The sequence below is a fragment of the Hirundo rustica genome, chromosome 1 (assembly GCF_015227805.2).
Source record: "Hirundo rustica isolate bHirRus1 chromosome 1, bHirRus1.pri.v3, whole genome shotgun sequence".
Classification (NCBI taxonomy): domain Eukaryota; kingdom Metazoa; phylum Chordata; class Aves; order Passeriformes; family Hirundinidae; genus Hirundo; species Hirundo rustica.
The window spans coordinates 122,342,542-122,410,778 of NC_053450.1; the positions used below are offsets into that span (position 1 = coordinate 122,342,542).

At 47.1% G+C, this 68,237-nt stretch overlaps 7 protein-coding genes across 12 annotated transcripts in view; all 7 read left to right on the plus strand.

Annotated features, from left to right (window-relative positions):
* Nucleotides 1–3,765: 3,765 nt before the first annotated feature.
* On the plus strand, nucleotides 3,766–5,443 carry HOXA13 (homeobox A13). The gene is made up of 2 exons (XM_040074778.2): nucleotides 3,766–4,438; nucleotides 5,052–5,443. The coding sequence occupies exons 1-2, from the start codon at nucleotides 3,766–3,768 to the stop codon at nucleotides 5,294–5,296; spliced, it is 918 nt and encodes a 305-aa protein (XP_039930712.1). The 3' UTR covers nucleotides 5,297–5,443.
* A 14,772-nt stretch (nucleotides 5,444–20,215) lies between these two features.
* HOXA11 (homeobox A11) lies at nucleotides 20,216–22,644 on the plus strand. Its single transcript, XM_040071509.1, has 2 exons — nucleotides 20,216–20,876; nucleotides 22,412–22,644. Exons 1-2 carry the CDS (start codon nucleotides 20,216–20,218, stop codon nucleotides 22,642–22,644), a joined length of 894 nt encoding a protein of 297 aa, XP_039927443.1.
* Nucleotides 22,645–32,290: 9,646 nt separating this feature from the next.
* HOXA10 (homeobox A10) lies at nucleotides 32,291–36,103 on the plus strand. Of its 3 annotated transcripts, XM_040063983.2 has the most exons (3): nucleotides 32,301–33,110; nucleotides 34,130–34,171; nucleotides 34,660–36,103. In XM_040063983.2, exons 1-3 carry the CDS (start codon nucleotides 32,342–32,344, stop codon nucleotides 34,932–34,934), a joined length of 1,086 nt encoding a protein of 361 aa, XP_039919917.2. In that variant the 5' UTR covers nucleotides 32,301–32,341; the 3' UTR covers nucleotides 34,935–36,103. The 3 variants fall into 3 exon arrangements, with proteins under 3 accessions (XP_039919927.1, XP_039919917.2, XP_039919936.2); XM_040063993.2 differs by lacking the exon at nucleotides 34,130–34,171 and having other exon boundaries at nucleotides 32,291–33,110; XM_040064002.2 differs by lacking the exon at nucleotides 34,130–34,171 and having other exon boundaries at nucleotides 32,301–33,106; nucleotides 34,660–34,916.
* Nucleotides 36,104–41,576: 5,473 nt separating this feature from the next.
* Nucleotides 41,577–44,667, plus strand: HOXA9 (homeobox A9). The gene is made up of 2 exons (XM_040063013.2): nucleotides 41,577–42,165; nucleotides 43,294–44,667. Exons 1-2 carry the CDS (start codon nucleotides 41,619–41,621, stop codon nucleotides 43,530–43,532), a joined length of 786 nt encoding a protein of 261 aa, XP_039918947.1. The 5' UTR covers nucleotides 41,577–41,618; the 3' UTR covers nucleotides 43,533–44,667.
* Nucleotides 44,668–50,517: 5,850 nt separating this feature from the next.
* Nucleotides 50,518–53,924, plus strand: HOXA7 (homeobox A7). Its single transcript, XM_040082100.2, has 2 exons — nucleotides 50,518–51,026; nucleotides 52,119–53,924. Exons 1-2 carry the CDS (start codon nucleotides 50,651–50,653, stop codon nucleotides 52,400–52,402), a joined length of 660 nt encoding a protein of 219 aa, XP_039938034.1. The 5' UTR covers nucleotides 50,518–50,650; the 3' UTR covers nucleotides 52,403–53,924.
* Nucleotides 53,925–55,117: 1,193 nt separating this feature from the next.
* On the plus strand, nucleotides 55,118–61,723 carry HOXA6 (homeobox A6). Of its 3 annotated transcripts, XM_058419815.1 has the most exons (3): nucleotides 55,118–55,255; nucleotides 59,810–60,065; nucleotides 61,421–61,723. In XM_058419815.1, the coding sequence occupies exons 2-3, from the start codon at nucleotides 60,041–60,043 to the stop codon at nucleotides 61,678–61,680; spliced, it is 285 nt and encodes a 94-aa protein (XP_058275798.1). In that variant the 5' UTR covers nucleotides 55,118–55,255; nucleotides 59,810–60,040; the 3' UTR covers nucleotides 61,681–61,723. The 3 variants fall into 3 exon arrangements, with proteins under 3 accessions (XP_058275798.1, XP_039919314.1, XP_039919326.1); XM_040063380.2 differs by lacking the exon at nucleotides 55,118–55,255 and having other exon boundaries at nucleotides 59,538–60,065; XM_040063392.2 differs by lacking the exons at nucleotides 55,118–55,255; nucleotides 61,421–61,723 and adding an exon at nucleotides 60,386–60,586 and having other exon boundaries at nucleotides 59,565–60,065.
* Nucleotides 61,724–63,633: 1,910 nt separating this feature from the next.
* HOXA5 (homeobox A5) overlaps nucleotides 63,634–68,237 on the plus strand; it is a 5,732-nt gene continuing 1,128 nt past the window's right edge. The window contains exons 1-3 of one of the 2 annotated variants that reach the window (XM_040063357.2): nucleotides 63,634–64,401; nucleotides 65,459–65,668; nucleotides 67,541–67,645. In XM_040063357.2, the coding sequence (XP_039919291.1) occupies nucleotides 63,840–64,401; nucleotides 65,459–65,668; nucleotides 67,541–67,645 (877 nt within the window). In that variant the 5' untranslated portion in view covers nucleotides 63,634–63,839. Of the gene's footprint in view, nucleotides 64,402–65,458; nucleotides 66,007–67,540; nucleotides 67,646–68,237 lie in introns of those variants that run through there. The other variant, XM_040063366.1, reaches the window with a different exon arrangement.

The window sequence follows — 68,237 nt, forward strand, 5'->3', positions numbered from 1 at the left end:
AAAGGACTTCTGGTTCGTCTAAGAGAAATCTTAGGGCCTCTCTAGAAGTGAATGAATGGAGATATTCCTATCATACAAAGAGGTTTAAGGATAGATTATATTTTCACGTTTGAGGCCATATTGCTGCAGTCCTCATTGGCAAGACTATTCTTAGTTTCATGGCGTCAGGAACACACACAGTGACCTGTTTTAAAGCACTTGTAAGGGCCAAATTCCACTCTCGCTTACACTTGGGAAGTGGGTGAAATGCTTCTGACCTCTCTCGATGCAATGAGGTTTAAAAATGCCACTTCAGCTTTTTATAATACCTGAGAGGTGCATGGCCGTGTACCGCGATGGGTGACTACCATCAGTTAGAAATCGTCCGCCTATGGAAAGATGCCGGACCTTTTCAAATCTTCCTGGTGATCATAGTTGTTCATCATCCGGCTCCTCAAGGAATTAACACTCGTTTTAGAGGAAATGATTCAACACATGTATTTCTCTCCAAGTTGTTTCACACTCTATGTAAATACAAAGTAGTTCGGAGTTTTGCACCAGTTCTCCTGGAAATCGCTATGGTTCTACCCTACGCTTGTATGTGCTGTATTCTAACATTATTTCATGAGAAAAAAAAGATTTAAAAATAGTTGGAAGAAGCTTTGATTGGTCTGTCGGTTGCATGTATGGAAGCATTTAATTATCAAGTAAGTTTTCCAAAGATGCTCAAATCAAACAGTGGCTTCAAACAACTCCCTAGTTTTGGTTAATTTATCCAGCTCATCCCAAGACTTACACTCTGAAAAGTAAAAGCTCTTCCACAAGTGGTGGCGAATGGTATATATTCAAGGCAAGGGGGGTAGGCTCGGGGGTATTTTTATCCTTGGTGTTCATTACAAGGTCCACGATTTCGAAGAACATCTGTTCTGCCCGATGCCTTCAGTCCTCACGGTTCCCTTCTAATACTTAATGGCAGATACCCATTAAGGCAGGAAGAAATTAGAACTGAGGAATGAAAATTGGGTTTCGGGGGCCTCAAAAATAGCTGACGAGGCTTTTCTCCTCCCTCGGTGTCAATAATTTATTAAAAGTCATCCAAATTAGGGTGGCAAAACCAAGCGTGGAGTCCCGCGTCCGACAACACTATTTTTCTGATGGTGAATATGTACCCTGCACATGTAATTTTTTACCCATTTTGAGGAAACAGTTCCGTTCCCGAAATCCTCCTCACATCATGGCAAACAAGGAAAGAGGACTGTTGTGTTACTGCTCTTATCATCAGTGAAAAGCATGGCCTTCTTCCATAATTGCTGAATAGACCTCTAGAGTGAGTAAGAGATGCGGAGAAGGGAGAAAAGTAAGCTCTCTAATCTAATCCTCCTTCTTTTAGTACACAGGGTTGGAACAGCCCCAGGAGGGTAAACAAAACGAAATAACAACCACCAGAAGTCAGCAAACCGGATGCTCCCCCTTGCCCCCCGCCCTGACACCCCACACACACGACTCGTACAGTTTGCACCGGAGCTAAAAGCTACGGTTTCGCATGACTTCTCCCTCCTTGTGGAAAGGAGCTTGAAAAGTGGAGGCAGATAAGCGAGAAACTCTCTGCGGCTGAGGGTGAGGGGAGTTTGGAGAGTGAGGGCGGGCTGCGGAGGGGGGTAGAAGGGAGCTGGAGAGATTGGTGTTCTCATGGCCACCCGCTTTTTAACAAATCAGACAGATCTTGGGGCTGTGAATGACAGTTCCCGCATTGGCTAGACTGCAGCTTTCAACTTGACCTTGGCCTCTAGCCGTGTCTAACCCGTATGTAAAACAGCGCTGCCCCATAGAGCTGCCTCCTCTTCCCACTTCTCCTCCCTCGTCCTCCAAAGCGGTATTCTGAAGCAGCCTCGAGAAAACAGAGGGAAACAATCCGAACCAACTCATGCCAGTCAAGCAAGCAATGTTTGGCCGGGGGTATCCACAGGTTTCAAAGCTGGAGCCTGAAAGAAAAGGGAAAATATGCGTGGAATAAATATTTGCTTTTGGCCATGAGGAAAAATGCGGAAAAGAGCATGCGAGGTTAAAATGGGAACATTTTACTGGCTACAACGAAGGAAAAAAGCGGCTAAATGCTGCCAAATTAGCAGGGGGATGGCAGAGACTTCAGGTATCCCAACTCATGGCACGGAAAAAGCACCTTGAAAAAATATCCTTGGGCGCCAAAGAGCTATTTCTCATGGCTGGCAGCTCTGCGCTAGGCAAGGAAAAGCCTGCTCGGTAACAATGTACGTCCCGGGATTGCTCTGCGCTTGTAGCCATGAGGGCAAAACAATGCTACAACGTCAATGGAAAGCACAATAGGATAATAAATACGCCGAGCTGTCAGACTCAAAACAAAGCAACACGCAATTGGGGGAAAAAATTAGTTTTCAGGATGGGAGTATTTGTGGCTGTTTTGTGCACACGCGTGAGGGCTGAGAGCTGTTAACGATGAAACGAACGCTGCTTTAGGTCAAGTTTATTGATAGTTCGGTGGTGGAGGGTTCTGGGTTCAAGGCTGTGCGCGAAAAACTTGGGGGAGAACAGCATCCGCGCCGGTGGGAGATGGGAGGATAATAAAAGTGAAATTATTTCACCCTAGGAAAAATTCATCCCGAAAAGAAAACGGAGTTGGTGGGGTTTTTTTCCTAGCATTCACTTGCAAAGTGGTGCGGCCTTCAAAAAAACCCCTTATTTTTTCAGCCGATAATCCATTTTGCTTTCCCAGCACACGCATACACACAGAAAACGCCGTGGGTCCGTGCGCACACCATGTGAGCCGCCGCTTTCATTTACAGCCGAAAAAGACTCGAGTTGAATCGTAGGCCCGGGGTTTTATTAATACGGCAACAAATAAAACAGTGGTATCGCGATGAATATCCAGTTAACTCTCCCGCTTCCCAAGACCTTCCTAAAAGATAATAATAAATAAAATGGGGGATTCCCGGTCTGTTCCTCTTATCTAACTTCTGAGACTTTGTGGCGAGAGGAGCGAGATGGGTCTCGGGTTTTCGACGGGCGGCAAGGAAGGAGGAAAACGCCCAGAAAAGACCCCGGGAGGCTCCGTTTTCACAGCCTTATGTGTCCGAGCGTTGAGCGCGGGGAACGATTCTCCTCCCTCAGCTTGCGGTGGGCTCTCCGCGTCACCCGGACGGGGCCCAGCCAGCGCTCCCCGGGGAGAGGCGGCGGCTCAGACCGGCGGAGGAAGGGGGTAGAAGGGGTGCGGTTCATCTTCCCCCCGAGACGAGGGGAGGCCTCCGGGGTTTCCGCGACGCTCGTGGCGGGGAGGGCTCAAGGAAAGCGGAGCAAGGAGAAATCAGGCGGGGTGCCAAGGGGAGCCCCGCACCTCGGGGGGTGCGCCGCGCCAACAACGGGGCCAAAAAGCTCACGCCTCGGTGGCGAGGGAGGGCCAGAGGGAGGAAGGGAGGGAAGGAGGAGGGACGGGCGGCCCCCTTCCATCCCCGCCGCCCTCGTCCCGCGCGGCGGCGGGACCGCGCCGTGCCCGTGCCCGTGCCCGTGCCCGTGCCCGCGCCCCGGGCCGGGACTCGGCCCCGCGCTGATTGCGTTATTTAATTATCTCCACTTTATTCCCTCAGATGTTTATCAGCTGCTTTGCATATCACGTGGGGGCCGGCGGGCCAATGAGGACCGGCCTGGCGCGACGCTGGCGCGTCAGCCCTGGTCAAGTCCCGGAGATTGAGTATCTCTTTTTTCAGTCTTTGGGGCTTTTAAAAAAGAGCCACTAGTCTCAATGCGGAGCGGGCTATGACAGCCTCCGTGCTCCTCCACCCCCGCTGGATCGAGCCCGTCATGTTCCTCTACGACAACAGCCTGGATGAGATCAATAAGAACATGGACGGGTTTCACGCCGGCAGCAACTTCGCGGCGGCGGCGGCGGCCAACCCCTGCCGCAACCTGATGGCTCACCCCGCGCCCCTGGCCGCCCCCAGCGCCGCCGCCTACACCTCCAGCGAGGCCCCCGCCGCCGGCATGGCCGAGCCCGCTGTCAAGCAGTGCAGCCCCTGCTCGGCCGCCGTGCAGAGCTCCTCCGGCGCCGCGCTGCCCTACGGCTACTTCGGCAGCGGCTACTACCCCTGTCGTATGACCCACCACAACGCCATCAAGTCCTGCGCCCAGCCCGCCTCCACCTTCGCCGACAAGTACATGGACACCTCGGTCTCCGGCGAGGAGTTCACGTCGCGGGCCAAGGAGTTCGCCTTCTACCAGGGCTACGCCGCCGGGCCCTACCAGCCCGTGCCCGGTTATCTGGATATGCCCGTGGTGCCCGCCATCGGCGGCCCCGGCGAGCCGCGCCACGACCCCCTTCTCCCCATGGACAGCTACCAGCCTTGGGCCATCACGAACGGGTGGAACGGGCAAGTGTACTGCCCCAAGGAGCAGAGCCAGCCGCCTCACCTCTGGAAATCCACCCTCCCGGGTAATACACCTGCATGGCTCCCCCTGTCTCTTCTTTTCATCCTGCCCCGCTCGCCTCTCCCGGGTATCCCGCCGGCAGGGCTCCGTGATCACCCCCCGAGCCGACCCTTCGCCGTCCCGCCCGCCGTCCCCGGCCCCATCCCACCCCGGTCCACACTTGCCCCGGCGCTGCTGGAACGGCACCGGTGCCGCCCCCTGCCCCCCGCCGGCGCACGGCACATCCCGCCTCGCCTGGCCGGCCCCGGCGCCGGCCCCGGGAGAGGAAACAGCTGAAAAGGGCCGCGGGAAGGTCTGTAGTATTATTTTCCATAGACCGTGAAGTGCGCGAGCTGTGTAAATCCCTGCAGCCCCTCTCGGTCCTTCCCAGAGTCCCTGGCCAGGCTACATGGGGTTTGTTATTATTTGTCTGACAGAAGTGAGCCTTTCCCTGCCTAAAAGCTGTCTGCGGCGGCCAGGAAAGAGAAATCCCCAGTGCTGAGGCGGGCTTTAGCAGCTAAAGCGGAGCTGGGCAGGCGGCGGAACGTGCTCTACCCCTAACCCTTGTACCACTTGAAGATGTCCTAACCGGTTCGAGAGATTTTCTAACGCTTCCCTGCATGGTTTTTCTGTTCCAGACGTCGTTTCTCATCCCTCGGATGCGAACTCGTACAGACGTGGAAGAAAGAAACGAGTGCCTTACACAAAGGTCCAGTTAAAAGAACTCGAAAGGGAATATGCTACAAATAAATTCATAACCAAAGACAAGAGGAGAAGGATATCGGCGACTACAAATCTATCAGAGAGACAGGTCACAATCTGGTTCCAAAACAGAAGGGTCAAAGAGAAAAAAGTGATCAACAAATTGAAGACCACCAGTTAATGGATTAAAAATGGAGAAGCAGCAATTCAAGAGTTTCAGAACTTTTTTGTGTGTGTGTTCAGATTAAAGTAATTATTAATAATAATTAAAAAGAGAAAAGACAATGAACCTCTTCTTTCAGAACAAGAGATCTGTATCTTTGGAATTATAGCCTTTCTTTCTTTTTCTTTTTCCTTTTTTTTTTTTTTTTTTTTTTTTTTTTTTTTTTTTTAATTTTGGTTTAGCAAAATGGTGAAAACTGACAGTTCTCCTGAAATCCCAAGCAACCAGCCAGTTTCACTGACAGACTGTACAGCCCACACGTCCAGCTCCAAGAGATACACTTTCGATTAAGACACGATTTTCTGAGAAACTTGTAAATACTTCTAAGACCTTACTATTTGAAAGAAGATCCTTCATGGCCACGATGCGAGAGCTGGTTAACGTGAGGAGGTCGATGTGGACACATGACCTGGTTTTCTTCCATTGCAATCCAAACTGTATGTTGAATGACTGCTCAGGTAAACCATAGTGAAAAAATTACAATTACTGTATGTTTTTAAGCAATGCATTTTTTGTCAAAAAGTAATAATAAACCTCGAAGGTACTGAATAAGGATTTCAGAGACATCAGTAATGAAGGAAGTTCTGTGGAGGATCTATCTTGATAGCAAATTTAAACATCGCAAATTAGTGAGGATAGAAAGGAAAATATTTGCTTGGAGATGTCTTTCGGTTTTATTTTTTATTTTTCACAGATGAATTCTTGTCATCTAAACTGGGGTTTTTTGTTTGGAGGTTTTAATTTTTTTTTTTTTTTTTCTCCTGCAGACCATACAATAGATATATTTCAAAGGACTCTGCCTATTTTAAACCTGAAATAATCTTCACGAATTAATCTTCAAAGTCCCCGGAAATTTTTAATATTTGAATATTGGCATTTCTTTACAGTAGGGAAAAATGCCCTGGGGAAAAAATGGCCTGGGAAAAAAAAATACCCAAGAACTTTGAACTGAAATACATTTTTTTCCCAGAAGTATTTTGATTTATGTAATCTATATTTGAACTATAAGTAATTAGTCGTTTCTCCTTGTTTATTGTCTGTTATGAGGCCGCGGTAGAATGTTTAGGGATTCTTTTTACAGCACCTTTTAATCCAATCAGTTATTTCAACCAGCACATTATTTTGTTTTTATTCACTATAAGAAGCTATCTTGTAAATAATAATAAAAAAAAATCAGCGCACTGTGAAAATGTACTTATGCACCCCTTTTTTTTATATATTTCTACTGAAAAAAATGAAAACCCGAGACGTGTAGAAGTATAGTAGTATTAATACTGTTAATAAAATAGTCACTGTAATAAAACCTGAAAGAAATACTCTATTTTTTCCATTCCTACTCGCATTTAATAGAAAAATATAATGTATCTGTCTTATAATTGTAATACCGATGTCTTTCAGTATGTAGCTTGTGCATGTATGGTGGATTTTGTTTTATTTTTCTTGGCGGTGTTTATCTGCGGGCAGGCACGCCTGATAACCAGCGTTCCTGAACTATAAATGTTTCGGTAATGTTAAACAGTGGTTTTGCAGCCGCGCTGGGGGACGTGGGGTGGAAGAGCAGGATGATACGAGCGAAGCGCTGCAGCCCTCGCCGGGAAATGGAGGCCGGCGGCCTACCCCTGCGATGGGGGCACGCTGCCCAGCCTGCCGCTGTCTCGGCGGGGAGCTGGGGGTGCTGCGTGGCGATGACAGGACGGGCAAGGCCCGAAACCTTGACCTTGAGGGGGAAAAAGCCGATTTGTGACCTTGACTTTTGACAGCTCCCGGCGCCGGCAGCATCCGCGGGCCGACAGCGCCACCTCGTGGCCAGCGCCGGGTGGCGTCCGCACCTGGCCGCGCCCGCGCAGCCTCGCTGCCCGCGCCCCGCAGCGCCCGGGACGCGCACGGCTGTGCGAAATGCCGCCGGAGCTGCAAGGCAGGGCGCGGGGCAGGCCGTGCGTCGCCTGCTCTCTCCGTCTCTGGCGGTGACAGGGAAGCGGCGAGGCTGAGCGGCGCTGACACGATGCTCGGCGGAGGGATGCCCGGGGCCGCGCGAGGAGCCCCGGCCGGCCGGGATACCGAGCGGCGGGCGGCATTGGTCGGGCACAAAGAGAAGTTTGCTTTAGCCGCCCGTCTCCTGCGGTGGTCTGTAGCTCTAATTAGAGCTATTGGGGAACCTTTACGGTACATTTAGAGGGTATCATATACCGCGCTCGCTGTGCTCTTCTAGCCTTACATTTCTGAAATTCAAAAGGACCCACCTCTGCAGGGATCAGCGCAGAGCGATTTCCGTCCCTCAGATCTGACTGTAACGCATTCGTGCAATAACTGACACGAAAACTACCTGCAGGAGCGGGATTTGTTTTCCAGGAGGCTTTCGTGTCGGGGGCTTTGCCCTACATTCGGGATTTTAGCCTTCCCGCCGTGTGCGGCCGCGCAAGGGTTGTGAACCGCTGTGGTTTCTCGGGCTGCGAAGCCCTGTGGTTTCTCAGGCCGCGGGAAACCCGCGGCCGCGGAGCGTGGGAATTTCGAATGCATCCCTTCGGAGGCCGGTCAGGGGATTTCTGAGAGAGAAATCCCATCCTGCTGCGAAAATAGCCTCGGAGTGTCACATTATTGGCGAGCGGTTTCTAGACCATGCAGTTCGGTTGTGCTTTGGGGTGACAGGGTGTCTGCCCGCTGTGACAAGCACCCGGCCTTCCAGCGGGCTGGGGCACCGTGCGAGGGAGCACGGGTTAAGACCCACGGGCACAACCCCACCCATCCGTGGCAGGCAGGGCCTTGGGTTGCCCACAGGCGAGGGGAACCACTGGGGAGCCAGTAGTCTCCAGGGCCTCCGCGATAGCCCCGCGGCCTGGGATTTTCAGAAGAGTTGGAGCAGGCAGCAAACTCCCGGCGCTGGAGCTGTTCTATCTGCGGGAAACCCTGTTACCTTGCTCGAAGGTCTGGCGCTGTGGGCTGGAGCCGGGGACCTGTCCCCACCGGCCGTACCTACTGCCCACGGGCTGTCTGCCTCGGCTACAGGCACGGGACAGCCGCCTTTCCACCGTCTACTTGCGACGTTTTCTTCTGAAGGAGAGAATTTGCCAGAAGAAGGCCACTAGTGAATTACACTTGTTCTTGCTCCGAGTGAATAATTCTGTTTATTTCACTATGTTTCGCAGGCTGTGTAATTATCGCATGAGACACCGCGAATTATATGTTCTTCAGGTCAGAGTTGGAGGTGATGCAGAGGACTGGATCCTGCCTACCTTAGTCAGGATCTTCTATTTTCAGACCATGCCCCGGAGCGATATAATTCAAGGACGCCTTGAAAAAAACCCACAATGAGAACATGGCCGACATTAGTATAACTGCAGCTTTTGATTGTTTGTTTGGACGGGTTTTTTTGTTGGTTTTGGTTTGGTTTGGTTTTTAAGGTAACTTTTAATCGGGTCTAGAGTTTGAAGATTATGTTTTCGCGCTGAGCTGCCTACCGTTCAAATTTGCTAAGCATTTCAAGACTGACTGTGGATTAGCGATTTTAAATTCCCACTACTGTTCAAATAGCTCAGCCGCATATATATTTCACAGGGTAAAAAGGGGAGCGTTTGACTCGTGATCGCTGGCAGGAGTAAGGTAACATTTTGGATCCGACCCCTGTTACCATGTAAGTCAGCGTCGAGGCTCCGAGGCTCTCATAGACTTTAGCGGGACGAGCAGGTCATGTTCCCCAGTCCCGCAACGCAGAGTCCCCGTGAGGGAAGCAGGACCCCAGGCCAGGGACGGAGCACCCCTCAACCCCGGACACCCCCTCCGGGGTGTCTCCCCCAAAGCCTCGGGCGTGCGGCGGCCGTGGCGGAGGCTTCGCGCGCGGTGCCGCGGGGAGGCCGAGCAGAGCCGAGCCGCTGCCTCCTCGTCGGGCCCGGGTCGAGGCGCCTCTGGAGAAATATCCCACGGTGCGAGCGGCTGGGTCAGGTGAGCAAAGCCAGGAGCTCCGTGCCCTGCTCTCCAGGGCACCGAGAAGAAGGTACTGAGGGAAACGGAGGTGGCCGGCGGAGCGCTCCGCGGCCGTGCGGCGACTCAGGGAACCGAGAGAAGGTGTCTGCGGTTTTCCGAGTCACGAAAGATTCACTCTCCGCGGGCCTTGCGCGCACTCCCGCCCTCCCTTCGATGGTGCCGCGTGTCTGCCTACCCACGGCTGCACCCACGCATCCCCCCGCACCTCCATCCCTCCATCCCTTTGCCGGGTAGATATGGCCTCGGAGCGTGGGGGAGAGCGGGCATGTAGGTGTGTGTGTGTGTTCATGTTATTTATTACCTTCATTTACCGTCCAAAAGCTGTTGGCACATACATTTTCAAGTACAAATTGCTGTTGTACAACATATTCCCCTCTCACCAATCTGCCGCCAGAGTCCTAAAATACATCCCTAATGCGTTTTACAAGTGAATATTATCACCAGCGAAAATAATTAAGCGACGTTAAACATTAAGTCACGAGGTCCGTCCTTGCGCACGATTCGGAGAGAATTATTATTTCTATTCCCCGCTTTACTGAAAATGTTTTAAAATGGTGGTAGGGGACTTAACTGTGCCTGGATTGCTGTCTGGAGTTATGTGTGCAAGGAGTTTTACTTGCAAACGTTAAGAAAATGTGCCGGAAGAAGGATTTGGAAGGAAAACAAACACAAAATTAAAAAACAAAACGTATGTAAACATAGTACAGCCTTTATTTTCTCAGCTTCCCTTGAATCAAGAATGTTAGGTATAATATTTTAGCAGCTGTGGAGAGAGATGCAAGGAACAGAGGGAGCAAGTTATTACTGTATATTTAGTGTATTTATTGGAGGATTTAATTCCTAGGGCAAAACATGCAATATTATTAAAGACAAAAAAAAAAAAAAAAAAGTTCAGTTTCACTTCAATCTCCACGTAGTTCACTTTCAGTCTTGGATTCAGAGACATACATTTTGATTCCCAGCGTCCGAAAATGCTAGTTTATAATCGCCTGATTCTTGGCGTCGTGGGTCCCTCAGTTTTCCCATGGGCAGAAAATGTCCTTATGTCTTTGACGCGGACAGACAGGTATAACAAATGTTACACTTTTTGCCACCCAGCGAATAATCTGGTATTTAATCTATCCCCGCCTAGAGCACTTGGCAGTAGCAAAGGTGGATTGCTGTGGGAAATAAACCTTGACAGGAGCATATTTCCGAAAAAGAGTAACTCTAAATTTCTTTTTTTTTCGGCTACTTTTGCTCAGAAAGATTTCCGTTTAAATACCCCGGAATGTCGACCTCAGTATTGAAATGTTCAGAAAATCGCCCAGTACTTCCAGAAAAACGAGTTTTTATATATATATGTGTGTGTGTATGTATGTATGTCTGAGAGAACTGCTAAGAATCTCGGCCTCTAGCCTATACATTAAAAATATCTACTGCGTAAATAAAATCCCATTCCTGGTGCATTTCAGCATTCTCCGTGGGCAGCATTAGCAATAAAATCAAGACAGCCCTTAATACAAAAAAAAAAAAAAAAAAAAAATTGGCAGGCGTTAAAAGGCCGTTTGTCGCCATCCATAACATTTAGATGCGTTTCCATGCACTTTCATGAGGATTTGAAGAGATGTCCTTGCGCGCTCTCGGCCGGTAAAGGAGTCCAAAAAGAAGAGGGGGAGGGAACCAGGGGGTGGCTTTTCCGCGCGATGCGGAGAGGATGCGGAGCAGTGGGTGCCGGGAGCCCATGCGCCCCGGCCGGGTCTGCAGGGATCCGGCCGCGGGTGTTCTGGCCACGCCGTGAGCCTTTCCCTGCCCCCTGGGCCCCCTCCCCCTTGAATGCAGTGGATTCACGAAGTAGGGTACGAAATGCTAATGTTCATTAAGTCTATCCTCCTCCCTCCTCCCTTCGGCCTCCTTCCCGCCCCCGCACCCCCCAAAAGGTTTTTTTTTTCTCCAGCGAATGGCTTCAACATGGCGTACTGCAAGGCAGAAGCTTTGCCCGTTCCTAGATCTGAACTGTGATTAAACATCCCCAAAGAGAGCATCTCTCTTCCTCCCGCCGCTTCCCCCTCCCTTCCCTCCCCTTAGCGTAAAGCGCCCTCTTCTACGTAGGAAAGGTCAAGTCCTACAACGCACAACCCACGGTCATTACTGTACTGTGACCCGGGGTGTACTGGGGAGGAACGGCCGGTGTCTCGTGATCAAAAACACCGGGACCTTTTTTTTTTTTTTTTTTTTTTTTTTCATTTCTCCTACGCGTGCGATGGGAATCCGTGGAATTAGACAGCATTTTAGCCTCCTGCAATCACCTTGTGTGCAAATCGCCATCGGAAATCCTAAGGGACCAGGAGAGGAACAGAGAGAGGGGGAGACAGAGAAAGGGCGGGGGGAAGGGAGAGAGGAAAAAAATAAATAGCTATATTAGTAGTAGTAATAATAACAGCAATAATCGTCATTAGCCTGTGACATCGCTGCATTTTGCCTGAAGCTGGCAGGAAGGACAATGTGACCCAGTGGCTAGATTTCTCTCCATCTAAAGGCAAACCAACAACAACTAGAACAACAACAAAAATTATATATATATCTATATATATATATATCTTCCCCCAAATCAACAGCAACCCAAGACACTGAAAAAGCGAGAAGGAATGTTTGGTGGACCGTGTATATTTAATCTGTAAGAGAGGAAACAAAAAAATATGCAACCCATCCTCCCTGAACTGGAGATCTACAGCCCAGCGCGGGATCCTGTCAGTCTCCATGGGGATATATTTTTGCACAGGCGAGAGACTTCTGGATGCTGGGGTAAGATTTTCGTGCTCTCCCTGGAAGCGGCTCAATGTTTCTTCTCTCTCCCTGCTCGGTGGTGAACTAAGCGAACAAGCCAACAGCAAACACCCACCCGGTCCCCTCGCAAAGAGCCCCCTGCATGACTAGAGCAAAGTCATTCGGGAGGCCTTTGTGAAGAGTTTCCCAGGCCCCTGCTCTCCCCCCTCCCCAGTTCCCAGCCCACCCACCCCACTCCGTTTCTCCCACGATGTATGAGGCCGAATTGCCGCTTCTCCTTCGGGGACCTGGGACAAGGCAGCTGCTTGAGCTGATGCTAATAGAGCCGAAGAGCCGCTTGAGAAAAGTAAAACTGTTCCTTCTAGCTTGGGTGCCGGCTCCACCTTCCTCAGGGATGCTGCTTTCCTCCCTAGCATAGGTGGGAAGCAGAGGGCTCTTGGCAGGGAAGTGCACCAGGAGAGGCTGGGGTCAGAGCCCGGGACGAGAGCAGACTTGCAGACAGAGCTGCCGGTTGTTTGGCTTTGCGCAGCGCCGTGTTGTATTGCAGAGCTGGGTCAGGCTGCATGGAAAAGCGTCTCCTGGTTTTTATCCCCGGTTGCTTTATTCTTGTGAAATTGTTTTAATCATTCAAGTGCAGGGGAGGAGGGTGGACGGCTGTGTATGGAAGAAATACGGGGAAGGATGTTTAACCTGTCTGCTTTTCGCCGTTGTTTGTGCGTATCTAGAGAGAAAAATGCCAGCCGGGCATTGTAACCTGTCAGTTTTAATTAATCTGAATTTCGTCGTAATCGCCTTGATTTGAATGCACTAAGCAAATTGCTTTCATTTATTCCTGATCGTATAAAACGACTTATATGGTCGGCTTGGGTGAGGAGTAATGGAAAAGCGGGTTATTTCAAGTCTGGCTTCGAAATGCCTTCGGGTAGGCAAAAAAAAAAAAAAAAAAAAAAAAAAAGTTTTTAAATACAAAGCAATCTTGGATGGACTTCGTCTCTAGATAGTGGGTGGTTTACATTTAAATATGTGAGGATTTCTAAATAATGTGTTGTATGAACTTGATGGGTAAATAAAACCGAAAGAGAAAGAATGAGTAACACACACTTCGCCTGCTCCCATTTTGGAAGTTTTGCCCAAATTCCCCCGAACTCTGCAATGTGGATCTGTCATGATTATGCGCCCCGATTTCTGGAAGGAATGATGTTAGTATCAGCATTTGTCGAAAAGTCGGGAAAGGGAAACAAGCGCTACAGTGATCAGGCTTCCACCCGGGCATAGGCAAGAGCAGCCATATTAGGCTTAGAGAAAGAGCTGTTTTTATGGGTATCTTTGCTTTACATGTTAAGAGAAGAGACAAGAAACGATCCTTATGAGCTAGCTAATCTGTAAATGGGCATATGATTGCATCCTAAATTGCAGCGCGTACTTTAAGCTGGTGTTATACGAATAGCTTCCTATAAAAGTTACACAAGTACAGATACCTTAATTATAATACCATTATGAGAGTCCATCAAAATATGAAGTTGGAGCTTTGAAGTCGTTGATTTGACAGTGCCGGTATAGCGATACTTCCTGTACCCGCCCCTTAAAGCAAGCATTGATGAAGAAATGTCTTTAGTTCGGTGGGTTTCACGATATGTGACTAAGGCTCTCCTATAAAGTTAGCAGTGGTACAGTAAAATCTGACGTGTTTCTTGGCGAGTTGGGCAAAACAATTAAATAAAAAATTGAAATACCTTTATAAATCATTGTTAAAATTTAATGTGCATTAGAGAGAACCTTATATCCTATAAAATTCAATTTAGCTTAGAATCCCGGTCAATTACCTTGACGTGAATTTCTGTGGCATAGTGTGGATCTCGGCATCTCAGAAACAGTCCAGCTACAACAGGCTGGTCCCGGTGTTGAGTAGTTTCACTTTCTGCAGCTTTCTGGGCTTAATCTAGAGGGCACATTATATATCTCATAACTCTTGTACGTTGTTTATATCCTGAATTGGTAGGCAGAAAACCCTCTTTTGCCAGAGGCAGCGTGATAGGATTATTTTCTCCTCTCACTGAATATATTTCCTGGATTAACAAATCTAAGGTCAAGTTCAAGGCATCGATTCTAGCAATACTTTTAAATGTAAGTCGACTTGGGAATGTTTTGGCGGCGGACCTTTTTTTTTTTTTTTTTTTTTTTTTTTTTTTTTTTTTTTTTTTTTTTTTTGTAAAGCGGCTGTCTCTGTTGCGGATGAACTTTGCATGGGAACTTCGCCTGGCATATGGCCGTCCGCTGGGATAACTGTCGATTACCAGCACCTCACTTTCAAGGGATCACTGAGGATGTTTCCCTAAACCGCTCTGCTTAATTCTTCACGAAATACATTGACACGAAAGGGGACTGGTACCTGCTTACTACAAACTGTGCTAACGACACCGTGCTTTGTGGGTCTGGGTGAGAGTCGGTGGAAAGTGCCTGATCATCTGTACCGGCAGATTATAACCAAGGAAATTTGCTTTCGCACCAATTTAGGGCTCACCGCTGGCCCTAGGCACCCCTCTCCCTTAGACTAAGTTTGCTAGAAGTCTCTTGCACCTGTATCTGGATAGACGGGGAGAAAGATGAGTGACTGTCTGTATGTTTTTCCGTGCCGTGAAAGCCTCCGAGAATGTTCAAGGGGACAGAAAGAGACGTTTATAGAAGCATCGTCAGTCAATCAATTTCTGATACGCTGTTGGTCTGAGAAAACCTCTTCTTGGGTCCGTCTTGTTACCGAACCCGCCAGCTTAGTCTTTCAGGACCAGGCTCCGAGCAGAAAATGTAAAAATTATGGCGGGGTTCAGGGCCCGGGACCCTGGAACTCAGGGCTGGGGAGCCGGGGGTTGAGGAGAAGACATTGTGAAAGACTCCTGGTGAGTTGGGAAGGCGCCGGGAGGCTGCCAGAACAACAAATCGTTTGTCTGATAGTGAGCAAGAGAATAGCTGACGAAACGTGAAGTTTTCTATCTAGAAGGAGCTTCTCTCCTGGAAGAAAAAGCCGGCAATATTTCGGCTACTTGCAGCTATCAGAGTCAGAGAGCCCTCAGATGTCCATCAGCTCAAAGGGATGCAAAGTATCATGACTGGTCGCCAAAAACGAGTACATCTCTGTAGGTCCGTGGTAGTCTAATACTAAAATTCAAACTAGATTTTGTAGGAAAAAAACCCAATTACCCTCTTCATTTCAGCAACTTAAAAAGACACAGAGGGTGACAGAGGAAAGGAAATAATTTTTCTAACTGATATTAACAATTACTCTAAAGTATTCTAGCCCAGATGAGTGCAGACTTTTGAGGCGTTCAAGCCTCTGAAATAATGTAATGCGGAGGAAAAAAACAAACAAACAAACGAAAAAAACCCTCAGAATTGCATTGAATCCTGTTTACATCTGCTTGTTCTCTTTATACTTATTCTGCAGTTGCCTAGCAAAATCACAAACACACCGCCTCATATTTTGGAAAATAAATAGCCTGTCCCATGTCACTGTATGGAGCTTCCATCTCACCGATGTATACACATGTACAAATATATTTTTTAAATCACCCATTATTTAAATTATTTAGCTAGCTATCATAGGACTTCATTTTAGAGCAATCTTACGGAAACATATTTTTTTTTTTTTTTAAAGGAAAAGTATACTTATAGCTTCTTTCCATAACAGACAAAACGGCAAACAGAAAAGAAGCATCTTTTAAGAACTTCTGAACCCAAGATATTTAAAATCCAAATTATCAGCAGGTTTTTCTGACGCTGGATTCCTGGCAAATTTTGCAACGAATTATCGCCTTGTGTCCCTATTTCCATTGGTAAAGGTGGGCAGACGGTGCGCTTTTCGTTGGCAGCTGCATTTCGAACTCCCTAATGCTGTACTATTCTAAAAAGCCTTTGTAGACTAATCAACCCGCAGTTTTAGAAAACACTGTCCTAATTCCTTGGATATTTCCTCCTGCTCGAGTCGTAATACCCCTCACCCTCCCTATGAGAGAGAAGCAGCAGAGATTGAAGCCAGCGATCCTGTAATATCTTTAATTAGCTCCTCTTGACGCAAATTCCTTCTAGCACACGTTTCTCCTGCTAATTAGGGGCACCCACCCTACTGGCAAGGTAAATGGTCGACTTAAAATATTTTTCAAACAAAGATCGGTACAAAAAGACAACAATTTAGATACAATAGAACTTGAACTTTAGGGGAAGCAGTAGTGAGTTGAACAGTTCCCTTTGCACGCCATCTGTATATGTAAAAGCTAGACTGTCGAGGCGTCCTAGTTCTGTTTATATTCCTCCAAAGAAGAAATGTAGCTTTCTTTCTCCTCCCTTTGTTTAGCTTAGCTATGGGTAACAGTCTCCCCACCTCTTGGCCACGCTTCTCCTTAGCAAAACCGTCCTGCAGCAGAGGTTCCAAATTCAGAGCGGTTTTACCCTCTCTAATCCGGTCGAAATACAAGGCAAGGCGTAACGAATGCATTTTGCTTCTCCAAACGAAATGCCTGCCTTTGTTTATGTTGTTCTCAGTGAGGTTAGCGAGGGGAAGGCTCGGTTTTCCCCCTTCCTCAACGCGGAAGTCCCAATTACTGTATTAAAAGAGCAATTCAACATTAGACCAAATAATCAACATTGATAATTGTGCTGAACACAGCAACTAAACAGCAGGCTCCCTGCAATTACCCACACATTCCGGGACTTTAGGCGTACATTATCTCTTGTTTCATTTAACAGCAAATAAAGCAGAGAACAGCCTGTGCCTTGGGTGTCTACTCGCTCCCAGACGAGCCGTGCCCCCCCTCGGTTTTCCCCATCACCCTTCCCGCTTGTTGTGCAGGCGGCACCCGGAGGGGTTTTGGGGTCCCCCTGCGTTACAAACCCGCTTGAAGAGAAATAAGCTGCTTGCTTTGGAGAGGTGAGGGAGAGAGCTCGAGCCATTCAAAAGCAGGCATCGGGGCCGCACGTGTGCATGCTGTGCAAGCACATATATGCCCAGACACACGCACACCCACGCACACACGCTCCTGTTTCCAGTTGCCTTCTGGCCCTTCTTGCCTTAATTTCCCTTTGTTTCCCAGACGCAGCCCCGACCTCTGGCACGGCGAAGCCTCGCACGGCGCCGCAGCCCCGGCTGCAGAGAGGAGCGGCAAAGAGCCCCATACAAACCTGTGCCAGCTCTGTTCCCCATTTCTAGCCCCAAGGTTTGAAATTTATTGAAATGCAAGAGGGCGGCTGCAGTGAGTCCGAGGAGGTGGCGTCCCGCGATTAAGTGTTGGGCAGCTCTGTCATGTCTGCTCTGACACAAGCTGAAGTTGACTGCCAAAGTGCTATAAAACCGCAGGTCAGTCTAGAACTGTTTTCGGTTCCCCTAGACGCGCCGTGTTCAATTATAGCCTTAAAAGCCCTAATACAAGTGCAAGAATTTGTTTGCCATCACATAGAGGCGGGGCGAGGCTCGGCAATGGTGGCGCCTTTGTTATCTCAAAGTCACTGAAATCCTTATACATTCCTTTTTGTTCGAAGGGAGGAGTATCTGCGTGTGTGCAGGGTGTGGGGAGAGGTTTTCATCGACGGAATTGAACGGTGCGGGTATACAGGGAAAGTAACCAATGCCCGGACACCAAAAGAGGGCTTCCGACCCCCCGGTCCACTCCACCCACCACCCCATCACCACCACCCCCGGCAAAAAAAAAAAAAAAAAAAAAAAAAAAAAAAAAAAAAAAAAAAAAAAAAAAAAAAAACACCACCACCACGCTAGGGGGAAAGTAAATGCGAGCGAAATTACAGCGTTAAGGAAAAAGCCACCAGAGCTCTTGCACACCCCTCCCCAACTCCAGTTAAAAAAAAAAAAAATTAAAAGAAGGGAAAAAAAGGAGGGGGAGAAAAAAAGAAAAGAAAAAATAGGAGGGAAAAAAAAAAAAAAAAAAAAAAGAGAGAGAGAGAGAGAGGGAAAGCCCCCAAACCTTTTTACAATCCCTAAACGACACTGCAGTCTTCTGCTAGCGGTTTTGACGACATGCAATCTCTTTCCATCCACTTTCTAGCAAATATGTCAAGCTGGAAGATTAATTCATTAATTTCAAGTTCAGCTCACAGACGTGCAGTAAGCATAAGAAGTTCTTGCAGCAAACCAAAATAAAGAGTTCATTACAGGGATACGTCCAGAGCATTTGATTTGTGAACGGTAACCCTTGTAAAATAAGAAAAAGGCATATAAACATTAATGCTAATAAATTAGTTTACTCCACTACAAAGTAATTACTTGATAATATTGAATTTACAGCTTGAATTCAAACGCAATAGTTAACTATAATGTAGGGGAAATGCATAATGAGAATATTTTCTCTCTGCACAACATGATTAGATTTGTTATTGAGTCGGTTACGATAAGCTAAGCAATAAATAAACAAATCGATGTTGACATTTAAATACCGAGGATCTCCAGAATTTACTAGAGAACTTTCTCCGGATATATAAATACTTCCACTGCACTGCAGAGGAAGAGGGGGGGGAAAATCCAAATATTATTTCCCTAACATTTTCGTTTCCCTTCCACTAGCCTCCCAAGTCCACGGGGGCATGGCTCTTGAACTACGTCTGATTTCCTAAGAGAACCGACTTCACAATAGCCTTTTGCCATTCTGTTTTTCTATTTTGATGAAATCCAGCCGGAACTCAAATATTTCTTTTCTGAAATCGAGCATCAGGATAGCAAAAAAATACTTTTTCCGAGAGCTTAGGGATGTCCGTGCCTCAAAAGGTGCTGTATTCTTTGGCGTATTTCTCTGTTTTCTTTGGCTCTGCTCATTCGGTGGGGTGTGCATTTTTATTGGCAGAAAAGTACTTTTTAGTCTCTGCCCTGTACAATCCGCTTTCTATATCATCCCTTTCATGCAACAATAGTAAAAGTTTAACCAGGTTTTAAAAATAGGTCTCCCTGGGTCTCAGCCTTCAGCGACGACACAAGGCTAAAAGAAAAGTATCTCGGCAAGCGAGTTTGTTCCTACGGGTTAACAGTATGTCAAATAATTTTAACTAGGCTTCTGGCAATTAAACTCGGAGTATTTGTCAAGCTGGGGTAGCCCAATATCCACTGGTTTTCCAAGCATTTAGCTGCAGAGTTGAGGCGCAGAGATCAGCAAACAGTCTTTAGCTCCGTGGTCTGCACTTTAAAGGGTTTGCTGGCTTTCTGGCGTTGCGAATGAGGCGAGGGACGATTTGGACGGGGTGAGGAGGGGAAACCTGCGTCCTGGGGACCCGACATTGTTAACTACCTCCAGTAAAGCTTGGCTGAAGCTGTGCGGGGTATTTGAGGTTAATATGTAAGTAAGGGACGGAAGACACTAAGCGCTTCGGAAGTGAACATGAATGCAAGCATGTAATCTATTCACCATGAAAATCAGTAAAGACTTGACCCTGGCACATTCTTCCTAGTAAGGTTTCCAGAAAAAAAATGAAAAGTGAGGGGGTTTTTCCTTTTTTTTTTTTTTTTTTTTTCCAGGGGGGAGGAGGGAAAGCCCAAACCGAACTCCCCCCCACCCCCAAAAAAAAAAAAAAAAAAGGGGGGGGGGGGGGAAGAGAAGGGAAAAATAAAAAGAGACGTTTTCTTTAGGAGCATTTTCTTCCTCGGAAGCAGCTTTCCCCAAGGAAGCGTGCGTGCATCTCTACGGTGCCCTCCTTCTCGGAGCCTGCCAGCGAGCCGCCGAACGCCCCAGCAAGCCCACAAACAAACAGAAAGGTCTCACCTAACCCTGGGGGGATTTGATAAGCCTCTCTGCTCCAGAGCCAGAGGGTGCCAGGGACCGCGCGGCTAAGTCTGGGGCAGTGGCAGGGCGGCTGCGTGTCCCCCAGGGCTCCCCCCCTGCCAACCTGCGCTCGGCTCGCCCCTGGGCGCTGGCGACGAGCTGTTGCTTTCCCCCGCGACGGCCACAAAGGGAGCGGGGCCCGGGCCCGCCGCTCGTCAATGTCAACGTCGGGCCACGTGACCGCACCTCCCTGCCGCCGCCGGGAGAGCTCTCCACGTCAGCCTACGTCTCCCCATCCCTTACTTCACGGATCCGCTTCAAAGGGGCAGCTGCGTTAGAGAATCATGTTAAGCTCAGCTAATGCGGAGAAGCCGAGGTAGCCCTAATGATGGATTTTGATGAGCGTGTTCCTTGTTCCTCTAACATGTATTTGCCAAGTTGTACTTACTACGTCTCGGGTCCTGATTTTTCCAGCCTCCCTTCTTTTTTGCCCCAAACCCCGTCGTCTCGCCCTATGACATACTCCTACTCCTCCAACCTACCCCAGGTCCAACCTGTGAGAGAAGTTACCTTCAGGGAATATGCCATTGATCCCTCCAGTAAATGGCACCCCAGGAACAATCTGCCCCACTGCTACTCCGCAGAGGAGATCATGCACAGAGACTGCCTGCCTGCCACCAACACTGCTAGCATGGGCGAGATGTTCGGCAAAAACACAGCTAACGTCTACCACCCCAGCACCAACGTCTCCTCCAATTTCTATAGCACGGTGGGCAGGAACGGGGTCCTGCCCCAGGCTTTCGACCAGTTTTTCGAGACGGCTTATGGCACGGCGGAAAATCTAGCCTCGACGGACTACCCGGTAGACAAGAGTGGCGAGAAGGCGCCCGCGGCCGCCGGGGCGGCGGCGGCGGCAACTTCAAGTTCGGAGGGCGGCTGCGGCAGGGCGGCGGCGACGGCGGAGAAGGAGAGGAGGAGGCGGCCGGAGAGCAGCAGCAGCCCCGAGTCATCTTCCGGCAACAATGAGGAGAAATCCGGCAGTTCCAGTACGTATAAAGGCAGCGCCGGAGCGCTTTTAGGAAAGGCAGCTTGAAATCTAGCGCACCGCCGCTGTTAAATTTTTATATGCTGTTTTATAAGCATATAAGGTTTATGAAGGGCCTTTAGATTTCCCCCAACAAAACTTTGTTATAAAAGGCGAGATCACGTGTTTAGTGCTGAAATTGGCCGTGAAATACCCACCGGGCAATGGATGCCTAATTTTTTTTTTTTTTTCCTTTTTCTTCTCCTTTTTTTTTTTTTCTTTTTTTCCCCCCCCTCCTGCTTTTTAAAATAATAATAACAAACAAACAAAAAAGAGTTCCGTGGTCAGCTCTTGCAAATATAACAACGTTAGTTCTGTGCCTGTAAATTCGGAAAAAAAAAAAAAAAAAAAAAGGGAGATCCTGACTCCTTTGATATCAATGTAATCCAGTGATTTTTATAAAAGCCATGTGTTGCACCAGAAGTCTAGTTAGGAGCTGAATTCAAAGCCTTTGCCGTTTTAACGATTGCGCTAGAATAGCGTTTAACAGATAAAGTAGCCGCCTGAACTGTAGCAATATATTAAAAGAAGCAAATTAACCTAAAGCTGGCCTTTTTGTCTAAAGGAAGCCATTTTACTAAGGCACTCTGGCAATTACGTGTTGCCTTCTGTCCAACAGTTTGTTACTTACAATTGTTATTCAATCTGTCAAAGTCTGATTTTTTTATGTGGGCTTTTTAAAAGGCAACGCTAGTATTCGGCCGGGGAAAAAAATACATCGACAATGATCTGTACCAGAAAAGGAAGTTTTTAAAGGGATAGCGGCTACGTTTAATGTAAAGAGCTCCTGAACCTTGAAACCTTTTATATTCTGCTTAATGAACTTTAAAACCGTAATGGCTAATCGAGAGGAGAATACCTCGATGCGGCGGAGAACGTGCTTGAAAATAGCCGGCTAGGTGGAGAAGGAAACGCCTCAGCCCCTGGCTCAGGGGCTTTTCCTCTGCTCGGGGTGTAGAGAGGGGATTAGGCCAGGGAACGAAGGCGAGATCCAAGCGGGTACGGGCTCGGGGAGGGTTGGGCGCGGGCCCCCCCGCCCGCTGCAGCGCTGCCCGCTGCAGGCAGCCAGGTGATGGCTGCTCCCTGGGCAGCTCCGCGTGCGCCGTGGCTCCCGGCGGAGCAGCCGACAAAGGCTTTCCTCTGGCTCGTGAAATCCGCAAGAACCCCCCGCCACCGCTCTTTCCTCCAGCTGCCCTCCCCGCGGAGGAAGCGAGGCCGGATCCCCGCGTCTCGGCGGGGGTTTCGCCCTGCGCGCTGCCCGGGGCCGCGGAGCTGCAGGAGCCGGGCTGTGCCGGGGGTCCCGGGCCCGGCTGCGCGCACCCGCCAAGGCGTAGGGCTGGCGCCAAGCCCCGGACCTACCAACGCCGACCCTGGAGCCGGTAAAACGAGCCTTTTGCACGTCAGTGCGCTTTGCCTGAGAGTCCCCCAGACCCTTCTCAGCCCCCGCCGCCGGCCATCGCCGGGTCTCAAATGTTTCTGCCTTTTTTCGCTCCACAGGTGGACAACGTACACGTAAAAAGAGATGCCCGTACACCAAATATCAGATTAGAGAGTTAGAAAGGGAATTCTTCTTCAGTGTCTACATAAACAAAGAGAAACGCCTCCAGCTCTCCCGAATGCTCAATCTGACCGACCGTCAAGTCAAAATATGGTTTCAGAACAGAAGAATGAAAGAAAAAAAAATTAACAGGGACCGATTACAATATTACTCGGCTAATCCACTACTCTAAAACTCATAGCGTTTTTCAAGACGAGATTAAATTCAGATTTCGCCCTTGACAAGGTCAAGCCACGGGGTTACGTGGAGGAAGGAGGTGTGTATCTGATGGGACTTGAAGAATCTAGGGTTTTACACACGCGTAAACCTACTCTGAAACTGCAATGAGAATTTTTTTATATATATATTTACATATCAACTGGAATCTATTTGATTTTGACAGACGTGGGATCCATTTCTAAACGTGCACGTCGCCTTTGAGTGCAAAATCCATACCTCTTACCTTTCCAGGCACTGCGGCTCACCCTGCCACCTCTTTCGGCAGGCACGGGCGGGGACGGTCCTTCTCCATCCCCGGACTGGCCCACCCCCGGCCCTTTCTCGCCCCTGTGTTGCTGTGGAACAGCTGTCTGGAGATTGCCAGGTCGGACTCAGCCAACCAGGACCACTGCAGAATATAAACTCTGAGAAATAATCTTTTGTTCTTCCTTAGGAAAATATCTGGATTAGAGGCAGTGTTCCATCGCTCATGGGTTTGAAATTAGAATTGAAGGACGGACACAGGCAAACACACACACACAAACACACACACACACACACAGAATTAAAGAAAGGGGGGATGTCATGTCTACACCTTCCCTGGGCCAACCGCGAGTAGTTGTAATATGGATGTAGTGATGGTTATAGTAGTGTTTCCTTTGGGGGTGTGGGGAGGGACAGGGGCGAGGGAAAAAAATACCTAAATGAAAGAATTAATTATTTCCTTTTAAAAATCAGGTATGAATTCGCCATATATCGTAAAGAAACAATCACTAAAAATAAAATTAGAAAAATTTAATTAGCTCTTGTTTTATTTATGACAACAGACTATGCGTTGCCATCTTTTTGGAGACAAATCATGTTTAAATACTAAAAATAAAACTTTAAAGAAGTGTGAATTTCAGCATTTTAAAAGGAACAACTCCATAAAGGAAACTAACCTTCTGGCTTCTGACTCACAAACTTTCTTCAGGAAATACCTGTGGAGAACGACAGTTTAGCAAATACCACACAACACTTAATTGAAACTTGGAGTTGTGCAATGCACTAACATTGGATGATTAAAATAACTCGATTGCATGTTCGTTTAAAGGTGACTAGTGAGGAGTTTAAACAGAAGCCAAACAATGTAAATATGGTAATTTTGTTGTTGTCTACTTTAAATGTCATGAGCTCTACTTTGTCGCACAGTCGACGTATGCAAAGAATGGAGAGTTGTTTGGACTTATTTTAAATATCTATAAATATATATATTTCCCTTCAGGAACCAAAGCGTGAAAAAGATGCAATTAAAAATAATTTAAAAAAAAAAAAAAAAAAGGAAAATATTTAAAATTCTATATCAGTTTACAAAGGATACAGTGTTCTATCGTTGAGGTAATTTGCTGTCGAGAATATCTGAATGTATATTTCATACAGGAACGGTGTTTTACAAGATTTGTAAATAATAATAATAAAAAAGAACAACCCGTGACCTATTTTGTTGGAATGCCCTTTTTTTTTTCCCCCCCAGTTGGATTTTTTGGTGATGTTTTTGTTTTTTAAATCGTTGCTTTGGGGCTAAAGGGTGTGGGATTTCTTTACATGTGCAACAAAGTGGTGATAAGAATGTTTTTGATTAATAAATTTTGCCAAATGGATGTTATTTCTTTGTCACAACTCACCAAATGCAATATCTTTATATGACATCACTGTTTTCAGTATCATTTGTATGTATATACAGTTTTCTTTTAATATGCGAAAGTATTCGGTTGCATGTATACAGTGGAACAGCGCACAAGGAAAATAAAAAATAAAAAATAAAAAATAAAAAAAGAGGAAATGTTATATTTTTACTCTGATGTTTTTTTACTCTGATGATTTTTACTCTGATGATTTTTACTGCATGTTCTATTATTCCGTGTAACTCTGGGACCCGAAATTCCTCAAGACCCTGTTCAGCCATTTGGGGTGAATTACTCTTCTTTTGTGAACTTCGTCGTTAAATCTTCTATTTTGGAGTTAACAAGTGAACCTAGGCTTGTTCGAGCATGGCTTCAGCCGGTCACAGGAAAAGGAAAATTAAGTGTGTTCATAGCTCACTACATGTTGGGCCTTCTCCTTCTCCTGCCAGCACCAGCAGGGCAAGGTCCTAAGCTTGAGGGTTGGATGTGCCATTGCTGTTTGCTCCCCGCCACGTGAGCCCAGGAGAAATGTTTGTCAGTAGCGTTTGGGACACATTTTATAAGCTGGCACCAAAGGGAAGGTTCGAGCCAGCTGATGGATGTGGCCAGAATTTGAGAGCCCTAAGAAAATTGTTGTCTTTGGGGGGAAAATTGCACATGGTAGTGTGGTGGAAATGGACTGTTTGAAATTGTCCTTGATCTCCAAGACAGGGAGGGGGTGGACTGAGGTGTGCAGCGGGGAGGGGAGGAGGGCTGGAGGGAGAAAGCTGGAAGAGACAAGGGGGAGAAAACCCCAAACTCCAAACAATAGCTGAGATAGGAATGTGATTTGAGAAGAGCATTTGAATCTTTAATGTTGACCCTAATCCTAACCAGGAGAAGAAAGTGGATTCTGTTTTTGCATTGTTTACTGGCTTTGAACTTCTGTATTACTTGGACATCACCCATAACCTTGAGGTGAAGGACTTACTGACTCTGGGCCTTTGTTGACCACCGCCACCCAGCCAGACAACGTTTACCCAGAGGGAATGTTGAAAAGTGAGGGGAAAAGAGGGGACTTTGTTTATTTGTTTGTCTAATATGCAAGGGGAAATGCCAGTTAAAAGGAAACAGACAGATGGATGGACAGACGGTGAGAGAGGGATAGAGGGACGGATGGAGAGATGAATGGCAATGAAAGTTAAGCCTGCAAGCTTCCTTTCCTGGTTAAAAATTAACTGGTATTCAGAGCCAATCCCAGAGACAGTAAAAACATGGAGTTTCTGTGGTCGGGGTTTGGATTTCCTAGCCCAATAAAATCGCATCCTCTGTGTTGCTGTGACATTGCGGCCATAAAAACTGTCCGTGACTTGTCCGCTCGCCTGTACCAAATGCATCACTATAAAGGCAGCGGAGATTCGCCCAGAGGTTTTTACACCGGGAGGTGAGCGACCATTGCTCTCCGCCGCCGTCTGTCCGTCCGCCCGCCCGCCGGGGCCCCGCGGCAGGACGGCGGGAGGGCGGACGGACGGACGGACGTCGGCCGCGGTTTAGGGGCTGCTTTGCCACAAGATGGCGATCTTTAGATCAATGTCAAAGCCGCCTGGGGCAAGGGGAGCAGCCCTGCAAAGGCAGGGGAAAAAAAAAAAAAAAATCTTGGCCTTTGTTCACTTTGCATCCCTGGAGCCACACGGGCAATTATTGCACTTACCGGGCTCCGCTGTACAAAAAGCCGCTCGGGATGCCGGGGGAGGGGGGAGACGCTGGGGCTTCTCGGTGGAGTTAAAGCCTCTGGGCTTTGGGTTAAGAAATGCGCGAAGGTAAGTGTTTTATACATCTACCCGGCATGGAGAGCGGCGAGGAGTGTGCGGTGACCGGAATGGTACCCTGCGATCTGGGGTGGCCCTTGCCCCGACCGCTGAGTGCCGCGGAAAAGAGCTGTAGGGAGGGGAAGGGATGCAAAACATTGGTGATTAGGATGTGAAATAATATGGAAGGGACTTTCTAAGTTGCAGTTGACCTTTTATTTTCTCTTCGTTTTGGCCAGCCGCGTGGAAAATCCACGTTATCTGGAAATTTTTTTTCAGAGTAACTTGTAGCTTTCTTCCACTTATTTAAAAAAAAAAAAAAAAAAAAAAAAAAAAAGTGTAACACTGGAAATATTATGAAACTTGACATTTATGTGTGGAACAGTAGGTGTCTTCAATCAAATAGATCTATGGCAACACAGTCTGCAAATGACAGACAATTCTGACGATCTTATTAGTCTTGAACTATAGTTTAGTTAGGGTCGTTCGGTAACTTTAAAGGGTAGTCTGTTTCCTTGCAGCTAGACACAGATTGTAGTAAACAACTTTTGACATACTTATGCTAAAAACTGTTCATGTGAGTGCATATTAAGTCAATGCTCCTGTAAGACCAGATTTAGATTTCGATTCTTTCTCTTGTTTTCTTTTTTTCTTGCTTTCTTTCTTGCTTTCTTTCTTTTCTTAATCAGCACATGTGTTGTAAACAAACAATAGTCACTCATTCTCATGTGCTCAGGGCTGCTCTGGATTCTAGCTTTGAAACTCTATCCTCTCTACGAGTATCCCTAACTCCAGGTTACTTTTCATGCCCATAAAATTTTCACATGTTTTTCTTATGTCTCCATTTGAGAAGGGCGGGAGGGAAGGTGGTATTATATGGAGGAGATACTGGTTTGGCTACATATTTTAATACACGTGTTTCTCAGGACAGAGTTTTAAATATCCGTCCGGGGAAAGGAAAAAAAAAAAAAAAAAAAAAAAAAAAAAAAAAGAAAAAAAAAGAAAAAAAAAGAATATATTTATCCTTTCTCTTTTATGTATATAATGCCAGTTGCCTGCAGTGTTTTTTTTAGTTGTGCTTCCGGGGAACTGTTGCAAGTGTAGTTAAAAGCACATGCTCAGTCGACAGAGAGCAGTTTCAGATGATTATTGGAACCTATTGATTTCACCAAAGATGCTCCATTAAAAGCTCGGGGATGTTGATCCCTTTTGACTTCCCCTCAGCAATGCCAGGACGCGAGAAGCCACGTGAGAAGCAGGGAGATTTGAGGGTCCCTTTGCAACATTTCATTTTACACCAGTCAAGTTAAACTCCGCATATTTGATCAAATATTTATTTTTCCCCTTGTTGTTTCCCTGTCCCATTCAATACTTGGCTGAATAAATCAAAGGGACCCCAGCAGCAGTTAAAGCGCCCTCTGGTTACGGATTGTTTACTGACGGCCGCGGTCATAGGATAATATTTTAAAAAAACAAGCTTGTTTCTTACAATAACTGTTTATTATTTCACATTATTTGGGTTTGCGTGTTTTGGAGGGAAGAGGGGAAGCCAGCTCAGTGTCTACACTGTGTTTAATTAATCGTGTACTCAACTTCAGCTCACATACCACATCCAAACCCCTGGGAGGCTTTTTCATAAGCTCATTGGGTTTGTGTTTTGTTGTCTCTTTTTTTTTTTTTTTTTTTTTTTTTTTTTTTTTTTTTTAACAATCTTTTCATTAAATGCTCTGAAATCGAAACTTCGGGCCAACGTGTGTCTGACAGCCAAGCTTTACCACAACCAACCAACAAAAACAACACAAAACAAAAAAACAAAAAACCAAAAAAAAAAAAAAAAAAAAAAAAAAAAAAAAAAACCACACCAAAAAAAGAGTATATGCATTCAGACCTTTTTTAAAGGGAAGAGAGCTACAAAAAGGGAGAACGGCTACAGTTTCAAATGCTTAATAGGGCTGTGCTGCCCATCTCTCTCAATAGAAGGGGTACACTTAAAAGACGGACTTGAGTATGCAATGTTTTCCCCACACATAGAACCCGACACCGTTGTTGCTTCTGGATGGTGTTTGGGGCTCTCCGGGCAATAGAAACCCCCCTTGTTCTCGTCAGATGCCGGAAAATGGCGAGGAAATAAAGCCCTAATGAATTGGTTTGGGTGTATTTTGTCCTGCCGCACGCTAGCATTTGAAGCTCGTCAGAATTACTTGCAAAATATGTTCCTAATCCAAATGAGTAAAACGATACATGTGTAATATAAAACATAGTTAGAAGAGCAAGCCTCCGGACGGCTGGAATAAAATTAAATCGCAGCCTAATTTTTAACAAGATAATCCGCCAAAACAAGCCAACCTCCCCAGCACCACCACCAGCGTGAAAGAATTTCTAGTAAAGATAAAATTAGTGGGGCCGTCATTTGTCACCTAACTTGGCACAGACGCAGTTCCTAAACCTCCTGTCTGAAATCCGCCTTCTCTGGAGAAAATCCAGGAGGGGGAAAAAAAAAAAAAAAAAAGAAAAAAAAAGAAAAAAAAAGAAAAGGAATCTGGCACACACACACGTTCCAGGCAACTGACAGTTCCAATATTAAATAACTATAGTCTGATCGCATTAATTTTTGGAGTTGTATAAAATGTAGTCCACGGCTGTATTCTCAGATAGGCGGCGCATGCACTCCTGCACAGACTGCAAGGCCGTTTACGTTTTCACAAATTGCAGCTTGCCCGTGTCTACAAATAAAAGCATATTTTAATTAGCTTGCAAAATGCGTCTCTGGATTAACAGCGCTGATCTTTTGGGTTATACGGGCCAATAATAGAAAGATAAATCATGGTTTAACACGATGTGTTCTGAGATTTCCAGTCAGAGTTTGCTTAGGCTGAGCTGTCGGTTTTTATTTATTCCCTTTTTGTTTTTAATTTTAGTTCAACCAATAAAACGGCTTAACGACGCTATTAATGCATCTATTATATTTTTCTTAGATCAATAAAATTTTATTTTGATAGTACTGTCTATGTACATCATGAATTCAGATTCTCCACAAAAACACCTTCTCGCCGGCTTTGATATTTATCAGAATTTTATTTGCTCGGTTTTATAGACCCTCGGATAGCTTTACTTACAGAAGTAGAATTAAAAAGAAAGTAATTCTCGTCCCCTGGCGTCCACAATATTCTTTAAAATTTCTTTTAAATAGGGGTTAAGTTCCAAGGGACACATTGTTAAGAGCCGGTAATGCAGTAGCTACACTCAGCGCATGCCAAATTAGCTCAGTTTAGTCAGAATTGACCATTATCTTTTATAGTTACGAATCAAGTGAACATTATTAGTTTTACTTCACTGGGTTTGATGATGCTGGTTACTATTTGCCTTGGCCTTGTTAGCGATTAAAGAAAGCGGAGATAATGCAACGCCGAGCTGAGTTCATGATCTAGACGGAGTCGGTGCCTTGACCATCAAACCAGCACCGTTTACTGCGGTCAACGCAACACCCCACGGCAGCTCCCGCGGGACCTGACAAGGGGGTGGGGTGACCCACTGCTGCAAAACCTAAACAGGGAGGCTAAAGAATACCTTCAGAAATTCTCACCAACCTCTGTGCCTTTTGTGTGATTTCCCTGCATTAGATCGCACAGGGAGAAGAAGCCAGCTCTAGTCTCACCGATGCACTTCCAGTCATTTTATTCCGGCTGATGAGGATTGCAGGGTACTTTTTATAGCACTTTCCTTCACTTTAATCCAATTTTTAAAAGGGAGCTGCTTATTTTAAAAACAGCTTTGGAAGGATTTCAAGCATTTCTCCTCGGTTCCTCATGGCTTTTAGATTTGCAATCCGTTTCTATTTAATTTGGCAAATGCAAAATAAACATACCGCAAGAGCGGACTTCCCCAGAGTAATTTTTATACCTGACTTGTGTAGAGAAATGTATTTGGAAGGCGGCGCTGGGGCTCACGTTTCTTTTAATTTAGATCTGTATTTATGAAGCTAAGCCTATTGATAATAGCCTTCCTGTATACCAGCCAATAAACCAGCTCCTTATGCGGTATTAATTTTGTTAGTAATGATATGGCCCTCATAGGATTCTGATAAGGGTTCGTCTATAGCACATTAACACATCCGAAGTTAGTCGGTTTGGGAAATTACAGACAACGTTACAGGAGGAAATGCGGGAAGGAAAAAAAACCTCGAAGGGTTTCTATAGCTGGGAGATCTACCCCTGTCACCTCATCCCACGGGCCGGTCAGAAGGAAATCGCGCTGTGATGCTCGCCTCACCACGCAGGAGAAATCAGGCGCCTTTCCACAGAGATTCTACGGGCATTTCGAAGTTGTAGCATCCCCTGCCTGCCCTGGTGCTTCCCGGAGGCGCGGAGGGAGGCTGAGGAGGGCCCTGCGGGAAGGCACACTGCCCTCCTGCTGCAAGAAGGAGTTCCTCCAGGGGAATGTCACGCGGTGGGGGAAAAAAAAAAAAAAAAAAAGCTTTTCCCCGTGGCAGGCAAACACTGAGAGACAAGACCACTTGGGGCTTGACAGATCCCGTGGGGCAAGGGGGAAGAAGAGCTCCCTGGGTGTTTTGAAGACCAAGGGTAAGAGCCAGGGAGTTTGGGGAGCCCCGCCTGGCCCGACACCACTCCTCTCCGCAGGCAGCGGCCCCATCACCGCCTCCAGTGCCCTCCCGGACACGGCAGCCGGCTGTCCGGCAGCGGCTCTCGTCCCGGGCGGTGACGACGCCCGGTCGTCTGCCGCTCTCACTCGCCCGACCTTCTGGAAGCGGAAACCGGCCGACGGCTGCTTCTCCAGGCGGTGTGCGGGAAAGAGGAGCGAGTGATGCTCCTCGGGGATGGGCAGCGAGAACTGGGCAGCCTCAGGCTCTCCTTGAGCTAAAGTGCCCTTAGTTCTGCGGGCCAGGCAGTGAGGCGACTTCAAAATGGCACAAGAGAGAGATGATGGAAGTGAAAGCAAGTCATCATTAAGCATTTCATTACGAAATCTATCTGTCTCTCTGCCTGCGTCCCTGCCTGTCTGCTATCTGTCTGCTACATCCGCCACAATTACATATTGACTGGACTGGGCTGTCTAGTATCTCGGTATTTATCTAGCTACTCTTGTTTCTATTATTTAGTACATTGCTTAACGGAGAAGCTTTTGAAGAGGCGAAAAGTGAAAAGACCCAAATGGAGCGGGAAGGAGGGGAGATATAAAAATGATCGTCCAAATATAAACACATCAATAAACACGGTGCACAGCATCCTGCGAGGATCCATTTGAACTGCTCGCGTCTGGATTCTTTCTGTGACATATGTCTGGCTTTATATTTTAAATGGTAATCAGACCTCAGGAAGAATCCAGCGTTAACTAAAGCATTAGAAGCTGCAACCGCACAATCAATCCTCCCAGAGTGGCATTGCTCCCTAAGAGATTCCTCAGCGCAGCGGCGAGCATTTTATCTCCCGGAAAATTAAGCCTAGCCTGGCGTCGTGGCGGTGATGTTAGGCTGCAAGCAGTCCCGTTCCTCGGTAGTTTAACGCGGGAGGCACCAGGCCCCTTTACGGTTTCCAATGATCCGTGATAAACAATAACACGTCTTTTATTTCTTAAAAAAACGAGACAATCAAATAAAATGAGCAGAGGCTGAGCATAAAACACCAGGCGAGCCGTGGCTTTATTAATTTCGTGTGACACGTAGGCTGCGCAGGGAGGTGAACAGGCATTGCTGCTGGAAAGCCCAGCCACGGGGAGAGAGGAGCGACAGTAAAAGCTTCATCTGGACACCGCTCCAGCCTAGGTATAATAAACATCAGGACAGCCGGGCTATTTTATAGCGGTGCGTGTGATAAGAGGGGAGCAAAACCTGGAGGCAGTACCAGCACAGCCCGCTCCTTCCCTTTCCCTTTCCCCTTCCCTTTCTCTTTCCCCTTCCTGGGAGCGCGGCTCCCGCCTGGGCGCAGGCGCTCGCCCATGTGGTGGAAGCGCGCGCGCCTGTGTGTATGGAAATCCATATTACACATTAATATACATCTATCTTCCAAATTCAGAGGTCGACCTGAGAGCAGCTCTGTGCATACGAAACCAGACGGGGAGGGGTTGCTGGGGAGGCCCGGGCTTCCATTGGCTGCGGGCGCCTGCCGTGGTGCGGGGGTATCTCTCATCATATTCAGCATGTTTTGCACAAGAAATGTCAGCCAGAAAGGGCTATCCGCTCCCTTCGCCAAATTATTCCACAACAATGTCATGCTCCGAGAGCCCGGCTGCAAACTCTTTTTTGGTAGACTCCCTGATCAGCTCGGGCAGAGGGGAAGCGGCGGGAGCAGGAGGCGGAGGCGGAGGCGGAGGCGGCTACTATCCCAACAGTGGGATCTACCTGCCACAGGCGTCCGATCTGTCCTACGGGCTGCAAAGCTGCGGACTTTTCCCCGTTCTGAGCAAACGCAATGAAGGTACTTCTCAAAGCATGGTCCCCAGCTCGCACTCCTACGTGTCAGGGATGGAAGTGTGGCTAGATCCCCCCCGGTCCTGTCGCATGGAAGAGCCGGAGAGCCAGCAGGCCACCTCGTGCTCCTTCGCTCCAAGCATTAAGGAGGAGAGCTCCTACTGCCTCTATGACTCAGAGAAATGCCCCAAGGGCTCAGGCGCCACAGACCTCGCTCCTTTCCCCCGGCTGAGTGCCGAGGTCAGCCCAGCCAGCGGCGGCGGCGGGGTCCCCGTCCCGGGCTACTTCCGCCTCTCCCAGGCTTATGGCACTTCCAAGAACTACGGCGCGGGGCCAGCCGGGGCTGCCCCTTTTCCTCCGCAGCCCCCCGGCCGCTTCCAGACGCCTCCATCTTTGCCTCCCGTCCCGGACGCGGGGAGGAAGGAGGATGAGGAACGCTCTCCAAGCCCCTTGGCGTGCGTCTCCCAGAGGGAGGACGAGACCCAGGCTTCATCTTCCACCGCAGAGGAGCTCTCTCCAACTCCGTCAGAGAGCAGCAAAGCTTCTCCCGAGAAAGAGCCTGTAGGTAAGCGAATGGTGATGGTGATGGTGGTAGTGATGATTAAAGAGAAAGAAAAGAAAAGAAAGAAAGAAAGAAAGAAACAAACAAAAAAAAAAAAAAAAGAAAAAAAAGGGAAAGGAAAGGAAAAAAAAATTAAAGAATATAGCCGTTGAGGATTATAGCGGCATTGAGATGCGAAAGGAAGATCCCAGCTGCCCCGCGGGGCTGCCAAGAAGCGCTGCTCAGACTGACCTTCTGAACTTTATAATATTCGGGCATGGGGTTGCCGTAAAAATTAATGTCCATCCTATAGTTTAAAACCCTTAGAGCCTCCTCTATGGGCAACTTTAGCCTGCATGCTGCTAAAACATATAGAAAAACAAGATCAATCTCTCCCCCGTGATGTGAAGGTACCTACCAGATAACAGAGATGTTTGTAAAGCATCCAAAATAAGCAATAGGCAGTGCCAATAAACAAACCTATTAACGCGGTAAGTTATATTTTACGATCCAGAATGCTTTTCGGAATAACAACCGCACTGAAATGTGCCATCCATGAGCTGCTATCAAATTAGACTGATGAATGCACGGCAAATATCCCTCAGCATCCACACTAGATAACAAAGCTGTTATTTATACATTTCCTTATTTATTTCACTTTCGTGTCGCCCTGGCAAATACAAAAAACCCACGACAAAACAAAACAAAAAAAAAAAAAAAAAAAAAAAAAAGCAACGAAAAAACTCCCCTTCCCCGGACGGCAGACTTTTCAGGAACTTCTCTCCGTCTGCCTTTCAGATGCCCTGTTATTCCTTTCAGGCGACCCGTTGGAAAGTAGTATTTAAAGAAAAGGAAAAAAAAAAAGGGGGGGGGGGGGCAGCGAAAAACTGGTTAGAGAGCCAACCCCAAACCACTAACCACTCTGAGCCATCAAGGGATTGGTGTTACCTCTTTACCAGCCAGTTCCACTGATAGAAATCACCTCGAAACACTTTTGTTATTGTTATGTTTGTATTTTTTCTTCCCTGAAATGGTTGGAAAAGAGAAGGCCATGGCGAAACACTCCGGAAAGGCAGGGGCTGAAGGTAGGGAGGCTCCGGCTCCCCAGCTCACCTTGTTTTCCACCTCCGTAGCACACTTACAAAGTCCAGATCCAGGAGGCTCTGTTTTTTTGGAAGCAGGTGCCTGGGGGGAAGGAAATAAGACTGCAGGCCCTTCACCGACTGCCCACAGTACCAGAGGTCTCGGAATAGCAGACAGGGAGAGGGTAGGAGCTCGTTTTGGAGGGTCGGAGATGAAGGATAATCTGGGGCACGCTGCCCCACCAGAGGCTGTCCGGAGGTTTTTGAGCATAGGCAGCTTTTACCCGGACATGTCCAAAACCTTTGGGAACCCGTTTTGAAGCTCTCGGTTCCCACAAGGATAGGCCACATTCCACTTCTCCGCAGCTGGTGGAGTGAGCCCAGTGCACATGCAGACACAGACATGCACAGAGGCTCCTTCCACCCTCGCCCCCACAGCTTTTTACCTCCCACCCGATGGTAACGTCCATTTTTTACTTTCTCAAAACTAGGCAATTCAAAAGGAGAAAATGCAGCAAACTGGCTCACGGCAAAAAGTGGCAGAAAGAAACGATGCCCCTATACCAAGCATCAAACTCTCGAGCTGGAAAAGGAGTTTCTATTCAATATGTACCTGACTCGTGAGCGTCGCCTAGAGATCAGCCGCACAGTCCACCTCACAGACAGACAAGTTAAAATCTGGTTTCAGAACCGCAGAATGAAACTGAAGAAAATGAACAGAGAGAATAGGATTCGGGAGCTCACAGCCAACTTTAATTTCTCTTGATGAACCTATAAATACATCTTTATGGTTTAAAGAGCCAGTATCATTTTCCTAGGCTGTATACATCCGCACCTGTATGAATTAATGATTTTAGGCGCTCTCAATATGTCCTTAACCTCTTAAGAGCTACTTTGGGGGGTGGGCGGACTAAAGTCATGCTAAAGCACAAAATGCCGTGTGTGAACCTCCCCTCTTCCTTCAGCCTTTCCCGGCGCCAATTTGTTCCTCTAAGCTTTGAAACACACACACAAAAAATACCATTTCAGGAGCTGCAAATATGCTTCCGCCTATCTCTCTCGAAAAGTAAACAATCCTGGTTAAAGGTGCATTCTCCTAGAATATAAGTGCTGTAACTTGGACTGTACGTAGCTGCACATTGAAGAATTTAAGCATCGCCATATTTCTATATATTGGGAGCTTTCCCCTTCTCTGTTTGCCTTTTCTCCCCCTCCCCCTTTTTTCCTTCGAAAAGCGGGACTTAAAATAATGAAATGCAGGCATCCTTTAAAAAGGCTTCACGGGAACGGGTGTTAGGAGTGTTTGGTTTTTTTTTTTTTTTCCCCACTTTCCTTAAAAGTCAATATTTCAGCTTTAAATTTGGCCAGGAAAATGAAATATCTTCTCTTTAAAGGTATAAAAGGGTTCGTTTTACTCATGGACTAAATTATTACACTTACCTCTGAATTTCTCTCGCTGGTTGTAGATATTTACTTAATGTAGTTTTGCTTAAATATGTGAATTTGGTGATTTTCTTTTGTGTCTATATATAACGTTACCATTGGTAACGCATGACAAGCACACAGAAATTCCCCCTTGAGAAGAAAATAGTCACTTTTTTCCTCACTAATTTCACTGAAAAGTATATATCCTGAACATCAGATGGACTTTCTGAGCCAGAGTCTGAGATTGTGAGGGAGAACATATTCATCTTCCTTTATACTGTGAAGTTACATGCATTAAAGGGTCAAACATATAGGTGAAAAAAATTAAAAATATTAAAAAAGGGGAAAAACTATAAATACAGATATGAATAAATGTCTATTATTATTAAAATGCCGATAGTGTTTTAAGCAAATGCATTCTATCATTATTATAAATGTTAGTTCTAGCTATATCTAGTTCTTACGTTAAATCTGAATAAATTAATATTGTAATGCTGCTGTGCGTGAAAAAAACCGATGTTTATGTTCTCATAGAAGAATAATAAAAAAAAAAAGTGGAATGAATCCTTTTAATTTTACCTCTTTTTGTGACTGTTTATCCTCAGGTTCTACTTTATGTCTTCAAGAACTTTTACAACAGGAATAGTTGCCTAAACCCCCTGCAATTACTTTAGGAATCTATTTAAATATTACCTAGACGGTCGTAATTTGTCTGGGCCATATAGCGATGGTGCTCTAAGGTTTGTCGGCTTTTGTTCAGTTTTATGACTTGCTAGTATATCTGGATTGTTGCTGTCTTGAACGAGTGGTTTCAGTTGACTGAGGAACTGCATAGACTGAGGAAGCAAATTACTATTTCTTGAGGGTAGGGAAACGATATATTTCTTTTCTTCTTCCTTTTTTTTTTTTTTTTGGTTATTCGAACACCTACAAGTGTGCGGAGATCTTTAACTCCAGAGGACGTTGACAAAATTCTAGCTTTATATCAGGGCTGAGAAGAAATCGTAAAGGTGAGCTCATGGGGAGGGAGGAGGGGGGGGTACACCGGCCTCGCCTCCCTGCCAGCGGGCCCCTCCAGGCAAGGCTATTCCCTACCTGGCTGCATGTGGAAGAGCTTATTTCACACAGGCTGCCTCTTTTTTTCTTTCTTTTTTTTTTTTTTTTTTTTTTTAAATCCTCTCTTCCTTGCTGCATGTATAGCTAATAGGGTCTTGCACAAAGGGAAGGCAAAAGGAAGGCTGGAAGAAAAGAGACAGCTAATGCTTCCTTGCAAGGATGTATGTACGCCGGGAGGAGGGGGGACAGACTTTGAACCCGGGCTTCTCGGGAGCCGTTAGCTTTTCGTGATGTAACATTGTCGTGCACGGCCCTTTTTTCCCCGATTACATCTGCATGGAAAGGCGAAGGCTGCCCGCGCGCGTGTGTGTGGGTGGTTGTTATTATATTTTACTCTTGTTTTCATTAACCCACCCGAAGCTGGCCGGGGGGCGCGGAGGGGCGCCGGAGGGGTGGGCGGGAGGGCGAGAGGGATGTTTTAGTCACGTTTCTGGTTTTATTTTCGTAGCGGGATCCTTGCGTTAAGGACCACGGCAATGGGGAAAGTAATAATTAGCGCCTGAGAACTGCTCTGTGGTTTAGGTAGTTTCATGTTGTTGGGGCTCCACCTTTCTCTCTACAGCACGAAACTGCCTTAATTACTTCAGTTGATATCATCACCAGGTATGCTTGGTGCAAGGGTCCTTTCTACCCGAAGAAATCTTAGCGCTGAAGTGAACTGTAGGCGTCAAGTCCCAATGCCATTGTTTCCCATCTGCAGCGGAGCCTCCTTTGATTCCTCAGATAAACACGGCAGCCGAGGGGGGAAGCTTGACAAGTTCTTCAAGGTTAGCTAGCTCCTAAGCGAGTCCCTGCCTGCTTGCGGGTTTTTAATATATCTCGTTGGCTGCATTCAAGGTCAGGTGCGTTTTTGCATTCCGCTCGGCGTGGGTCGAGCTCGGGGGGCCGGGGGGAGGTGGATGGCTGTTTTGTTTTTCAATGGGATTTATTAAAAACCAAGAGACCTGAAAGCGTGCCCGGAGGAGGAGGTGGGGAGGGATCCAATCTTCCTGCCCCGCTCCGGGCGTCATCTCAAGCAAGAGCCCGGAGCGCAGCGCCCGCGGCCAGCTGGACCCACTGGCGGCGGGGGTGCCCGGGCCCGCTGGGAGCTCTCGGGCCCCGTGCTGTGGTGGCCGGCACTGCCGGAGCCCGGGCCACGGCTCCGCCGCCTCCGCGCCTCCGCTGTCGGGCCCGCTACCCCGGGGCTGCCCGGGGGCGCCGGCTGCCTCGCGGCCCGCAAGGCCTCGGTTACGATCACGATTGCGGTGCGGGCTCTCCGCGGCGGCGGAACGGGCAACAGCGACCTCTCCGGGCCCGCTGCCGTCGCCGCCGCCGCCGCCTTTTGTGTTCGCAGCGCGACCGCGGGCAATGGGCGGGCTCCCGCCGGGCTCTCCGCCAGCAGCCGGCACCGGGGCGGCCGCGGAGCGGGGCACCCTTCGCGGAGGAAAGGAGGGTGGGGAAAAGGACAGAAAACTCACGCGTTGCTCTTTTTTTTTTTTTTTTTTTTTTTTTTTTTAGCCGTCGTGATTAATTTTTTCCTTAAAAAAATAACAATAATAAAACATAAAAACTTTTTCGAAACTTCAGGCTGGGCTGCAGGAGCTCAGATGAGTTTGGATAGCGGATTTCAGCCATCCTCAGAAAAGCAGTCGTCCCCGGCCGGGGCAGGAGCAGAGCTCTGCATTGCAGTCAAATTTAAGTATTTGTGTTCGCCTCTACACACAAGGTCTGACGGGCAATCGGCAGGGGCTGTGTACATTTCGGGGAGTGTATTTACAGTGCCTGTGTCTGTGTGTGCCTCTATGGCGTCTTTTTGCCTTTGCCCTTTTGATTCCCAGTTGAATCGCCTCATCCTGATTTTGGACTGCTTCCTCTAAATTCTGAATCATTTTTCCTCTCCACTGTGCCAAAACCCCTCCGTGGCTTCGTACCACCACCGGTTCCGTGAGAGAGGTCTGCAGTGGCAGGAAACCCTGGGGAAAGGCGATCCTGAACTTCCCGTTCAGGAGAGATAGCCAACGCCCGCGAATTCCTGCCCCGCGCCCGCGTATGCTCCGCGCCTCTGTGGTGCGTGGCTAATGAAGCAGCGCTTGCAGATGCCCCTCCGCTTAAAAGCCGACGGGATCCTTCGTGATGCAGCCGGGGGTCGGAGCTAGCGGAATGGGAGCTCAGCTAGCTCGGTTATGTTGGGATGGTGGACAGGGAGTACTTTTATTCGGACATGATCGCTCCAGAAGTGCTTCGTTCCTGGAAATTCTGGAATTTCACATAGCATTTTTATGTCAATGTCTGCCTTGTTTGGGTTTTTTTGCCCCCGAAAGTGTAAGACGCCAAAACCTTAAGTAATTTCCAAAACTGACGAAGCGAAATCGCCTTCATGGCTCGTACGAAAAATGTACGCTGGGTGAAAATGGATCTAAAACGGCCATAAAAGAGTTGAATATCCCAGCGTTATTATCAGCAACGTGACGGCGTGAAAAATGTCCAATTATATGCTGTATTTCTCCTCTTGCTTTCTGTACAACCTCTCCTGCCTCTTGGATGCTGGCAGTGAACAAATGCGGAATTTTACAGGGGAAATAAAAATGCAGTCACGTTCTTTTAAGCGCTATTGTTATTGTTATTCATTTGCTATTAGTTTTGGTGAGGAACCAAAAAAATAAAACCCGCTGCTCAAGTTGAAAACCCAAATTCGAATATAAACGTCCAGGACTCCTGCAGCTAAGATTATTTTTTTCTGAATGGAAAAAGGAAGTTCTACAATCACATTTCACCACAGCTGACTCTTAATAATAAATACAAATGACGTGGAGTTCCGTCTTTCCAGGAAAGAAATACAATTATTTTTTTCTATTATGGAGTGTCTATACAATGGGAGAGAGGAAAAAAAAAAAAAAAAAAAAAAAAAAAAAAAAAAAAAAAAAAAAAAAAAAAAGCAAAAAAGCCGAGAGAGCTTTATTTGCATTTTGCATTTTTTTTAATTGTTAGAAAATAACGGGCCCCTTGTTTATTGAGATCTTGCAACTGTTTCACGATTTTCGAACTCTAATAGGGGATAATAGTTTCATTATGGGCCTTTGTAATTTTACTGTGGAAGAGAGAAGTGTTAAAAGGAGACCTCTGTAAGATTTCGGATTAAACTGTTGAGAAGACATGAAAAGAAAAAGAAAAAAGGAGAGCGAGAGAGAGAGAGTGAGAGAGAGAGCCCACATAGCGATGCAAAACTAATTAGAACCACACTTTCGTATGCACAATATTTACACGCGATTTTAATCATTACTCTGTCGTCCCTACCACTTACTGGGCTCTATTTTCAATACAAGATATTTCGAGTAAATGGAGACTCTCGCGGAGATTTTTGTGCCCCCTGCATCTTAGTGACCGCACTCCTTCGCCGGCCACGGGGATAAACAGCGTGAATGTCGGCCAGGGAGAAACCAGGGAGTCGCAGGCATGTTTGCCAAGAGCTCAGCCACTACTTTAATTCCTAACACTGGACTTGGATCTGGCCGCCTCTTACTTTCCCCCGCGCACCCTCCCCTCCTTCTGCGGAGGATTGTAACCCTCCGCTCGGCTTCCGATGCCGCTAGCGTGTGTCCTGCAGTCACAGGAGTTGCCAGCAAATAAATAACTATATTTGAACATAAATTTGATTCACCAGAATGCAGGACGGCCGGCTGCGAACGCCCCTTTGATAGCCGCCTGGAGAAGCAGGGTGCCTTTCGGCAGAGGGGAGACGGGGCATTTTCTCCCCTTTCCCCCCGCTGCTTCCCTGCATAGCTGAAGAATTAATTGTGGTGATAAATACCGCAGCCCGGCTCTGCCCGCACTCCTTCCCTCTCGGCCAGGACGGCTGCTCCCCTCCGGCCGCCGCCGCACCGCGGCCCAGCCCCGGCTCCTGTCCTCGGCCTGGCGAGGGGGTCCCGGTCCAAGGGCAGGGGCAGCGGGGAGGACGAGGAGGGTGTTTCGGTCACTGCCGCGCCGCGCCGTGCCCGGCGGGGTGGGGTGGTGAAGTGCAGTTTGGTGCGGGCCAGGCTAAATACCCAGCCAGCGTCTGCCCCCGTCCTTCTCCGGCCGGGAGGGGAGGGCCGGCTCTGCGCCGGCGTTTCGGGGGATACGTTGAATTTGACTTTCCGCTGCCAGCTCAGAGCCGAACGGAACGGTATTATTTACAGTGGGTTCCCAAACTAAACACAATAGTATAATTTAACCTTTCCAAGCACTCGTAAATTTTTACTGCTGTGAAACACAGCGATGCAAATGAGCGCGCTCATAGTTACTGACTTAATAACAACCCCGTGGCTCCCGAAACAATAACTCCTTATGAAATATAATAAATATATATTTAAATACAGTATACCGCAACTACTATTTTGCTCTTTTTATTGCTTCAGTTATTGTATCATTTTATGTGAAGGTCTCCGATCACAAGGGTGGCAGGATTTTCTTTTCGCGGAGAACACGACCCACTGATGGGATGATTAATTTTGATATAAAATAGTCCGCTAAAACGAAAAAAAAAAAAAAAAAAAAAAAAAAAAAAGAGAGAGAGAGAAAGAGAGAGAGGGGAGAGAGAGAGGAAGAGAGGGAGAAAGAAGGGAGGGGGGCTGTAATATGGAATGTGATCTTTTAATCTCAGTTGGCCGCAATTAAAACAAACCCCGCCGTATAACTCAAATATCCCTTTGCATAAAAACATATGGCCTCGCTATAAAAATTATGGCTGGAAAACACTGACCCATTAATAGCCCGCGGACTGATTTATACTTTATTGTTCTGCTCCCCCGCCACGTGACAGGCGCAGCCAATGGGCGCCTGCGCTGCCCTCAACTTATTACTGACTCTACTTCTCCGCCAGCACCAAGTTGTTACGTGAAACCCGCAGCCCCGAACCGCGGCGGGTCCGCCGCCGCCCGCCCGCCCGCCCGCCATGTCGGCTCCCGGGACCCTCAGCAATTACTACGTGGACTCCTTCCTGGTGCCGGAGGGGGACGAGCTGGCGGCGCCCCGCTACGCCCCCGCCCCGCTGGGGCCGCCGCCGCGGCCGGCGGCGCTGGCCGAGCACCCCGAGCTGGCCCCTTGCAGCTTCCAGCCCAAGGCGCCCGTCTTCGGCCCCCCCTGGAGCCCCGCGCACCCCGCCGGCGCCAGCGGCGTCCCCGCCGTCTACCACCCCTACGCGCACCACCAGGCGCCCGTGGCACCGCCCGACGGCAGGTACATGCGTTCGTGGCTTGAGCCTGTGCCGGGCTCCTTGTCTTTCCCCGGGTTACCTACCAGCAGGCATTACGGCATTAAACCTGAACCGCTGGCGGCCAGGAGGGCTGACTGTACCACGTTTGACACTCACACTTTGTCTCTCTCTGATTATGCTTGTGGTTCTCCTCCAGTTGATAGGGATAAGCAAAGCCACGAAGGCGCATTCTCTGAAAGCAATGGAGAAAGTGAGGCAAACGGAGAGAAACCGCAGATCGATCCAAGTAAGTGGGACGGCAAGGGTAATGGACTTCAGGGCTCTGCGCCGGCCGCGGGGAGGTGTCGAGGCCCTGGGGCAAACTACGCGGCCGAGCTCCGGCCGCTGCCGCCGCCGCTGCGCCAGCCCGCCGGGGTCTGCCATCTGCAGAAGCCAGCTCTGCCTTTCTCAGGCTCGAACGGGATCTAGGACTGCTCTGGCTTACCAGGGTGAAAGGAAAACAAAAACTCACCCTATAACTGCAACTTAAACAAATATTTAAAAAATAAATTAAAAAAAAAAAAAAAAAAAAAAAAGAGAGTGAGAAAGAGAAATGCGATAGCCGCCCATCCCCGCTCCTGCCACCCCATCAGACTCAGCAGGACGTGCTCACATCCTCCTGCCTCGCCGCGCTCCCAAGCGTGGGCAGACGCCGAGGAGAGGGGTGCCTAGAAAGCACTGGATGTGAATCTGATCTTTTCTGAGACGGCTCTCAGGCCAGGGCGGCTATTGCTGGGCTCAGAACAGAAACCTCGCCGTTGACTTGGTTCCTCCCCTCCCCCTTTCGTCTCCTCGGTGGAAAACCCCGGGCTGGATGCTCCCAGGACTACGAGACTGGTGGCAGAGCGCCTCGGGATTACTATCGCGATTAACGCCGTGCGAATTAGAGGGCGAGGGTTTAATTATGCCAGCTGTAGATTAACTCGCCAGCTCCCTGGGTCTTGCCAGGGATGACACAGGAGAAGGTAGAGATTAAAAAGACAATTTCGATGACATATTGATCTGGCTGGTCACTCCCCGGGCTGGCAGTTTGAGGTGTGGGGAGGCCAGGAAGGAGGGAGGGAGTTAGAGAGAGAGGAAGAGAGAGGAGGAGAAAGTATTTTAAAATTGTAGTCTCGAAACAATAAAAAAGGCGAGGGGAGGCGGGGGCAGCGGGGCTTTGCCGCGTGTGGTTGCGTGTGACCTCCCCATGTGTCTGTGTTTTGGAGTCCATTGTGCCTCACCGAGCCCCTGTGCCTGGGGAAATGAGAGCCACGTCCTAAACACGAATACCGGGACACCTGGTGGGCTGTTTCTGCGTGGATTTTCCTCCCAGCCCCCTCCTTCCACCTCCCACCCGCCCCCTCAGCCTGAACTTCTGTTGTTTTCGTTGTAGATAATCCAGCTGCAAACTGGCTCCACGCAAGGTCCACCAGGAAAAAGCGATGCCCTTACACCAAGCATCAGACACTGGAACTGGAGAAGGAGTTTCTGTTCAATATGTATCTCACTAGGGACCGTAGATACGAGGTGGCCAGACTCCTCAATTTAACAGAGAGACAAGTGAAAATCTGGTTTCAGAACAGGAGGATGAAAATGAAGAAAATCAACAAAGATCGAGCGAAGGATGAATGATGGCGACCCGTGGGTTAAAATGAAAATGCATAAAGTAAAAGGAAAAAAAAAAAGAAAGAAAGAAAGAAAAGAGTTAAAACAAACAAACAAACAAACAAAAAATCATCCCCTCGAGCCCTGCCATGCAATGCGTCTGGGTCCAGGCCTCATTTTTCCCTTGGCAAATTCTGATTATGATTGTACAATGGTAGTCACAGAGGCCAGATTGCCAGTAGAGGTACAGTAAGACTTTTAATTTTCTAATAGGAAAGAAAAAGGGGGCATTAGCACGAAAAGGCTGTTTAACTGGCTTGTATAAACCTACCTGTTTCTTCACTTAACGAAAGAAAAAAAAAAGAAAAAACTACCTTTTCATAATGCACAACTATTTACGGACTGTATAGTTTAGTCTATGTAGTTAATTTTATTCGCTCTTTGCGTGGCAGAGAGATCTCTGCTCTAATACTTGAACACTGTGTTTTATTGTGGTAATTATGTTTGTGACTCAATTTATGTGCTTGGGTGCTGTACCGGATGTAATGGTGTAAGCTAGAATTCAATTTGAACTCAGGTTGTTTATTATAAAAATTGCATAGAGTATAGCTCTGTAGTGTATTAAGTCTTTTCTGTATAATTAGACAGTTAACCTTTGATTGTAAAATATATATATTATATATATCCCAATGCAAAATAATTAAAAAAAAAGTAGAAAAAAACGTTCGTTCGGGATGTCTGGGAATTACGGTTCTCAAAATATGAAGCAAGTCATTTTAGTATGCACAGTTGATATATATATAGTACTGTCTTCGTCGGTTGTATATATAATCTATATATTAAAAAAATAAATAAACAGACTAGCTTAAATATTGTTTTTGCACCAGTGAGCAGTTAGCAGATTTCGGAGCTATACGTATATGTGAAAAAGGTAACTACCTATGGTTTATGTTTGAATTTTAATCGAATGATTTGATGGTTATTGTAATGAAGGTTAATTTTATTGATAATAAATTATACATTATAAAAAACTACATTTGGTTATTGTAAATTTGTATTGATTAAAAAAAAAATCTGGGAAGTTATGTTGATGCAGAACATACACTGTCTATTTTGAAACAGTTACCTCATGGCCTACTGACCAAATCGTTGTGTTGAAATGATATTTAACTTTTTGCCAAATAAAATATATTGATTCTTTTATATTTTGTGATGTTTTAACATTATTGATTAGAGGTTCTTTCACGGTGCACCGAATCCCGCCAGCAAATGTGGCAGGGCTAGGGCATCTGCAGAAGTGAGGCGAGAAGTGATATTATTTTCGAGCCAAGGCAAATCCATGGTTCTATAAACACAGCCTCCAGGTGATGGAAATTTGGTCTTATATTCATCCTGGAGAGACTCGCGTCCTAAATGCCATAGCTTCTCTGAGGGTAGCGATTTCTTCCACCACCCCCCCACCCCGCACCTTTCCCAGTATGATTTGGTAAGCTGGCGCTTAGCAGTGTGCGAAGGGAGCCCCGTGGATGGCAGCGGCGCACGGTGCCGAGCTAACGCCGTTTTAATAAAACTCGCCGGCGGGGCTGGGGAACTAGGACCAAACCAAAATGTCCGACGTTCTTTAGTGCGGACAATAACGTAAATCAGCTCAGACAGCGACATTTAAACTGAGATTGTTCATTAGCCTCCACCAGAAAATGTCCAGCATTAAGTGTTCTTCCACAGCCACTATGAGAAGACTCGCTTTACCGGGGCGTTCACTTCAAATTCCCTGCTAGAGACGATTGCCCATGCAAAATATGTTATATCAACCGTCATCCATATTTTTTCCTTCCCTCGCCTTCACTTTTGTATGTTTCCCCCTTTTTAAATGTCCCGTGGCAAATAAATACAACCGGTTGCGGTTTACTATCACCTCAGATTATATACGTATTTATAGATAGATATAGAAACAGACAAAATTTTACTAACAGTTATGGTAGAATTGATGGTGTCAGTTTTAGTCGCTGGTTTAGCTGAAGGAAAGTGGTGGGCTGGCAACAGTCTACAGCAGCCAACACGAAATTTTATTTATTTCTTAAAAGAGAGGGATGGTTTCTCCGGAGTGGAAGATTTCCATACATCCCCTCCCCCGCCGCCCCAAGCCAAACCAAGCTCAGCAACAAAAGAAAATAGCAAAGTCTATGAGCTTGCTGAAATTTACCCTTGTTTTGGGCGGACATCTTACTGCTCACAGTGGATATCCTCCATAATATGAATCGCAGCACAGCTCTGCGCCACACCGACCCTTGTTTGCAAATACGGTGAATAACAATAAAATCCTTCTTGTTTTATGAAGGTACTTTTACACATATAGACATATATATATGTATATGTATATGTATTGAAAGCAAAATAGGACGGAACACGCTTATGGTCTTGGCAGAAGTTGTTGTTAGGAAAATTCAGAGCCATACTACAGTGCAATAAAAGAAAATGACTGCTGTAACCGTTTATGGGGTGTAAAACGCTGCAGGGCTGAAGACAAAACTTAGGGAGCCGGCAAGAAGTTTACAGATGTGCAGAACTGCGGGAGGGGAAAAAATGCTTTCCACTTCACCTTAAAGAAAAAAAAAAAAAAAAGAAAAAAAAAGAAAAAAAAATTCCAGGGTAAAATTTGACGAGTTCTAATTAGCAAAAGGGAGCTCGTTCTGGCGTGCACACGCACAAAAAAGCCCCTAATTGATCCCCGAGCCAGTATTTGGGGATGCTGGGACGCCCTCTGTTGTTGCAGACAGAGGCAACTTCAAAGAATCAGCATTAAGAGTGTGTAATAAATGACGGGTCTGCAAACTGTCTGGAATTCGACTCTTAATGAGTTTACAACTGTCCAGCCACAATTAAGATTTTCTACAAAAGCCTTTTCATTTGTTTTGTCTGGCTGTTTTAGATAAAGCGGGAGAGCGGAAATAACAACCTTTTATTGGCCTTCCCGTGCTTAAATCCAGGCTGGGAGGTGGACATTCATCTTGCCGTGGGCCGGCGGGCAGAGGCGCGGGCTCCGCCGGGCCGGGCCGAGCGGCGGCGCGGCAGTGGCGGCCCAAGGGCGGCAGGTGGCGCTGTGAGCCCGCGAAACAGCGCCCGGCCGCCCTCCGCCATCAAGCGCTCGGCCGCCTCCCCGACAGCTCCTAAAATGTCGACTTTATGGGAGCATAACTGTGCGTGGAAGGGCTGCCCTGGTTTTAACAAAGACCGATAGGTTTGAGGGTGCTTTTTTTCCCCTTATCCCCGAGATTTTTCCCGCCTTATCCGGCCGGCCGTGTGCCGTCAGGGAGGCTTTCGCCGCCCGGCCGCGCTCAGTGCACTCGTGGCAAAAGTAAGGGTTGATCCACCCCAAGGACGCAATGTGCTTTTATTATCCTCAAAATACCGAGACATTTCCTATTATGTCATAGAGACAGACGGAACCCTGGCACGGAACTGCCAGCTCCTCCTTTTTCTCCCTCACCCTAAACCGTTGCTCTTCTCTGCTTAAGCTCTGAGCCTGCAAACAGGGTATCCTGATTTCCCGAAGGGCTGCTGTGAAATGAAATATTGGGCGAAAGGGAGAATTGAAGGGTTCGGGCCGGATGTGAGAGGGTCTCCCCGGCTCAGCTTGGGAGGAGAGCACCCGAAAATCTTCACCCTTGGAGCTCTGGTGCCAACCGATGGATTTTCCATGTCCTTGTCCGCTTCGCGTGACTGTGACAGCCGTGCGGGAAACAGGCAGTGCTGCAAAAATCTTGTTTGAAAATTATTTACCGGCGGGTGAAATTCTTCAACAGCTGTCTTTGATACAAATAAAAAGCCCTGCTTGTGTCCGGAGCAATTTCAGCTCTGTGGGACCCGTTGTGGTTATATTACACAGATGTGAGAAGGCTGATGCTCTGCAAACTTGACGGGTCTCTCAAAGTCATTCCTAACTTGTTCTCGCCGTCTATTTTGTTTCCTTGAATAATTTTCTTCTTTTTTTCTCTCTCTCTCTCTTTTTTTTTTTCCCCCTTCCCCCCCCCCCCCCCCCCCCCTTGCTTTTGTTGGCTCCCGCGTCTTGAGAATGAGGCTTAGTGTGGAGTTGTGGAATATTTTCAGATGGCAATTGCCAAAAGAGACGGGGAAAAAAGTAATTGGAAGGAAAATAAATGCAGGAGGAAAGGAAGCATAAAATATGGGCTGAAGTATAAATGTTGTATTTCGTAAGTTTAAGCCAGATAACTAAACAAATCGCTGCATAGTACTCTGTAACAGAACTCCTTTCTCTGCATCTTACTTACATTTCCTTAAATGAAAGCCATTCTCTTTATATCGAAATTCAGAGCTGGGAATGCACTGAGCTAGTTTTTTTCCCGCACTGTTTCAAAGATTAAATTCTTTCTAGGGATAAAGACTAACAGCCACTCCCTGCTTTCTAACAAGAGCCTTCCTATCAAATGTTTGTCTACAATGGCATTGCTAAACTTGTTATGAGTAATTATTTTTTTTCCTTGGGCAGTAAAATTATATTGAAATTAAAAAGTGTTTATGCATCGTCATACTAAGTAATAACTTGGCACAGCATGTTCCATTATAATCGTGGATAAATTATGGCGAGAACAGATTCCAAACCGACAAAAATCTTCTCTACTACGAACCACATCAAGATACTGCTTTGTACACGAGCCATAATCATGTAGTGCTCCCAGGTCGCTTATAACTTACGAGCACGGTTTTATCGTTACATTTTACTTCCCGGAAAAGCTCAGTGCCAAAGAGGGGTAGTCCAGATCTTACAAGGAAAAAAAAAAAATATATATATATACAATGAATCCGTCCTAGAGGATTATTTTTAAAGTGTGCGAGAATATTGCCATGACCAAAAATTTAAAATCTGCGCCTGTTCGCCCTTTCCCGATTGGAAAAAAATGAATTCGAATGAAAAGCGCTTTTACAGGCGTGGGGATCTAGTCTGATTCTGTAAGTGACAAAAAGAGAAATTTCAGAGAGTGTTTCAGAAGCAGCGTTTATGCCTAAGTCGCAGAGGGTGGGGGGAGTCAACAAGGTGGCGGGGACCCATGGCTAGGGGTCCTTCTAGCATTTATTCAGTGAAGGCTTTTCGGTAAATCTAAAGGACTGGCAGGGAAAAATAAGCTGAAGGCAAAATACATTAAAAAAAAAAAAAAAAAAAAGTGGCGGCGATAAACACACGGAAGCAAAGGAAAATACATAAATGTGCAAATTGTAGAGAATCAGAGAGCTCGAAATACAACCACCCAGGCAATCTATTCGGTCCTACGCTATCCATATTTAAGTCTAGACATTGGTTATATCTGCTGTTTCTTTTTTTCTTGCATCTTGGTATGTTGTCACCAGAGGAGCAATTTATTGGTCTAATGCCATCTACTTCAGCCTCTTTGATCTTCTTGGTCGTCGTCTTGTTTGCATCACATTCGTTTAAGTTCTTGGGCCTCTATTCCCTTCCAGCAGCCTCTTCTGCAGGCGTGTTCCCGCACCGTGATTGCGACCTCAGGGATATTGTCTAATATTGGTGAATTGGAAGAAATAACCCAAGGGGCTCTTTCGGCCGCTTCTCCCTTTTGCCTGCGAATAATAACTGCGTTTTCACCTACTTTACACTTGCCAAACATTTACATACATCCACCACATCTGCATGCTCTGAAGCACCAGTATCTCAGGGATCTGGCTTTCAAGAATTGACTTGTTTCTGTCAGTAACCTGTGTTCATGGGGCTGCAATAACCACGCATAAAGGGTGCCAAAGGGTGCGCGGGTGTGTGTTGGAGGTGTTCGGGGGGAGAGGGTGATCCACGTTTACAAAACATAAAGTTTAGGGTCCGTGCGACATATCGCCAAGAACAATTTTAACTGGTGAGAAAGCCTTTGTACACGGGGCACCAAACTATAATTGAAAGGAGAATTTCCGGGGCAATTCCATTGTGCTTCTTCCAGTTTATGATGTGCAATACAGGCAGGCAGTAAAAGCTGTCTTTACCAAGACTCCCTGTCTGAGGGAAGGAAACTCATTTTACGATCCGTTTAAAGGAAGGGCACGGAGCAGCATCCTCAATGGAGAGCCATTCGCATTGTTGGGGATCCCAGTGTTTAGAAAAGCAGCAACTCTCCCCGTCATCCGAGCGTACCGCTGCCGCCTCTCGCTCTGGACTGTAAGGTATGTAGGGCGGAAAGGTGACTCGGGCAGTAAACAGGCGGCGGCGATTTCGAGTCATTTGCAGGCGATTTAATCAACTCTGGAGATTCGGTTTATTCTGTTGTGGGTTTTTTTAGGTTGTTTTTTTTTGTTGTTGTTGCTTTTGTTTTTGTTTTTTTCTTCCTGAGACATTCAGAAAGTTAAGTCCTTTTTTTTTTTTAACATTATTTGTGGTGGGTGGTAGGGCTTTTTTTTTGTGTGTTCTGTTGTTGGGTGGGAGTTTTTTGTTTAGTTGATGTCGTTGGGGTTTTTTGGGGGGGTTGGGGTTTTGATTTTTTGTTTGTTTGTTTTCTTCCCCTTTCCTTTCCCGGGGCGGGTGACGGTGATCTTTTTTCCCCCCCACACCCGAGGCTGACTGCTGGGAAGCGCCTTGATTCCCAAGGCTCAGCCGCCCCTCGGGACCGGAGGGGGGTGCCCTCGCAAACCCTGTTGCAGGGTAACCGCCTGCTTCTTGCCGTTACGAGAAAACAACGCGGGGGGGAACGAGCCACCTCCTTTAAACCTGACACACATATATTTATATATATAGATATATATATATAATTTTTTTTTATATAAGCTTTAAAATTTGTTTTTTCCCAGCGGCCCCCCGGCCCGTCGGCGGCCCCGCGGGGCGCGGTGTCCCCGGGGGCCGGGCGGGCGGCGGCGGCGGCGGCTGGAGGGCGCTGCCGGGCGCGGCGGAGGCGGCGGCGGCCCCGGCCCCAGCCCGTCCATGGCCGGGCACCGTCGGGCCCCGGCCGGCACCACCTGTGAGGCGGGCGGGGATTGGCGGGCGGCGTCACATGACCGGTCACGTGCTCCGGGCAGCTCGGTCCAAAAGAAAATGGGGTTTGGTGTAAATCTGGGGGTGTAATGTTATCATATATCACGCTACCTCGTAAAACCGACACTGAAGCCTGCCGGACAACAAATCACAGGTCAAAATTATGAGCTCTTCGTATTATGTGAATGCGCTTTTTAGCAAATATACGGCGGGGGCTTCTCTTTTCCAAAATGCGGAGCCTACTTCTTGCTCCTTTGCAAGCAACTCCCAGAGAAGCGGCTATGGACCAGGCGCGGGTGCCTTCGCCTCCTCCATGCCCGGCTTGTACAATGTGAACAGTACCATATATCAAAGCCCGTTCTCTTCCGGATACAGCCTGGGCTCTGATGCCTACAACCTGCATTGTTCCTCTTTTGATCAGAACATTCCCGTCCTCTGCAATGAGCTAACCAAACCCAGCTGTGAGAAAGCGGAGGAAAGCAACCTGCACAACCAGGCTGAGCCTAATTTCCGGATATACCCCTGGATGAGGTCTTCAGGTAGGGGCGAGCGGAGAGGGCTCGGAGCCGTGGCAGCCAGGCAAAGCGTGTCGCCAGGATTACTGTCAGCACAGCCTTTATGGTTTTAATTATAGCCGAGGCGCCATTGCGTAGAAAGCCCGTGGCATTGTATGTAAATGAGTATCATAAAACTTTTTATTGCCCAATTAATGGGTTCTAGCCTCGTAAATTTATTTAACTCCATTTGCTATGGAATTTTAGCATTGAGTTGATTTGCGCTGTTTGCTATGAAAAAGCGGAGAGTTGGCTGCGGGCTCCCAGAGCCCCCACGGGTAAGCGTCTCCCCCTGCCCTCTTGTCGAAGTTGGGGGGGAAAAAAATATCCCGCTCGCTGGGTAAGGCGGAGAGGACAGAGGCGTTCAGGACCGAGGGACGGCGCGTCGAGGACTTTGCCAGCCCGCGTTGCCGAGACGTGCCACTCTCGTCCCCCCTGCCCTTTCCACGGAGATAAAGATCTATAGAAATGTACTAAACAGGAAAACGGAGGGGGGGAGGGGGGGACTGGGGACGAGAGTGTGTGTGTGTGTGTGTGTGTGTGTGTGTGTGTGAAAAAGGAGAGCTCTCTTCTAGAGCTAAATGCTATGTATTGTTTACGATCCAGGCGGGATGGGTGGGGGGAGCCCACGACATTAAAATAAAATAAATACAGCCCGGCCTTCCAGCTTTTTATTTCCCATTGCGAAACGTGAAAGTCTGGAAGGTTTTAGGGAAATACATCGCCTGGGGGAAAAGTTCCTCCTCCCAAAAGCAATTTCCTCCCCCACCTCCTCTCCTGAATGCTTTCTCTTCACTTTTTCTAGGTCTCGAGCAACTTAATTTTTGCCCTGCCTGAGCAGGGCAGGTCGTGCAGCTGAAATGTCTTTGTTAGGGCAAAGTGGGGGGGCGAGTGGAAGTCGAAGAAGGAGATCGTTCACTGTGGCTCGGCTACTTTTCTGTTTATTTATTTATTTATTTATTTGGGCTTTGTTGTTGTTGTTGTTGTTTGTTTATTTAATACCTCAATAAGAAAAATAACAAGAGAAAACTTTCAATTTCTTGTCTAACTCCTGGCCGTGTGTGTGCCTGTTTTCAGGTCCAGATAGAAAGCGAGGGCGCCAGACCTACACCCGCTACCAGACTCTGGAGCTGGAGAAGGAATTCCACTTCAATCGTTATCTGACTCGGCGGCGAAGGATAGAGATCGCCCATGCCCTCTGCCTGACGGAGAGGCAGATCAAAATCTGGTTCCAAAACCGGAGGATGAAGTGGAAGAAGGAGCACAAGGAAGAGAGCTCCAGCACCCCGGCTCCCAACGAGCCCACGTCAGCAGCAGCCTCTGTCGAGAAAGTGGAAGAAGACGAAGAGGAGGAGGACTAAGGAGTCCCACTCGAGGAAGTGATCTCTTAGAATAGTGTATGCACATGACAGTTGGAAAAGCTCCCTTTAAAGGAGAAAGGAAAAACAACAACAACAAAAAAGAGACTTACTGTTTTTATTAAAAAAAAAAAAATCAGTTCCCTTTAATAATCATTTTGAAAGCGAGCGTTTGCAAACATGAAAACATTTCTTGGGTTGGTTTTCCAGCCTTCTCTCCACTCTCCCATACTCCCCAAACCTGCCCTATACCGAACCTTTCGGTAATATCTCCTAAGAGCATCTTGCAATCAGTTTGGTTTTTTTTTTCTTCATTAACCCAGACTTGGGTGGGCTTCTTCAGGGGACATTTCAGTGGGAGAACTGCTGCTTGCACAGAGAGTAAACCGTGACCTTCCGAAGTAACTACCTGACTCCATAGTCCCAATCATGTGTGAGGGGGAAAAGTGCATTAGGCTCACATTAAGAAAAACTACCTAATTTTGAAGAAGTAGCTCTGCACTTCTCTTTTTTTTTTTTTTTTTTAATTGTTGTTAGAAAAGTATCACAAGTAACAGCTACACTAACAAAAGATTAAACAGCAAGTAAGGAGGAAAAAATGTTCCACAAACCACTACAATCTACAGCAATTATTTGTACTACCTATTTTCCAGACTACCTACCTATGTATCTTGCTCTGCCTACCTATCTTCGAAAGTATACTGTATTTTAGTAGTCAAAAGGATGTTACAAGATTACTAATGTGAATCGCGAAATGCTTTTAGACATGTAAGTGTAGTTCGAAAAGCACGCATCAATAGCTTTGGTATAGAATTTGGTACCGAAAAGTCTGAATATATTTAAATTTAAAATAATATATTTATTCCAAAGCAATTATAAATGAAAACCATATGCTGCAATATATCTTTGTTCTCGATTCTTTGCTATTCCGAGAGAGGAAGCAAACACACGCCAATATTGTACAAAGCGGTTTAATATCTCCCGTTGGCTTCTACCTTCAGCTGCTTCTGCTAAGGGCCGTTTTCTTATTCTACGTTGATCTTACTTAATATAGCGGAAAGTGTTCTTTGAATTTAAATGATCATGTAACCACCTTAAAAAAAAAAAAAAAATCAACAAACTGTTTGTCCTGATTATCTGAACGTGTTAATATGTAATACCATGAATTTTCCTACAATAGCAGATATTGTAATACTTTCTGTCATTTATATTCGTCTTGAACCTCATTTGTAAGATCATGTCATAAATTGGGAAGTATGTAATTAATTTGGAAACTTTGTAGCATGATGTATTGTTAAGAACTCTGTATAAATCCGTCTTGAAGGTTTGGCTAAACTTTATTCACAAATTGTATGTTACAATGTGTTTCGGTGTGTTCGTTGTGAACATTTGGATATGCCGTGTAAGTATTGGTAGTGGGAAAAAAAATGTCTGTGAACTCTCTTTGGAAGTGATACCGTGTTCAACTATCTCCCACGATAAATGTGTTTTATGTTACACAGAAAATAAATATGCTTGTTGACAATTCATTGTGTTTCTTTATTAAGGAACCAGTTTGAGGGAAGCACCAAAAATATATATATTACATAGACAAATTAAGAAATTAGACCATCTAAACATTTTTTAATACCATCAGGAAAAAAAAAAAAAAAAGAAAAGAAAAGAAAAAAAAAGAAAAAAAAAAAAACCCACAACATACAAAACCCAAGGTGATGAATTGTTAGGAATCAGTCAATATCTCTATCTCGAGTTCATGATTTTTTTTTTCCCTAGCGTTGTTGATTAATAAAGCGGAAAGCCTTTTTTTTAATGGGAGAGCTTCCTTCCACCGTGTTCCCGTGTCCTCTTGCAGCCATAACCTCAGTCCAGACGATCGGCGATCAAGCCGAAATCGCATGCAGAGAAAGAATATTTTGTAATGAACAGAAAGTGAAATGCGAAACTTCCAAGTGTAAATGATCTGATCGGGTACATGTGTGGTTTGTGTGTGCGGCTTTCGGGGGCCAGGGGGCATCACGGTGGCACGAAAATGGGGGGAAATTGCCCTGCTTTAGAAAATGTCTTGATTTTGCCAGGTACCACGTAATGTCGATGAAAGCTAATATTTCCCCCTTTTAATTTTTTTTTTCTAATTAAAAGAAAAAAAAAATCTAACCCGAAAAGTCCTTTTATTTGTCCGGATAAATGCAGGTAAGGCCTGGAGCATTATTTGCGCTGAAGTTCCCTTTTTTCTATTACACCCCGTTCCTGGTGAACGCACTAATTGTAATTTTAATAAAATTAATACGAAGTCCAGGTCTTTTTAAAAACTCCAGGGCTGCCTCTGTGGTAAGATGGCGCCTCTCTAAGACCTGCCTCTTCTTAGTGATGAGGAAAAGGCCATAAATCCGTTGTTGTTTATGAAAATTTACAACTTTGCAATACAACTTTATGAGTTGTTCGGTTTTTCCATTGGTCGTTGTCGGTCATGTGGATGGTAACCGTGAACATGAACTTTTTTATAATTTCCCTTGCGAGAATAGAGCCGCATTCTTTTGCTGAGCTCTGTCCTGCTTCGGATCTCTCTGGCTTTCAATCTCCGTTTCATTTGTTCTTTGTAAGGCAATAGTGAACAAAGTGTGCGGAGGTTCGGCATAAGCAGCCGCCTAGAACACAGATCCGGGATGGCAATTTCCAGTTCCCCCGCTGGAAGGTGTGGCATATTGGATTCAAAGCACTGGCGTGGCAGATTTTCAACTTGCAACCTGGCTAATTTCCTGCTTCTTCTGGCACCAAAAGGAGGGCGATTCGTCTCCTGTGCAGCCAAAGCGACAGCTGTCAAAGTCGCAGGGGCTCCTGTGAGCCAGAACCTAAAAGGTGAGAAATGTATATGACACTACTGTAAGCAGGGGGAAATGGTTTAATACGTTTAAATATTAGACATGTGCAATTAAACCAAATGGAAATGTTATCGGCCAAAAATAGAGATGGCTGGAGCTCAGTTGATTTTGACTTAAACAATGCATGTAAAAACATGCCTAAATAAAATGTTTATTTTCTGTGATTTAGCAAGGAAGCGGTGGATTTTTTTTTTTTTTTTCCTTTTTCCCCACGATGTTGATTTCTTTTTGCATTAGCCGGGGGTATGTTGTGATATTCAGGTTATTTTCTAATAATTCAGTTTTACAGCATCAGTGGAGGGGATTTTTTTCCCCAGCACGAGGGGAAAAAACTGATATCTCCAAACATTTTAAAATACTAATTGGCAGCATTAACTGATTAGCTTGAATTTTATTTGCGGTTGACGAAATTTAGATGTAATTTATTTTTTGTTATTTCATTTAAAAAAAAAAGGGGAAAAAAAGGCCAAAAAAAAAAAAAAAAAAAAAAAAAAAAAAAAAAAAAAAGCACGGTGTCTCCTAGCTTCTCTGCCATGTCCGGGAGGAAGGTTATTTCGGTTATTTCTAGACGGGGGGTGGGGGTTGGGGGGGGCGGTGAAACAGCGCGATGTGTCTCAGATTTTCTCTATCAGATCAAGCTCTGCCTGCATAAATCCCGTGCCCCGCTGAGGGTCCGTTGCCGGCGGTTCGCGGTGCGGGCGGCTTGCGCGTCTCTGCTGCGCGGAGCGGGCTTCGCGGCGGCTAAGCCCATTTCAGCGCCGGAGACGGAGCCTTCCCCCTCCTTTCTCTCCTTGTTGTGACTGTTACGGTGCGGCGCTGGGGCGGGGGAGCGGCGGCCGGCGGGCCGGTGCCCCGCGGTGTGTGCCGGCGGGGGGCAGCGGGGACTCGGGGACGGCGCCCCCGGGAGCCCCCCCGCCGCTGCCGCCCGGCTCCGCTCCCGCCTCCTCACGGCGAAGGAGCGGCTCTGAAGGCTCTAAACGGCGGCCCCGGCTCTGCCTGTGCCGCCGGGCTGATAAAGCACTGCATTTGCATTGCATTGCGGTATCCACCGGACTGGAGCCGCAGTGAGCGCCGGATTATTTATTGCGGGTCGCGGGTGCTCAGTGCTGCCACGGCGTGGCGGGATGGCGGAGGCGGGCGCGGAGTGGAGCGGCCCCCGCAGTCCCCGCACGAGCGGCGCTGGCAGCCTGCACTGCTCGGCGGAGCCCAAATAAAAGAACAAGAGCGGAAGAAAAAAAAAAAAAAAAAAAAAAAAAGAAAAGCGGCCTATCTTTTTCTGTGGGAATATCGGAGCTCGCCCCCGGGCAAAATATTCCGGCAGGACCGGCTCTGCCCACTCCTCTTCCCCTCCGCTTCTACCTCGGTGTGGGTCGACTGCAAGTTACCACGGTGGCAGCCGGCCGGGGAGGACCCGCCCGCGTCCCCCCGGCCAGGCTCTCTGTACCCCGCCAGTCTAAACAACGGTCCGCCTTGCCCAAACTGTTTGGATTAGGAGCTATTAGTTAAAGGTTGGTTTTGATGACGCTGGCGAGTACGAGAATGATTTGAAAGTGGTTTTATATACGAGGAGAAGGAGGCTTTTAAGTTTAAGAGGGTAACTACTCCCGCACCTGTATCCGAAAGTGGCTCGGGTCGCAGACGCGTTTTCGGCGGGAGGAGGAAGGAGAAATGTTCTGTGGACGAGGTGCTCGGGGTGCGTGGAATTACGAAAACAAATAAACGGGGTATGAAATGCACAGGTATCGCGAAGTGTGACTGTTGCGGTGGCAAAACGCAGCGACTGCCTTTCTTTCTTCTTCCCAGAGTGGGGACGGGAATGGCGAAGGAAAACTGCTGCAAAATGTGTGCAGGCCGGACATTTCCTCGGCAGACCTGGGGGGTAGCAGATTATTGTGATTCGGGGTTTTCTGGGGTAGGGGGAGGAGCGGAAAGGACGCCTGAATGTGACTGAAGCAGAGATTGCGGTGCAGATTGCTTAGCTGTCACTGTAACTACTCGAACACGACCCAGCCAGGCAAAAGTGCAGATTTAATTCCTTTTCATATTACGGTATCTGCGAAGAAATTTTTTCACTGCCTGAGGTCGGACCACGACTTGGTTTGGACGCGAACAGTAACTTGAAAAACGGGAAAGAAACAAAAATAAATAGGGGGGAGGCGTGGGGGTGGGTAATCAGACTGTAACCGATGCTATAAAATGTAAATGTAACTAAGCACGGAGAGATTTTTATTTTAAATTTTGTTTTGGTCTTAGTGTGATGGATTCAAACAAAAGATCGCCTCCCCACAACTTTTTAGAAGTGTGGCCTGTGGGGGTTGGTTGTCCCGAGTATTCGTGGGTTTTTTGGTTTTTTTTCATAGTGCGTTTTCGTTCTGACCTAAACTGGCGAAAATATGCTCTTTTAAAAGCTTTTCCGCATTTAGCACGCTGTGTATGAATGCTTGCTTGCTCGTGTTTCCTCCTTTTTAAACTCTATTCTCGCTGAGTAAAAAAACCCAAACAAACAAACAAACAAACAAACAACACCAAAACCCCAAAACTTATTTTTCCGGAGAAATCTGCTTTTCAGGAAATACATGTTTCTGAAGTGACCTCTCAAAGCATGCAGCTAGTGAGCTGTAATTCTACCAGGTGTGTTTGTGGATTAGCTGGGCTGAAGAGGTTAAGGAAGTTGAAAAAAACCCCGAAGGCAATCAACATCTGAATGTGAAAGTCCAGCTGAGACTGCAAACAATACAAACTATTGTGGAGCGATGGTTTAACTCACTACTGTTTTATAGGTATCGTAATCTGCCCCCGGAAATGAGACAAATAGCCTCCCAACAACAACAAAACTCTCCTTTGAAAGCTGCTTTAGGAAACGGTGCTCGCACGAATGTCACTTTACGTGACAGAGCGCGTTTAAAATTAGTCTATTCAATCTGTTGTAATGGGCACGGATTATGAGTAAACACAGCTTGGAATGAACAACCTCATGTTATCTGCAGGAACTGCAGGGTTACGGCTGAATTAAATGTGCATCAGCGAATTTCATCAGCGTTGTTACTGTCCAAGCCCTGGGCCAAGAATTATATTTCCGCTATGGGGTAACTGCCATATTGAAAAATGAAGGTGGAAATGTTTGTTTCGTGTATTTTCTTTCCCTCTTAAAGAGACAAATCCAGTTTACTCAAATTATTCGGAACAACAACGAAACCAATTGGCTTTTGCTGACTCATTAGCGGGGTTGTATTAATTAGGAATAGTTTTGCTGGCTCGGTTTTGAATTTGAAGGTCTGATTCCCTCGGCTCTACTCTGGCGGGAGGAGGGTAGACTTGGGGAGAAGAGACACACGGAACTTCATCTGGGCTGCCGGGGGGCGCCGGGAGCCCATGTAGCTCTACCCGAGGCCTCCTCAGGCACTTGGTGCAAATCAAAAATCCCACTCCCCAGAAGGCCACCGCCCCGACCTCCTAATTGTGGGGATGTTCATTAAGATACGAGACCTCTTCCACTGCAGGACGCCTTAGCCTCTCTCGCAAAAGCTGGCTTCTGCGCTGGGGCGGGCTCCCTGAGCTCCGAAGGGAAGCTTTAGTGGAGGGGCAATATTCGACTGAATGGATAAATACATACGTTTTAGAATAGCTTAAAATTTCTCGGATACGGTTGTGGCATCGGCAAAATGGAGAGAGGCCGCCCCCCCCCCCCCCCCCCCCGCCCTGCCCCCCACGCTGCGCGGAGCTCCGCTCCCCCTTTCACGTGCTCCCTCCGCTCCAAAGTTTCCCTTCGCAGCATCTTCCACGGCCGTCTCCTTCCCCCCCTCCTCCTTCCCTCCACCGGAGAGCCGAGGGCGGTTCGCCCACCCTTCCCACGGGGTTGCGCGACTCCCTCGTCGTGGGGCCTCCAACTTTTAAGGGCGCCCTCCTACACACTCCTCCAGCTGCCGGGGGGGTGTCCCCGTTACCGGCTCCCGCACCTCCCGCCCTGCCGGGAATTATCGCCGTTCCCGTTGTTGTTGTTGTTATTATTATTACTGGGTTCTTTTCCCGCGCAGGGGCGGTGCCGCGGCGGGGGCGCGGCCGGTCCCGCGGGCTGCGCGGGCTGCGCGGTGCGGGGGGCGCGGCGCGGCGCGGTGCGGGGGGCGCGGCGGGGCCGGGGCTGCCGGTAAGTTGGCGGCGCGGTGGCGGCGGCCCCGGGGGAGCGGGCGCCGCGCGCGCTCCCATTGGCCGCCCCGCCGTCAGCTGCTCCTATTTTCTGCTGTCGCTTTTGGCGCTCGGCCATCCAGAAACAAACCACTTCGATGACTCCTAATAGTTATCGCCAGATGTACTAATACACAACAAATCACGGTCCGGGAGAGGGGGAGAGCAAATGAGTTCCTATTTTGTGAATCCCACTTTCCCGGGGAGCCTGCCCGGGGGCCAGGACTCCTTCCTCGGGCAGATCCCCCTGTACCCGGCGGGCTATGATGCTCTCAGGCATTTTCCGGCTTCGTACGGGGCAAGCAGCCTGCAGGACAAGACTTACACCTCACCTTGTTTCTACCAACAGTCCAACACCGTCATTGCTTGCAGTCGGGCTTCCTATGAGTACGGAGCCTCTTGTTTTTATTCGGACAAGGACATTAGTAGCGCCTCTCCTTCCGGCAGTGGCAAACAGAGGGGGCCCGGGGACTACCTGCACTTTTCTCCCGATCAACAGTATAAAACCAGCAGCGGCCAAGCCAAAATTATAAATGACGAAGGCACCGACCGGAAGTACACGAGCCCTGTTTACCCCTGGATGCAGCGGATGAACTCCTGCGCTGGTAAGGCATCTCGGTGCAGTCAAGGGCGGAGAGGGGAGGAAAAGGAAAAGTTTGGGGGTTTTTTTTGGTTTTTTGGTTTTTTTTTTTTTTTTTTTTTTCTTTTATTAAGATAAAGTCCAGATTGCTGGAGAAATACTGTTCCTGCAGGGCAGTATGTAACATGAAACCTTCCCAGGTTTAGACTTGGCACGTTGGCACCCAGAGAATGGTGGCCAAGATCCCAGTACATAGGTTTACTGTTGAAAGTTAGAGGGGAATCCTTGGAAAATAGGGGGGGGAAAAATAAAGAGGAACAAAGCACTTTTATCACTCTCTTAAAGCTATCCCAAAGCCTCTGCTCCGCTTCTTCATTGTCAGAGAGCGATGCATGGAATATGCCCTCTGTACTGAGGATCCAAAGCATTTGTGGTACATTCCTCCTCGCCCCCCTCCCCCAGCTCATTAGTCTGTGAGTATTGGATATTGAGAGCACGTTTCTGGGGCCGTGGGCGCACTTCCATGGCATCGCGAATTTTTTCAGACTTAGGAGTCAACCTCACATAATTGAACTATTCTGCACAGGAGTGGTGCTGGGGGAATGGGGGGTGGTGGAGTGGGAGGGTTGTACTGGGGTGACATTTATTTTTTATAATCCCAGATTTAAACGTTTACTTCAAGTGTTTGCTAATGACTCGCCTTCTCTCCCGTCCTCCCTAGTTTATGTTTGCTACAGGGTAGGTCTCACTCCTTTTTTTGAAAATTAAACTTTTAGCAGGACTATTCCGATGCTGCTTTGCATTCAAGAGCAATAAATTCCCGAGCAAATGGCAAAACGCTCTTCTATGATCTTTAGCCGATGTCTATAATTACACTTAGAGACCTTCTGTAGTCCTAGCCATGGCAATGGCTGCGTGTTTGTGTCAACACAGCCACATGTGGGTGCACACACAAAAGCACAGACACACGAGTGAGGCTCCCCGGATAGCACACGTGTGCCTGTGCCTGTGTGTGCGCACAGGCTCCCAGCGCGCACAGAGCAGCCTCTGCTCAGCGACTTGCACCGTGCTGCCTCCTGCACCTTCCCTAGGTCCACCTTAAAGCCTCTTTGTAGCCCACTTACCCCGCCACCGTAAGCACACTTCGCATCCGCATTTACTGCTCGTCAGGCAGGAGAAAAGGAAAAGAGATAATTTTAAAAAATAAAATAATAATAATAAAATAATAATAATTTTTTAAAAGCCTCCAGGAAATCAGAGCAGCTTCCCCCACTCCCCGAGATTGTGCTTGCAAAAGGAGGCAGAATATACTAATCGCTCTTTCTGGTCTGAAATCACTGGGCCCTGTCCAATGCGATCGTTTTGTCTTTACTTCTACAGGTACAGTATATGGAACACATGGGAGACGAGGGAGGCAAACTTACACCAGATACCAAACGCTAGAGTTAGAGAAGGAATTTCATTTTAACAGATACTTAACCCGAAGACGACGTATTGAGATTGCAAACGCTCTCTGCCTTACTGAACGCCAGATTAAAATATGGTTTCAAAACAGGCGGATGAAATGGAAAAAGGAAAACAAATTCATAAATTCCACACAGCCCAGCAGCGAAGAAACAGAGGAAAAGTCAGGGGAGTAGAACCACGTTTAATAAATGCTACCAGGCCTTTCCTTAGAGCTTACTACTACTATTATTATTATTTACCTTGTGTTCCTTCTGCTACTGAATTCCTGTAGGTTTGTCACAGTTTATTAATCCCCAAAAGGCTTGGTTAAAAGATGTATATTTGCAATCATCTGTGACTTACTCTAATATATGTAGAAGCCCCGGCTCTCGAGCTACAGGCATGTATGTATGTATTCACCTTCCCAAAGCATATATGGCGTTGGTTAAAGTCTTAGAGAATTGGCCCAGAATTTTAAATATTTGAGATGAGCATCTGTGTGTGGGTGAGTGTCCCTGGTGTGTTTGTGTGAGAAAAGATAAGCAAATTATTTTTAATTTTTTTTTTTAATTAGAAATGCTCATATTGTAGAAAGACAGGAGATTTTAGAAAATATTTGGTTTATGTTTTTGCTAGCTCCCGCTAAGGCGGGCCATCTTGTAATGCTGTGTTTGGGAGTTTATGATCGGGGGAGGGGGGGGGGGGCGGGGGGGGGGAAGAAGTTTTAGTTATGTATAAAATATTTAAATAACAAAGGAAAGAAAAAAAATCGTCTAAAGAACGTTGTATAAATCCCTGTGTATAAACTTTCAGTTAAAGAGAAGATGAGTTGCAGGGAATTTTTTTTTTTTTTTTTTTTTTTTTTTTAAGTGACGCTAAACTGCTTAGTCTGCACTACTAGTATTAAAGTAAAAACTCCGTGTTAAACTTCAGGGGAAGCGAGAGAAGAGGTTTCGAAGCGGGCAATTTTCTGTGGTTCCTGTTGAGCTTACACTAAGGTTTTGGTGAGCTCAGCTCTGCACTGAAGGGGCTTTGAATTATGGACTACATTTCGTGGGGCTTCGTGAGCTTAGATCGATCTTTTTTCCTTTTATCTCTCTCTCTTTCTCTCTTTCTTTCTTCCTTCCTTCCTTCCTCTCTTTCTTTCTTATTTGAAAAAAAGATCTTATTAACTCGGGGATTTTCTTTCCTGCTCCTGTGGTATCTTAATTCACGTTCGCTTTACTCAGCACTGGAAAAAAATAATCTGATACTTGGAAGAAAAATAGCTGCCATAAAATGCTTCCACTTCGAGATTTGTAAAATTAAAACAAGAGCAGCAAAAATATTGATTAATATATACGTTATATCTCTCTATATTATATTGCGTGTGTATGAGTGTGCATGGGAAGCTGTGTACAAATGCACTTGTATACGTATCGAGGCTCTTTTGTTTGGAAGGCAGCACAAATTGGGCTACTACTCTAAATGTTTTAAAAGCCAAATCTGGAGAATATAATGCAAAATGGCTACCGTTGCATTTAGAGGATTTTTTCCTTCTGAGAGGTGATAAAATAACGGCAGCCGTAAAGTCGCCTGGAATTTGACCCCCTAGTCGGAAAAACGCTGCACGATATTTATCTTTAATAGATAGCTGGCATTTCACATCGGCAGGACCCGGCTGCCTCTCGAAAGCTCCGACACGGGAATAAGCGTGGGGGAAAATATACACACATATATGTATGTAGAAGGGACATAAGCCTAGCCAGCACCCGAGAACGGATCGTATAGGCTTTGCGAACTGGTGTAAATAAGCCTCACACGGAGGAGAAGGCAGGCACAAAGCGCAGCGCTCTCTGCGCGCCCAGCTCCCCGGCGGCCGGCTCGGAGGAGCGATGCCCGCCGGCCCCGCGGCCTCGCCGCCGGTTGCCGGTGCCGGTGCCGGCTGCGGCGAGCCCCGCTCCGCTCCGCGCCTCTCCGCTCCGCTCCGCGCCGCCGTCGGGGGCCGTCACCCCGGGCCGACCCCGCGGAGCCGCCGCCATCCCCCGCGCCGCCAGCGGGTGGCGCTGGAGGCCGGCGGACGGACGGGCGGCGGCGGCGGCGGCGCGCACGGGAGGCGCGCCCCGGGCCGCCCGCGCCCTCCCAGCTCCCCCACCAGTGCACGAGTTTACCTCTAGAGGTCATCAGGCAGGATTTACGACTGGACAACAAAAGCACGTGATGTGAAGCCGTACCCCATATTTGGGTGCCTACGTAGGAGGGAACCAAGTACATGTCCCAGTCATTTCCATAATTCATCATAAATTGTGCAAGGGTGCTATAGACGCACAAAACGACCAAGAGCCACAAATCAAGCACACATATCAAAAAACAAATGAGCTCTTATTTTGTAAACTCATTTTGCGGTCGCTATCCAAATGGCCCGGACTACCAGTTACATAATTATGGAGATCACAGCTCGGTGAGCGAGCAATACAGGGACTCCGCCAGCATGCACTCCGGCAGGTACGGATACGGCTACAATGGCATGGACCTCAGCGTCGGGCGCTCTGCTTCCACCCACTTTGGTGCCAATGAGAGACCCCGCAGTTACCCGGCCAACACCACCTCTGCCTCGACAGAGCCCAGGTACAACCAGCCCGCGACGTCTTCCCACTCGCCTCCCCCTGACCCTCTGCCCTGCACCGCCGTGGCCGGTTCGCCTGTCAGCGAGAGTCACCACGGGGTGAAAAACTCCCTCGCCAACTCCACCAGCACTTCGTCCAATTCCAGCAGCAACACGCACATCAGCAGAGACGGGGTTGGCACCTCGTCTGGGACTGAGGAAGACACTCCAGCAAGCAGCGAGCAGGCAAGTGCCCCGACCGACCAAAGCACAGCCCAGCCTTCACAGCCCCAGATCTACCCCTGGATGCGAAAACTACACATAAGTCATGGTAAAGCAAATACCCTGTTCTTTCTTTATTTCTCTGGAGGAAAAGGAGGATTTAATGTAAACCGGGTGGCTGCGCCGAGCAAGGTCGGGGAGAGGGAGAGAGGAGGGCGTGAGAGCGGGCAGCCTCCGCGCACACCACAACTCTTGCTCTCAGGGAAGCACGCTCCCTTCCCTGGGCGAGTCCCCCACCGAAAGGGGAAAAAAAAAAAAAAAAAAGAAAAAAAAAAAAAATCCAACAAACCGCTCGGCCCCGAAAACACCGCCCGCCTGGCTCCCAGCGCCGGCGGGGGGAGTGGAAGGAGCCCTGCGAAGGGAGATCGGGAGCAGAGGCTGCTCCCGGCTCTCCTCTGGATGGGGGATCTTCCAGTGGGAACGGCGCGGCTGACCCCATTTATTTTGCTTAGACATATTAAAAAGAGAATAGGAAAGGGCGAGAAGGGCAGTTTTCACCGCTGGGAAGCCGTGGGGGAGGGGGGAGGGCGAGTCGCCCCAAAGTCGGGGTAGAGGGCTTGAGGGGCGCGGGGGAGCGAAGCAACTTTCAGCCCCGGGTACCTGCCCTGCCCTCGCTGCTGGGAGAGCGGCCGGAGGCTCGCTGCCTCCCAGAGCCTTCCCCAGCTCAGCCGTGGGAAAGGGCTGCACGCTTCAGCCTTGCTCTCTCAGCTCTGAAAACCCAGCTATCAGCAGAGACATCCTCCAAATCAGCCTATCTGAGGGAGGCATGGGGGAGAATTTACCTTATTTAAAAAAAAAAAAAAAAAAAAAAAATTAAAAACTGAAAAAAATTAAATTTAAAAAAAAAAAAAAAAACACCACAACCAAAAAACACACCAACCCCGAATCTCAAATCCAAGCGAAAACTTACCGAGACTACCAAATCCCCCTCCCCCAAGCCTTTCCTAAGAGGGACTGGAGGAGGGAAACTTGTTGAGCGTTTATCCAAACCAGAAACAAAACCAAGCAGGACTGAGAATAACGGTCCTGGTCGCTGGTAGCTGCAATGAGACACGAAGGCTCCGAGAGGCTGCTGAGAATCTAAATCATGTACTTTTCTCTTCCAGACAACATAGGGGGACCAGAAGGGAAAAGGGCTCGGACTGCTTACACCCGCTATCAGACCTTGGAGCTCGAAAAGGAATTTCACTTCAATAGATACCTGACCCGCAGAAGAAGGATTGAAATAGCACATGCTCTTTGCCTCTCAGAGAGACAAATAAAGATCTGGTTCCAAAACAGGAGAATGAAATGGAAAAAGGATAATAAGCTGAAAAGTATGAGCATGGCAGCTGCAGGAGGGGCATTCCGTCCCTAAGCGCTTGATCAATTAAAAGTACTGAGCAGTATTAGCTGACCCTGCGTCGTCTCATGTCAGTACTAAGTTGACTTTCTAAAACTTCCTTGTGTTACTTCTGTGAAGAAACCCTGTTCTTGTCGCCCTTATTCATCTTTTAATCATGAGCCTGTTTATTACCATTCTCTCGCGTGTATAAGTAGATCTGCTTTTATCGTACATTTCTTTGTCTTGAATGGCTTTGTCTTGAAAAAAAATAATAGATGTTTTAACTTATTTATATGAAGCGAGCTGTGTTACTTGAAGTAACTGTTAAAACGAAACAAAACTAAACAAAAAAGAACAAAAAGGGGAAAAAAAAGAAGTAAAAAAAAAAAAAAAAAAAAGGAGAGAGAGAAAGGAAACCCTCCCCCGGTTTAGTACAAATGTTATGTGTTGCACTCAACCTGCTTAACTGTGCATGTGTGGTCAAGTGTTAATGTCTGTATAGCTCCAAGCTGTTAAAAATATTTTTATTCAAACTACCTATATAATTCCTGTGTAATTAATGCTGTTGTAGAGGTGAAATGATGAAATCAACTGAACTTGTCCTACGTGTAGTGAATAGTGAATCTGTGACGAAAACTGTGATTCCAAGCAGTATGTCCTTGCTGTGCCTTTGTATATGACTCTTTGCACGAACTCTTAGAAGTGGCTCTTATTAAGCGCAGCTTCTGTGATGTATGTTTTTTGTGAACAAAGTTACAAATATAGTCAAAGTCTGGCTGTTTGAGCAAACTGTGATCAGCTTTTTTTTTTTTAATTATTATTATTATTATTATTTGTTTTTAAAAAAACCTGACTGGAAATCAACAAAAAAAAAAAAATAAACTTTCTATTGTAAAGTATTTGTGATCTGATTTGTGCAAAGCAAGAAGATGTGCTTCCTGATTTGCCTGTGAAAAAAAAAAAAAAAAAGAAAAAGAAAAGAAAAAGAAAAGGGGAAAAAAAATGGAAAAAAAAAAAAAAAAAAAAAAAAAAAAAAAAAAAAAAAAGAAGCTCGTGCAGAGCTTGTTATAATATGTTATCTGGCTCCTGCTGCACGTTGTATATAGTGGATGCTGCAATTGTCCGCTACCAGTATTTTTAATTGAAAGTTTGACCATAAGTTCTTCCTTACTTGTTTCTCGCTAGGTGGAAAGCTGCCACGCAGGACCACAATCAACACCCTTTGTGGCTGAACCAACTGTTAATTTCTTGCTGATGGTTTAAAAAAAAAAAAAAAATACCCCACAATCCAAACCCCAAAACATGTGCTTTGTTAAAATACGCTGCGAACTCCAGGGTGTGTTTGCATCGCTCTAGAATTTTTCCCGTGGTTCCATTACGTATATTTTAGGACAGCCATGTCCAAGCCCTCTGCGTCTATTAGTAACCCTCTCTAGCCACATTCCCACTCTTCACCCTTTAAAGATTTTTGGTTTTCTTCACCACAATTAGTTTGCTATAAACGTAATGCTACTTACCCCATCAGAGCTTGAATGGTTAACTCTTCTGAGCTTCTAAGAGCAACTAAAGATTTGCACATTTACTGAGTGGTTACATTGATGCCTTCCCTTAAAAGTTATAAAACAGTAAACTTTATAAGCCCCAGTTCCGGCTATATGACATTTGGGTGCCAAATGAATAGGGTTTTGTCTATGAATTAGATCGTAAAATCATCCATAGCACAGACAGATAGGCTCACTGGCTATAAAAAGTCACGTGGTGCCATTAAAGTAAGTTTTATGGTTTTGGGGAGTTGACATCCAACATTATATACCACATAACATATAATCTCACTGACGCTGGACTTCATTTGACTCTTTTGCAGGCTACGTGTGCCTCCTGGCCATTCAAATTGTCAGGTTTAGGGACAGAAGTATCCAAACCACAAGTTCTCAGTACTATGTGAAAAATGGCTCCTTGCAAGTCAAAGGTAAGTTTTGTGCACAAGTTCCTTAAAGTTTATTTGTACAGTGGGGAAGCCGAGGCTCCTGCTCGCTCTCGCTGCCTCTCGCCTCTTTCTTTCTCTTTCTCTTTCCCTTCCTCTCCGCCTGGAGGTTTTCAGGACGGTCCCACCGAGCCCGAGAGGCAGGATCAAGCACTAATGATCCAGGTTGCGATGCAAATACCTCCCCCCCCCCCCCCCCCCAGCCCTTCACTCGCAGCAGCTAGCTCTCTATTTTAACGATCAAATCAAAGTAAACCACAATAAGCGACTTTGGCAGAGATGGATTTTGGGGCCTAGCTTTAATCACTTTGACTACCGCAGAAGATAATTACTTCCTTTGCTCCAATAGACTCTCCAAGTTTGGAGAGGTTTTGTTTAGCAAAGAGTAGTTACTGCGGGCTATTAAAAAAAAGGGGGAAAACAAAATAGATTGGGCTTGATATTATCTGGGCAGTATCTTATGTAGGCATGACAGAGTTGGAGGCGTGATGATATGGTAATAATCTTTGGATTGGTGAAATATGTTGCACATCAGAGCCAGTATTAAAATGGCACAGACTGTACTGGAGTGCTTAGT

Coding starts and splice junctions, on each gene's coding strand:
- HOXA13 (XM_040074778.2), top strand. CDS start 3,766: ATGACAGCCTCCGTGCTCCTCCACCCCCGCTGGATCGAGCCCGTCATG. Junction 4,439..5,051: donor CTGGAAATCCACCCTCCCGG/GTAATACACCTG, acceptor TTTCTGTTCCAG/ACGTCGTTTCTCATCCCTCG.
- HOXA11 (XM_040071509.1), top strand. CDS start 20,216: ATGATGGATTTTGATGAGCGTGTTCCTTGTTCCTCTAACATGTATTTG. Junction 20,877..22,411: donor GGAGAAATCCGGCAGTTCCA/GTACGTATAAAG, acceptor TTCGCTCCACAG/GTGGACAACGTACACGTAAA.
- HOXA10 (XM_040063993.2), top strand. CDS start 32,291: ATGTCAGCCAGAAAGGGCTATCCGCTCCCTTCGCCAAATTATTCCACA. Junction 33,111..34,659: donor TCCCGAGAAAGAGCCTGTAG/GTAAGCGAATGG, acceptor TCTCAAAACTAG/GCAATTCAAAAGGAGAAAAT.
- HOXA9 (XM_040063013.2), top strand. CDS start 41,619: ATGTCGGCTCCCGGGACCCTCAGCAATTACTACGTGGACTCCTTCCTG. Junction 42,166..43,293: donor GAAACCGCAGATCGATCCAA/GTAAGTGGGACG, acceptor TTTTCGTTGTAG/ATAATCCAGCTGCAAACTGG.
- HOXA7 (XM_040082100.2), top strand. CDS start 50,651: ATGAGCTCTTCGTATTATGTGAATGCGCTTTTTAGCAAATATACGGCG. Junction 51,027..52,118: donor CCCCTGGATGAGGTCTTCAG/GTAGGGGCGAGC, acceptor GCCTGTTTTCAG/GTCCAGATAGAAAGCGAGGG.
- HOXA6 (XM_040063380.2), top strand. CDS start 59,630: ATGAGTTCCTATTTTGTGAATCCCACTTTCCCGGGGAGCCTGCCCGGG. Junction 60,066..61,420: donor GCGGATGAACTCCTGCGCTG/GTAAGGCATCTC, acceptor TTACTTCTACAG/GTACAGTATATGGAACACAT.